Here is a 56,758-nt window from a genome sequence, read left to right as displayed (position 1 = left end):
GTGAGTCTCCCTTTATTGTGGGAGGGTTGAGAACTCTGGGCTCTGGGCAGGCTTAGAACTCTTTAAGTCAATGGCCCTCAGAGAACCGCCCAAGCCTGTAAGGTAGTAGCTTCAAGTTCTTGTCCACTATTAATATAGAACTGAAAGACACAGACACAAAGAAGGGTAAATCATGAAAGATTTCTTTTAAGAGGGCTGGAGAAATGGCTTAGCGGTTAAGGTGTTTGCCTGTGAAGCCTAAGAACCCTGGTTTGATTCCCCAAGACCCACAAAAGCCAGCTGCACAAGGGGGTGCATGCATCCAGAGTTCTTTTGCAGTGGCTGGAGGGCCCATTCGCTCTTTCTCTCTGACTCTTCCTCTGTCTTTCTCAAATAATAAATAAATAAATAAAATATGGAAAAAGAAAGATTTCTTTTAAGATAGAGTGGAAGGGCTGGAGAGATTGTTCAGTGGATAGGGTGCTTGTCTGCAAATGCTAACGACCCCAGTTCAGTTCCCCAGTACCCATGCAAAGCCATATGCACAAAGTGGCACATATAGCTGGAATTCGTTTGCATTGGCTACAGGCCCTGGTGTGCCATTCTCTCTCTCTTTCTCTCGCTCTCTGCCTTTTTCTCTCTCTCAACTAAATAAAACATTTAAAATAAAATTCAAAACAGAGAGAGAGTGTGAGAGAGTGGGAAAAAGAAGAGAAGAAAAAAACAGAAAAATTCCCAAGCTGAGGAGGGAACTGCCCCTTCCAGCTGGGAAGGGCCCTGAAGGGGAAAACTGGAAAATCCAGGTGGCAATCCTGAATCAAGTCCTTTGTGTGGCTCAGACATCCAATTAGGATGAACCTCATTGCCAAGTCAGCTGTGTATGAAGGACCTTGATTGGTTGGTGGGCTCAGGAGGAAAGTGCAGGTTCAGAAAGGGCCACCAAGAGTGGGATAAGCTGTGGGTGTGTGTGTAAGGGGGGGTAGTGAAGTTCAGGAAGGCGGTGACGTTCAGGAAGAAATTTTTAGGAAGAGCCTGAAGCTGACAACCACAGTTCTGTGAGTAGCTGTTGGGTCTGGGCTAGAACTCCCTATTCTTCCTGAAATCACTGCTTTTGATCTTCCCGGAGAAATACTGCTTCAGCCTTCAAAACCTAGCTCTCCATTTCTTAGAACTGATACTCTCCAGTGTTCTAGAAAGCCATATTTCCTAGTTCCAGGAAGGTCTAATGAATAGTTACCAAGAAATTTAACCACTGCGTATCTCTGTCTCATACGTTGGTGATTCAAATGTCAGTGAATCAGAAATTTATAAGGGATTATTTCCTCGAAAAATATTGAGAGCTCTTGGGCTATGAATCAGGGAGTTGGCAGGGGTGTCTGGGAAGATGCCTATGGAGAAAGAAGGAAGGCGCGTTGCAGGAGGAGGGGAGCCTGGCACGAGCCATTACTGATCTTCCGTGGTGTTCAATGGCAAGGGGAAGTAAAGTAGAGGTAAAGCAAGGAAAACCAGGAGTTTAGCTTTCCCAGAAACCATTATGAAGAAATGGCTGGTATCATTATGTGGGTGGCTGACTTCTGAGACGCTTAAAAGGGTTTCTGTTTCATTTTATGCCTCACCTATGTGCTGCTTGGGGAGAGCACGCGGAGCCCCCCACATCGAGGGTAGGGTTGGAGGTAGAGGTAGGGAGGAGAATGGAGAAAAGGCGTTTGGAAGGCACGTGTCACTTAACAACTGGGATACGTCTGAGAAATGTGTCCTTAGGCGTTTCATTGCTGTATAACGTGATTCGTGTGCAGAGGTCAATCACTTTATGTGGTCTTTCCATACAATCCAGAGATGTGGTGGAAAGAAGCCCGAGGCTCCAGCCCGTGGACCAGGCACTCTGTGTAAAACACACATTTTTTTTTAAATAAGCCCAAGGAGTGCACTCTAAAATGACAATGGAAAATCTAGTAGAGTCAATATGCCAACCAGTAAGAGCCGGTTTCCTATTACTCTGAAGCACTGTGGTCTTACATAATTGCATGTGCTGTTTTCACACAGCTGCCAGGCAGTGCGTGTTTACACAGCCTGTCACCTTAGGAACGCATTGTCCACGTGATGTCATGGTGACTATAAAGTGGATGGGAAATAAGAGTAAGGTAGTCTCCTACTTGTTAGGTGGTTAGGGTTACAGGCTCCGAAAGAGTAAGTCCAGAGAAGAGAGTCTGGGGACTGAATTCCAAAAAAAGCCCCTATTCACCAAGATGTCAGCTGAATACCAGCCTTTGTGCCTTGTTACTTTAAAAAATTTTTATTTTAAATCAAAATCCCTCGTAGTAGACTCGTCAAGCAACCAGTCCATTCCACTCCAACCTGATGGTTAATGTACATCCCTAAGGGCTGAAGAAGCCCAGATCCGAGGCACCAGGTGGTCGGTCAGCTGATGGACTCTCCTCCCAGTTTGGGAACTTTCTGCGTTACTGTCTTTTCTAACATGAAATCTTGCTTAACTTGCCCTTCTGCTCTTTCTGTATCTGCCAGTTCTTCACAGATTGAAAGATGGTGAACTCAAGAGTGAGTTGTAGTGACTCAGGCGTGTAGGCGCTTTAACCCTTGAACTAAGCCCATGCAGAGCCAAGAGAGGCTTCATCACTCTCAAACCTGGAACAACGTCACCGTATCGACTTCCTCAATGGCCTGAGAATCAATGATTATAGGTCTTTCATGTGGGGCCACACACTTATTCTGCTTTAAGGTCAGAAGGGCCTTTTGAAACATAGCATTGAGCCAAGGGTAGAGGCCAACAGGCACTCCATTGGCTCTGGGCTCAGGAAGATTGCAATCTAGCCCCAGTTCTGCCTCTTCCAGCTAAGTGCACTGGTGGGCAAACTTACCTAGGCTTGTGCCCTCATCTATGATGTGAGGGGGATATATACAGTTTATTCCTCCCCTACCACACTGAGGATGAGGTACATGTGGTTGGTTCCTCAGTTTGGCTATAGATTAAAGTCGCTGAGAAATACAGATAGCTGGCTTGCATCCACATGAACAGTGGTTTTGACTGTCAGCTGCACGTTGGAATCATCAAGGGCTCTTTTAAAAGGTACATGTTCAGCCAGGCTCCATCTCTGACCCATTAAGTTAAAAATCTCTGAGAGTGAAACCTAGGCGACCAGAGCTTATAAAGTCCTACAGATTATCCCAATGGATATCTGAAATGGATCATCACTGGCTCATGTAAGTGCCAGACCCACGTAAGAAGTCAGTATCGACTTGGAAACTAAATCTGATCATGGTGACATCGAGTAACCGGATGAGGCTTTCTGGGATGTTCTCGAGAGCATCACAAAATAATCATGAGTTTAATAAAGTAAATGTGACTGGCTTCCCGTGTTTTGAATACTGGGTGCTCAGCTAGTAGGAGTTTAGGAGGTACAGACTTGCTGGAGGAAGTGTGTCACTGAGGGTGAGCCACGAGAGAGTTACGTAGTTCCCCCTTGCCAGAGGGAGCTCATTCTTGGTGCTGCCTCCCAGCTGCTGGAGCAAGATGTGGTGCCCAGCCTCTGATCTTGAAATGATAAGCCCAAAATAAACACTTTCCTACCAGAAGCTGCTTCTGGTTGGTTGTTCTGCCCCAGCAATGAGATGTTAACTGCTACATCTGTATCAATCAACTCGTCCTTTTTTTTTTTTTTTTTGGTTTTTCAAGGTAGGGTCTCACTCTGGCCCAGGCTGACCTGGAATTCACTATGTAGTCTCACGGTGGCCTTGAACTCAAGGCGATCCTCCTACCTCTGCCTCCCGAGTGCTGGGATTAAAGGTGTGCACCACCACGCCTGGCTAACCAACTCATCTTTAAGACGGGGCAAATACAGGGATGCGAAACCATAAGGCTTTTAGGAACATTAAAGAAGGTGATTCAGGGGGTGGAGACATGGCTCAGCGGTTATGGCACTTGCCTGCAAAGCCTAGCAACCCAGGTTCTACTCCCAAATACCCACGTAAAGCCAGATGCACAAAGTGTACAAATGTGTCTGAAGCTTGTCTGCACTGGCTAGAGGCTCTGATATGCCTATTCTCTCTCTGTCTCTATCTCTCTTCTTGCAAATAAATAAATTAAAAAGTTACATTTTTTTAAGGAAGGGTCTTCCCTTAGCCCAGGCTGACCTGGAATTCACCATGTAGCTTCAATCTGGCCTAGAACTCACAGAAAACCTCTTACTTCTGTCTCCTGAGTGCTGGGATTAAAGGCGTGTGCCACCATACCCTGCTTATATAAAAATGGATTTTTTATAAAAAATACTTTTAAAAGAAAGTGGTTTGTGTAAGGTATTTAGCATAGATCTTGACTTTAAGGACATGTTCAGTTAGGAAGTTCCAGGGCCAGGCAGAGGGGTATATCTATTTTAGACACCCAAGATGGTTTATCATAAAATATATAGTAAATATATAATGTATAATAAATAAATATAATAAATAAAAATTTGATAAAAAAAATATCAAATTTAGACCAATCTGACTTAAAGGTCACCAGACTATATTCTCAGTTCAGTCCATGACTTCTCCATGTGTAGCAGGCACTCACTCGATAGCTACTCACTGGGGACAGTGGTTCAAATGTGTCACGTGTGTTAGAACCAGGTATGATGGCAAACAGCTTTAGCCCCAGCACTTGGAAGACAGAAGTGGGAGGATTGTCATGAGTTGGAGGCCAGCCTGCGCTAGAGTGAGATCTTACCTGGGGAACAAGAAAATAATCTAAAAAAAAAAAAAAGGGAGTTTTAGTGTTAGAACCTTAAATCCCAATGCGGCAGCAATTCTGGGAGATGGGGGCCGGTGGGGGAGTTTAGGGCATGTGGAATGAGGCACTTTTCTTGGGAATAGTTGAGTGCTCACGAGAGTGGCTTTCCTAGAAAAGTGCCCCTTGCTGGATGTTCTCATTCGTCCTTCATTTCCACTATGAGGTAATGCAGCGCCAAAGACAGCCTCTGCCGATGCTATTGCCATAACCTTGCACTTCCCAGCTCCGGAACCACAGGCCAAGTCAATGTCCCTTCCGTATGAGTTGCGATGTCGGGCGAGGGCATGGGGGCATCCCTGCCATCCAGGGTGACTTGGAAGCTGAGTTCTTCCTCGTCTGTTCTTGGAATTTACTTTGTCCAAGATATCTTTCAGAAACTGGGTGAGTCCGGGTATTGGATTCGTGTCTTTTGAATTCTTATAAATTCCCACATCCGACGTTGTGCAGACACCCCCAAATCCAAGGTTTCATACCTACTTCCCTGAATACTTACAACCATGTGACAGCTTCCAGGTGCTCAGATGGCAGAGCCTGGCATTGTTTGAAGTGGAGTTTGCTCACATTTCAACTCAAGACATAGTGTGCACACCACGCCCAGGGCCCGAAGGCTCTCACTCTGTCTTTCCCAGCCTGCCTGCGAGCTGATGAAACTAAAGACGCAACCGGCCGCAGAGGAGGTCGGCTGCTTCTGAGCTGCGCCAGGAATGCCTGTCGCAGTGCAGAAACCATAAAGGTGGAACCCCTGCCCCCCACCCTGAAAGAGAACATTCCATCATGATAGGAGAAACCTTACCTATTACTAGAGCTGTGGGCTCATGGTTGGAGCTGGAAATGATGATTTTCATAGAGTCATAGTAGTTCAGCTGGAAAGAAAAAAAAAAAGTGAGAAAATGCTAATTAACCCGAAAATGACCCACTGGTCAAATACAAGTTTGTAACAATGTTTACAGCATTCTTTCCAAAGATCTCAGGAGGGAGAAAAGAACTGCTTTCCCAAGAATAGGAGCAATTTTTTTAAAAAACACCCATTTGTGTGTGTGTGTGTGCATGTGCATATGTGTAGGTGGCTTTGGCAGAGTATATAGCTCATCTCTTCCCTTCACATGGTGAGATGGTGGGAGGCTGACGCCAGAACAAACACTCCCTGGGCATTCTGGCTGGCAGACCCTGTGGCAGCTTGTAGATCATTCTGAGAAAACCCGGATGCGGCCTGCATAGCTGCAGGAGGTTTACGGAGAAAATGTTTATCCTTCCCTGGAAGGCCTCTTGATACTGGAAGTGATGCTGGGAGATGGAAACTCTTTTCTGTTTATTTTTTTTTCCTGGCTTTAAACTCTGAGAGCTGGGCTGTGTGGGATTAAACCATCAGGGCTTCAAGCAGTATCCTGGTGGAGGGTGTGGTCAGTCTCCGACGCAGTGACGTGGACTTGGTGGGTCACCTCTTCCCCAGAGGGGAGCCTGTAGGAACATTGTAAGTTGTAAACTGGCTCAAGCCATAAATGCACTGGAAGAGCCAATGTGACCTGCAAGGTAGGTACACTCGCCTGTCATTTAATCATGGCAGGCAGGAAGCTAAGCTCGGAAGCGGATGAAAGGAAGGTTAACATTGGCTACTAACCCTCATGGAGCCCCTGAGATCAGACACCAAAAGAGACCACAAAGGACAGGTGAGTTTTCAGGAATGTTTGGACAACAAGATGGCATGGCCAAAGAGCCACCGTCAAAGCCCAGTGTGACAGGCCCCTGGCGCTGCCTGCCTTGTTCACCGTGACGGTCTTCTCAGAAAGTAAGGTCATGAGCATCTATCCCTGAAGCAGAGGCCAAACATCAGGGCCGCAGGGCCGGGAGAACTCCGTGGGGTGATTCCATCCATGGCGACAGCTGCCGTGGCATCGACTCCAGGGCCTGACCTGTCATCTTCCTCCGTCGTGAACTCTGCCTCCTCGGCCAGTCCTCCACAGGAAGTCACCCCTTGTGCCCTGTTGCTGCGTCTCGCAGTTGTTCTTTCTATTTTGAGACCCAGACTACGGATGAGAGAGCCGGTCAGAGGTGGGCTGTCCCCGAGTGGAATCTGGAGACAGGGCACTAAGATCTCCACACCCCACAAGAAAGTATGGCTCCCCTGTGTTAAGTGAAGCCGCCAGGCATGAAGGCCAGGCATGAAAGTGGGCTACTAGTGACCACTCACAGGACAGAAAGTGGACTGGTCAGGGCTTGGAGCTAAGGCTGGAGGGGTGCTGTGGGGTGGTAAATAGTTCCAAGAGCAGATCACAGTGATAACTGTACGAATCTCAAATTACGCTGGGATGTTTGCTGTCAATGAGCTGTGCGCGTGGAAGACGGATGAAGTGATGATGTGTCACTTGGGCTTTAATGAGGGGGAGGCGGAGCAGAAGAAAAACTTTGTTTCTAGCACCCTCTAGAAATGCATCGTGGTATTTCAACATTGTGTACTGTCATTCTGGTGACTTGACTTCTTTTGGCAGTCCGGGCATTGAACCCACAGCCTTGCCCATGCCAGGCAAGCACTTTGTCTCTGAGGTACATCCTTGGTCCTTGTTTTTTGTTTTTTTTTTAATGTGTGTGTGCATGTGTCTCAATATGAGTATTAGGCTGGCCTTGAATTTACTATGTAGTACAGGCTAGCCTTGAACACGTGATCCTCTTACCTCAGGATTCCGAGAGCTGGGATGATAGCCCTGGATAACAGCAGCATACCTAAGGGGTGGGCGCTTTCGTGTATTTTCATTCTGATGCAGTACTGGGATTGTGGTCCCTCTATTTGTGTTTTTTAAAAAAAATATTTATTTATTTGCAAGGGAGAGAGAGAGAGAGAGAGAGAGAGAGAGAGGGAGAATGGGCATGCCAGGGCCTCTAGCCACTGCATATGAACTCTAGATGCATGCACCACTTTGTGCATATAGCTTTACATGGGCACTGGAGAACCAAACCTGGGTTGTTAGGCTTTGCAGGCAAGCACCTTCACCACTGATCAATCTTTCCAGCCCTCAATTTGTGTTTAAAACTTTGCTGGTCTTTATGTTGTAAAAAAAAATATTGCTTTCTTGATCCAACCTTGAATTTTCCTTTTCGCTTATCAAGGAAGTTTGGTAGTTTCCCTAATGTTTTCCCTTTCACACAATAATACTTCCTACCTCTGTTCCTGTCTTACATAATCTTCTCAATTTAGAGTCTTCTTTGCCTGCTGTGCAGAGAAAAGAACCCACGGTACCTGTAGTTCACTTCGGGTTCATCCCCAGGATTCCTGCTCCTTCTGTCTGTCTGTCAAGCTTGTTTGCTGCTCTGTGTTTGGTTACGGGAAAAGGACAAAGGTTGCTTTCTTGGACACTTCCGAAGGACCATCTTAGCTCTTCAGAGCCGCTAGAGATCTCAGGGAACTCAATCCCTGTGAGTTATTTCATGCTCTTAAGTGAATCTTAATCCACTCTGGTGACTTTGTCACTTTACTCCAACAAGAGGAAGGAAAATACATTTACTATCTTTAGAACCCCCAAAAAACATCTGGGGCGGGGGATCCTAAGACCCAGTCCCACCAGGAGGCTCATATGGATTGGTTTCACTGGCTTCCAAGCCAGCTAATTATCATTCTTGTACCATTCTGTGAATTTCATGCAACATTTATTTATCTTGTCTGTTTTTAGCTCGGCTTGTAACATTATCTGAGGAAGTGGTTCTGGCTTATTGAACAAGTCAGACTTTTCTTATCTGAAGGCTCAGGTGGAATACCTTGGTGAGGGGCAGCCCACAGGATCTGATTGACTTTCTCTGTTTATTTTTACCTGAGTGACCCAGTCTCCGTGGACTTTCCAACGGATGTACTTTACGTTTGGAGAGGCCATGGCGTTGTGAATGGCGATGCTTGGCATGTTTTCAACTTTGGGCATTTTCTTCCAAGTTCTAAGGAGAAGAAAATAAAAATCTCAAAGAGATAAGGAACCAGCACCAGGCCCTCCCCTGCCCCCCCAATCCTGTGCTTTCCATCCAGGAATCTTGCCTCTGGGGTTCGGGAATTCCCCCTCCCTCTTCTCTTTGCTTGTATTCATCCTTCCCATTTTCCAAGGCCTTGCTAAGCTGTAAGGTGGGGACCTCTCTGAATGTGTGCACCACCTGAGCGCTTCCTTTTTCTGAATTTCAGAAACAAGCAAGAGATGTGTGCAGCCCGAAGGCCAAGGAACTTCTTTTAGAGCCCTAGGAGTGCCCATACGGAACAAGGACTTAGAAAATGCTCACGAGGGCAGGAGAGATGTTGTGGTTAAGGCTCTTGCCTGTGAAGGACCCAGGATCAATGCCCCAGTGCCCACATAAACCATATGCACAAGGTGGCACATACAATTGGAGTTTGTTTGCAATGGCTACAGGCTCTGGTGTGCCCCTTCTCTTTTCTCTCTTTCTTGCTCTAAAAAAATCTATCTATCTATCTATCTATCTATCTATCTATCTATCTATTTTTTTGCTGTTGTTGTTTGTTTGTTTTTTGAGGTAAGGTCTCACTCTGGCCCAGGCTGACCTGGAATTCACTATGTAGTCTCAGGGTGGCCTCGAACTCATGGTAATCCTCCTACCTCTGCCTACAGAGTTCTGGGATTAAAGGCTTGCGCCACCATGCCTGGCAATATTTTTTTTTAAAAAAGAGAAAAATGCTCGCAAGGTGAGGGCTCCCTAGCCTGCCCAGTGTGTTCCGGCTGGTTCTCCTGTCAGCCCCATAAGGTCAGACCTTCCTGTTAGTCATTCACGAAAGCAGACAGTGACATCAGCGACCTCACGTGCATGCCGCAAAGGTAATTCACAGAGTGGGGGGCTCTTAAGCAGGCTGTGCTTCCCACAGTAGTGCGGGAGTTGAACCCCTGCTGTCATGAGGGGTAAGTGCGGAAGACACGGTGCTTCGTTCTTCTATCGCTTCCCAGCCCACAAGCTGAGTGTCATAGTATGGGTGTATTTTGTCACCCAAGAGTTCATGTACTTGGTGTGGAAGTGTTTCCACTTCAGAGTTTTCCCATAACGCATAATGAGGTGTCATGGGCATGAGGTGTAAGTCTAAGAGTGAAGTTCACTTATGTTTCCGATCCACCTTAGCACACAGCTTGAAGGTAGTTTTATTCAGTGTTTCTTGTTAGTGCACCTTGTGGGGAAGCAACTACTGTTGTTTGGCTAAATGGATGTATTGTGCCCATCAAATTGCCTTCTAAATATTTGAAATTTATTTATTTAGTGTGTGTGTGTGTGTGTGTGTGTGTGTGTGTGTGTGTGTGTTTGATTGAGCCTGGGCTGGAAGGCTTTTTAAGCAAGTATTTTTTGTCGTTGTTGTTTGTTTTGAGGTAGGGTCTTGCTTTGGCCCAGGCTGACCTGGAATTCACTATGTAGTCTCAGGGTGGCCTCAAACTCACGGCGATCCTCCCACCTCTGCCTCCCGAGTGCTGGGATTAAAGGCGTGCGCCACCACGCCCGGCTTAAGCAAGTATCTTTAACTGTTAAGCCATCTTCCCAGCACCAAATTGCTCTCTAAATGCTTGTATTGTCACCCACAGATCTGTGCTGCTCTCGCCTTTGATCAGGGACACTTCTTCCTGCACATGGCAGCGACTACTGGGGAGAGCCAAGCGTCGTCGAAGAGCTATGAAGTGACCGAGGAGTGCTCGGCACTAAGTGAGACATCTCTGTCACACCTACCGATGCTCAGGGGACGTGGCAGGAGAGGGGACAGCAAGAACGTAAGAGCCAGAGGAGGAGGAGAGGAGTGCTTTGGACTGTTGTCTTCCCAACATGAGTGACTTTTATTTATTTATTTATTTTTTTTTGAGGTAGGTTCTCACTCTAGCCCAGGCTGACCTGGAGTTCACTATGTAGTCTCAGCTGGCCTCAAACTCACAGCGATCCTCTTACCTCTGCCTCCTGAGTACTGGGATGAGAGGTGTGCGCCACCACGCCTGGCTGAAATGACTGTTTCATTTTTAGTTGCACAGTGGTTGTGGCTACACGCGCAAGAGCTGCACGATATTCTCAGCATTCCATTATGTACAGTGAAGGGGGTAAGAGGGCTGGGGAGATGGCTTAGTGATTAAGGCACTAGTCTGCAAAGCCAAAGGACCCAGGTTCGATTCCCCAGGACCCACGTGAGCCAGATGCACAAGGTGGCGCACGCGTCTGGAGTTCATTTGCAGCAGCTGGAGGCCCTGGCACGCCCATTTTCTCTATATCTCCCCCACGCCCCCATGATTCTTTCTCTAAAAGTAAAAATTTAAAAAAAATTTTAAAAAGAAAGCAGAGTTTCAGAAGGGCTAGTTGGGAAGAATGGGTTCAGTGGAATGGAGATGAGAGAGGACAAAAGAAAGTACTGAGAAGGGGTTATGATGAGAATACATTTGTTGTACATATGGTGCTCTGTGGGCCTGGTGTGACATGTCTGGGGGCCTACTTCACACCCCACAAGGGCATGTGGTGTCTAGAAGCCTACTACATGGCTGAGAAAGCTTTCTGTCATATTAAATTCCTGTTCCCGGGGGATGCATAGAGCAATTGTTTCTCTCATTCTCTCTCACTATCCCTCTCTCTCTCTCTCTCTCTCTCTCTCTCTGTGTGTGTGTGTGTGTGTGTGTGTTGTGGGAAAAGCCACAACTCTAACAGATTCATTCATTTTCATGCAGACCCAGCTGGGAGAGCCTGTGACTTGCTCTGCTGTGACTCTTCAGGAGGACAGTAATCCCCAGCTCTGGTGGTGTCAGAATGTTTCTACCTCCTCGCCCCAAGATGTCGTGTTTCATCTTCCAAGCAAATGGAAGGACACTGCTGCATACTGCTCAGTGGATCCCCGGAGGCGGTGCTTAGAGACGTGCTGCGGGCAGGTTGGCCTTTTGGCTTAAGCGTGGACAGTGTGCAAACACTGATGATTTGTTGACGACACAGTGCTCAGATAGCTGAGCCTCTGGACATCGAAAGCAGCAATTTAGATTATTTTGCCCAAATAGAATGAGAATGAAGAAGAAGAAGAAGGAGGAGAAGGAGAAGAAGAAGGAGAAGAAGAAGAAAAAGGATAAAATTTAGCAAGAGTGAAGGCCTTGGATTTATGTTCTTAATGTCCACTTGTGAGTAGACAATGGGCAGAATGGCCAGTGGACAGGCCTTGAGGACCATGGAATGCTAGTGGCGCCCAGACCCTAGCCCCCAGGCACTCTTGAGAAGAGAACCAAGATGAAATCTTGAATTGAGGTCATGTGAACGACTGCGTAGAAAATCAAAACTGCTTATCTGGTAGAAGGGAAGATATAATAGTCAGGTTCTAACACTTGATACCAAAGGGTTTATTTTGGTGGGGGGCACTTTTAGTTGCTTCTTCTTTCCTTATATATTTACCAATTTGATTGTTATTGAAGTTAGATACATTTTTTAACAGCACCATTTTTGGTTTAAAAGCACCAAATAGTTCTACAAATCGGAGTTCGACTCAGCCAGACACGGTGGTGTACATCTGGAATCCCAGCCATTTAGGAGGCTGAGGCAGAAAGATCACAAGCTTAAGGCTTGCCTGGGCAATTTCGTGAGACCTTACCTTAGAAGAGAAAAGGTGAAAGGAAGACTGGAGGCGTAGCTCAGTGTGGGAGTGTTTGCCGAGCACGCACCGGACCCTAGCGCCGCACGATGCAAAAGCTTGGCTCACCCTCTCACACCCATCCCTGACTGAATGCCTTGATGTGCCTGTCTTTTTTTTTTTTTAATTATTTATTTATTTATTTGAGAGCGACAGACACAGAGAGAAAGACAGATAGAGGTAGAGGGAGAGAGAGAATGGGGGCGCCAGGGCCTCCAGCCTCTGCAAACGAACTCCAGACGCGTGCGCCCCCCTTGTGCATCTGGCTAACGTGGGACCTGGGGAACCGAACCTCGAACCGGGGTCCTTAGGCTTCACAGGCAAGCGCTTAACCACTAAGCCATCTCTCCAGCTCTGTGCCTGTCTTTTAATGATGACTTGGGTATCTATTCCATTTCTTTAGGTCACATACTTGCCCTGTTCCTTCCTGGTCTCTCAGAGGGGGAGTTAAGTGTAGACTTCCCACTTTCCTTTGTACTTGGCATTCTCCATCAGCCACTCAGCCAAATCAGAGATTCATTCCTTTGGCTCAGCCCGGGAAGGGCTTCCACTGCCCAAACCTGGCATGTGGTTGTCAGCTTCAGTCCTTCATGGCCACCCAGGGGGTTGTAGCTGCATCTCGTCCATGTTGCATTTCCTGTTCTGCTTCCTGTGTCCCAGTTCTTTCTCTGTTCTGATTCTTCCCTCGTTTTATTTTTCCCTCCCTCCTTCCCTCACTCCCTTGCTCCCTCTGTCCCTCCCTCCCTCCTCCCTTCCTTCCATTTTAGAGAGAGAAATTGAGAACTGGCCCACCAGGGCCTCAGCCACTGCAATCAAACTCCAGACCCTTGAGCTTGCCTCACCTTTGTGCATCTGGCTTATGTGGGACCTGGAGAGTTGGACATGTGTCCTCAGGCTTCCCTGGCAAGCACCTTAACCACTAAGCCATCTCAGAAGCCCATTGTCTCACTTTCTAGAGAAAAATCCCGCACTGGCTTTTGGGAGATAACGTTTGAAACTGTATAGCTAGGAAACTGCCTTTATTCTATCCCCACATTTCAAGAATAGTTTGTCTTGATATAAATTTGAGATAATCGTCTTCATATTCTTTTTTGGTGTTTGTTCATTTTTAAATATTTTATTTATTTTGAGGGAAAAAGAGAAAGAGAGGATGGGTGCTCCAAGGCCTTTAGCCACTGCAAACAAACTTCAGATGCTTGTGCTACCTGGTACATCTGGCTTTACATGGATACTGGGGAATCGAACTTGGGTCCTTTGTCTTTGCAGGCAAGTGACTTAACCAGTAAGCCATCTTTCCAGCCCTGTTTGTTTTTTTTGAGTCAGGGTCTTATTAAAGCCCAGGCTGACCTGGAACTCACTTTGTAGCCCCAGGCTGGCCTTAAACTCACGGATAGCCTCCTATCTCAACCTCCCAAATGCTGAGACTAAAGGTGTTTGCCACCATGCCTGGCTCCGCTAGATTCTTAAGGGGGTGGCTCCATTGCCAAAGCTTCCAGGATTGCTAAGGAGAAGGCCAAATTCACTAGGATTCCTAGTGTAATCTAGGTATACTGACCGCAGTTTGAAGGGGTCACCTTGTGCAAAAAGAGCTCTCTCCTCCTTGAAGGACCAAGTCAACACCCTTTTCTCAGGGATGAGACAGAGAGAGTTCTATTTCAACTGCGATCGTCCCTTTGACAGCTTTCATTTCTGTCATTCAACTTCTAGCTCTGTGATGTTTATTTCAAGCTGTAATGTTCAAATCTAGGCATCTCTAAAAAATGTGCGTTTGTGCTTTGCTACCCCCCCACACTGTCTACTTAGTATTTTTTAAAAAAAATGTTCAGTCTTTTCTTGCTCTATTGCTATGTGAGCATATATATATTTTATATATAGAGAGACACAGAGAGAGAATGGGCACCTGAGCCTCTAGCTACTGCAGATGAACTCTAGATGCATGTGCCACCCTGTGCATCTGGCTTACATGGGTCCTGGGGAATCGAACCTGGGTCCTCTGGCTTTGCAGGCAAGTGCCTTAACTGCTAAGCCATTTCTCTAGCCTCCTATTTAACATTTTTGTCGAGAAAAATCTGGGTGAAGAAATGCCACCTCGTAGAGTTTGCCCTTCCTGCTCTGGTCATCAAAAAGTTACAAGAGAAAAGAAGCCAGCTTCTAATTATTATCATGAACTGCCTCCTAGGAGCTTGCGTAAAATGACAGAAGGAGACTAAAAAAGTCTTTTCCCAGTACAATACATGCAGCCAGTATGTTCAAACATTTTTCAAGATAAGAAGCTCTTAGAGCTGGGCATGGTGGCGCACGTCTTTAATCCCAGCACTCAGGAGGCAGAGGTACGAGGATCACTGTGAGTTCGAGGCCAGCTTGAGACTACATAGTGAATTCTAGGTCAGTCTGGGCAAAAGCAAGACCCTACCTTGAATCTGCCCCCCAAAAAAAAAAAAAAAAAAAAAAAAAAAAAAAGATAAGAACCTGTTAAAGCCCAAAACTGGTCCCAGGCATTTTAAAAAAACAAAAAACAGTTAAGCTGAAATGCTCATGCAAGTCAAAAAATACTTTTCTTGAGGAAGGGTTTTCTTCCACACACTGCCAGTCATTAATCAATCACTTGCAGCTGAATAATGTATGTGGCGGAGGTTGGAAGGTGAGAGGCGTTCAAAGGAACGTAAGGCTATAGCGTGGACGATGCTGCTAACTGAAAAGCATGTCAAAAAATAAAGCATTTCTGAAATTATGTTTGGTCAACGGGCAAATAAGACACCATTTATCAAAATCTCCCTTCTTTCAACCTGACAGAGCAGCCATCATTACAACTGATCAGTACATGCGCTCACAATAGTTCCCTGCATAGACTTTTGTCAGCCAGCTCTTCAGTAGCGGAGAAGTTAATGGTATGTTGTTGTTGTTTTAACGTTTTGAAGTGCTTAAAAGTTGCCAACAAAATAAAATGCTTTGATTCAAGATCTGACAAAAGAGCTAGCTAGCATCCACTCGCTCACTACCGATACCCATGCTCCGTCTGTCCTTCCCGACTCCCTCCCTTCAGCCCTTACCCACCTCTATTCATCTATCACCCACCCATCGAAAGCCTACTAGGGATTTATAAATAGCCTCTAAATCCTCCACTGTAGGAGCTCCAGTCTCGTGACAAAGAGAGACGGGGGGGGGGGGGTGGTGGTGGAACATTTTGGCTCATGCTGTAGTCACTATCATTAAGGTATGTGCGTATGCATTGAGGAGGCATGATAGGACAGCACAGAACAACTTCTCTAAGTAAAGATGCTCAGTGGAGGCCCAGAAAGGAGCCATACCCAGGCAGGGGATGCCACCAATGCAGATACGTGGGACACAATAGACAGTGATGCTTGTTAAGCCCACCTTCTTCAGAACATGGCGGTTGTTGGGAGCATCATTAAGGAATGAATTGGGGCTGGAGAGATGGTTTAGTGGTTAAGGCACTTGCCTGCAAAGCCTAAGGACCCAAGTTCAATTCCCCAGGACCCATGTAAGCCAGATGCACAAGGTGGCGAATGCATATAGAGTTCATTTGCAGTGGCTAGAGGCTCTGGCATGCCTATTCTCTTTCTCTTTCTCTCATAATCTATGAGTCTCTCTCTCTCTCTTTCTTTCTCTCTCTCAAATAAATAGTTTTTTAATAAATGAATTGGGCCAGGCATGGTGGTGCACACCTTTAATCGCAGCTCTTGGGATGCAGAGGTAGGAGGATCGCTGTGAGTTCTAGGCTACCCTGAGACTACATAGTGAATTCCAGGTCAGCCTGAGGTACAGACCCTACCTCAAAAATACAAAAAAATATAAGAATAATAAATGAACTGGAAAACTAAGCAAGGCTTCCATTGTGGGATGTTTTGTGGGTCACAACAAAGACTTCAGATTTCATCTGCAAGCTAAGGGGAATTCCTGTGGATCTGAGGCAGGAGATAGACACCACTACCTCTCATAACCTCCTCTGGTATCCCTCGGCCTAAATCACCATCATCATTAGTGGGATCTGTCAATCCAAAATGAAAGTGTTAGAGCTCAGGACCTTGCCATGGCATGTGACTCATCTACCTATCCAGACTTCTTTGACCCTCCCCCCATTAGAGCTCTGGTTTCATGTCCTCCACCCTCTCTGCACACCTGTCCTGCAGCGGCCCCAGCCTGCCTGCTGCTGCTCAAGCCCTGCAGATAGACACCATGGAAGGACCCATCTCTGGCTCTGCTCTCCACTGGGATGCTCCACCCTCAGGCTCCTATAAGGCCCATTCCCTCTCCTTTGATCCTATAAACTTCTCAGTGTAAACATTCACTGAATACTGTTCCTGTGTGCATACTGGACCCTGGAAATCTCTTTCCTTATTTTTCCAAAGCATTTACTAACTTTAAAAATAGTTTTTAAAATATTTAAAGATTTAAAAATATAATTGTATAACTTGCTTTGTTTATTGTCATGTTCCCACTAGCCTGTAACTCCGTGAGGTAAAGACCTGTTTTGTTCACCAGTGTATCGTAAGTATTCAGGGCAAGGACCTGCTCAGTTAATGTTTGATGAATGAATGCAAGATTGGATTTGTAAAAATATTTTACAGAATCCACAAAAATAAAGATAAAAACAGCAATGTGTAGGGATGCTCAACTGAGGCCATGTAGGCTAGTTACAGACTGTGATGATAAGGATATATTTGTAGTCAGCTCCCCGTTGCTGGGATGAGCATCCACAACCAGGCACAGTTTATAGAAGGAAGAGTTTATTTCAGCATGTGGACCTAGGGGAAATTCCAAAGTGGTAGAAGAGGTTGGCCCCCCTTTTGCAGATCCAAGCAGAGAGAAACCACCACTAGCCAGCACCATGCGCAAGCACACAGGGGCAGCCAGCAGCAGGGACCTGGGCAGGACTCAGACTGCTCTGCATATCTTTGGGTTAGAAATCAGACCTGCCCCTAGTGATAACTTAGGGCTGGACTCCAGGATCTACTCTCAGTGTTACCTCCTCAGCCAGGTACCTGGAGACAAACTTTAATCAAACACCTGATTCTATGAGGGGGCATGCATTCAAATTACCACAGGACAGAATGAATGAGGGCAGTGGCCATGGGAGAGGAGAGGAGGCCACAGGTTAGAACTATTAAGGAGTTAAAATAGTCAGAACTTGGTGGCCAGTATGTGGATGTGGGAGCTAAGCCACTATTATGCAGACGTGATGGGTATTGAGGACAGCGGTGACATTCAGAGTCAAGATGGAAGGAGAAGAGATGCTAACGTTTGGCAGATGGTAAAAATGATGAGCTTAGCTTCAAACACACTGTCCCTCATTTTTCTGTGGGACAACTGAGTGAATGCAGAATGTCCTTAAATACTACACTGTGCTGATTTATTTTGGTATCTTTCTTTCCCCTCAGATAGGCATCACTAACAATGACAATTTTCTTTTGAGTATTTCCCAAGATAGAAATAATCTATCACAATAACTTGCTGTTTATCCTCTGGTCATTGATCTCCTAGAAAGCTTTTTAAAAGGCTGGAAGGATGGCTTAGCTGTTAAGGCATTTGCCTGCAAAACCTAAGGACCCACGTTCAATTCCCCAGGACCCACATTAGCCAGATGCATAAGGGGTCACATGCCTCTGGAGTTCATTTGCAGTGGCTGGAGGCCCTGGCACACCCATTCTCTCTCTCCCTTTTTCTCTGTGAAATAAATAAAGAAAAATAAGATATTTAAAGCTTTTAAAAACCTGTAATAGTCAGAATATGAAATGTCCCCCCATGTGCTCATGTTCTGAATGTTTAGTTCCTAGATGTTACTGTTGTGGAAAGATTGTGTAAACTTTAGGAAGTAGGACATAGCTGAAGGAAATAGGTCACTATTCCTGGGCCCCTTCCTGTCATTTTCCCTGATTGTTTTCCTCCAGGAAGTGAAGAAGTCCACCATATGCTCCTGTACCCATGATATTCAGCCATACCCAAGACCAAAGCCTCTGGCACTGGGAGCCCAAACAAATCCTTCCTTAAGCTGTTTGTGTTAAGTATATTGGTCGTGGTGGTTGAAAAGCTCATGAATATAAAATCTAATAATATAAAGCCAATACCAAGTACATTTGCCCATGGTCTGTTTTTGTACTGACACCCAGAGAGGACATCTCTGCTCCCTCCCCTCCTAATATTCTCTAAAACCAGAGTGTTCTTGGCCAGCCCACTGCCCACTGCAGACAGGGACAGATGTACTGCCAGCCAAATCTGAGGGAAACCACTAGAGTTTTAAATTTTTAAGGAGGTGACAAGAATCTGGCTTCTCTCCATTTGGGCGTAGCAGTAACCTCTTCTTAGGATAAGCTGGGCCCACTTGCTAGAAACCCAGACACTTTGTCCCCCTGCCCGCACCCCCTTGCCATTCTTCATGGCTCCCAGATGGCTACCAGCTGGGCACAGCTATTTCTTGCATTCTAATCCCTTTATCCACCCTCTTGGTTTTCTTTTTGATCTCCTACATCTGTCCCTTCCTCCTTTTACCACCCACCATCCTAAATTCTCTCTGAGAGAACCTATTTTCCAAGAAAAAAATTTGAGGAGTTTTTTTATGTACTACCTCTCTTTTTTTTTTTTTTTCACCATAAATTTTAGATTGTGAGGACTGCCAGCCACGAAGCTATGCAGAGGCCCCGGGGCTCTGCTCATCAGTGGCAGGACAGCTGTCTCCACAGGTAGGACAGGGACCCCCTACCTCATGAGGATCCGAACGGAAATATTTCCTCACAACCTTGGACCTAGCATTCTCAAAAGTATGCTTCAATCTGTGAGTTTTGCTCTTTCTTTGAGACCCTGACAAAGGAGACATCTTTCTGCCTGCTTCCACAAGGGCTGGCCAGAGCCAAAGGACAATGCATCTTTTCATTCTCATTTAAGTGTTTTTTTTTTTTTTCTTGTTCCATCTTCCTGTGACTAGAGTAGTGTGCCATAATTTTGGTGATTCACATTAAATGGCTTTTACTGATTTTCTAGATTCCAGTTAAAAGATTTATCTGAAATGGCAAACTGTAGGAGGAAGCGTGACATCTAAGTGCCCATATCTTCACTGGAGTGTGTCAGGCTGTGGAGCAACTGTGACCATCTGTGTTTGAGAGGAGTGGGCTCTGTACAGAGAGGACTTCTGCATGGGAGCCACATCTGCCTGACTGGTGGTGGGGGATCTGTCTCAGGAGGAGGGGCTTCCAGTACGTGTGCCTGCTTGTGCCCAAGGGACATGTGGAGGTGAGGTGTATGTGTGTATGGATCTGAAGGAGTGATTATGTGTGCCTGGTGGGGGGGGGGGAGAGAGAGAGAGAGAGAGAGAGAGAGGGAGACTGTGTGTGCATACATGGCTGAGTGTGTGCAGGGATGTGTGTAGGTGACTGTGCATGCACAGGAAGCTGTAGCTGTGTGTTCATGTCCACACAAGAAATTGGTATGGGCGGCTGTGTGTTGTAGGTATACGCGTGTGTACCGGGCTCTGTGCAGGATGCCTGCAGTGTGATTGTGGCGTGTGCCTGGTATGGGGCCAGGCGTCGTTTTCAAGGTGCTTTGGAGGGCATCTCCTCGGTGGCGCATGTTCAGGGAGTGAACCTAGGAGCTGGGCTCAAGGCTCTGTGGAAGATGTATATCAGAGATGCCCCAGGGACCTGAGGTTGTGTTCTGACATGTTTCCGGGAAGACTGGGGGCATCTGTAAAGGTCTCTCTGTGGTTGTCCATGGGTGTCTTGTGGGTTTCTGTGTGGGGTGTGTGTGTGGGGGGGATGCTCAGGAATAACTGTACAGCATCTATGGACATCTGCTTGGGGGAAGTGCTCAGCAGCTCTCTTGTGATTCTGCCTGGGTCAGCTATGTGCATGGAACTCCTAATAGTCTCCCATCAAACCCTGCCTTGCTACCTTACATGCGGTGAGATTGTGGGTCACCTGGGCTCCAGGCCTCAGCAATTCTCTTGTTAGAAGAAGTCTCTGCTGGAATGAGTGGTCCTCAGCTGACAGCCTGATATGGGTGGCATTTCCCCCTTAAGGGATATCAGAAGGAAGGTGCTGCTGCTGGTCCTGTGTGTGAACACGTGTGGCTTTATGCACTTGTGTCATTCAATGATCACACTTGCTCCCAGGACACCTACTAACACCACTCCAATACCTCCGTGCGGCCCATGAAAGCATGTGCTTCTCATGTCGGGAGCTAATCCGGTAGAGACCGAAGAGGGAGTGTGTCGAATGCCCTGCCTGCCCACGGTCTTCTGGAAACCAGGTAAGACAAGAGGCACTTGGACTTCCATGAGCTGTCTCCAGAGGGAGACTCCTTCCCCTTGAGTGGAAGTGACATGCTCCATAGAGCATCTCCACCAATGACACTTCTGGTCAGAGGAGTCCCAGCTCTTCCCATTGAGAGCTCATTGGGCCACTGGGATTTAAATGAACTTTCTAGTGTGCTTCTCAGAATTCTAGTGTGGTGGACCCTATCTGGGTGTCCAGGGTCAGCTTATTTTTGCTCCCAGTCTCATAGTGGAGGAGCTGACGTGGGAAGAAGGCATCCTCCTGCTCAGAGCTTTCCGTGAGTGTGGCGGCTTTCTGGGCGCCTCCACTCAAACGGTTTCCCAAGGCCTCTGAGCTTGCTCCCAGGTAGCTTGAGCAACATTCCAGAAAGAGGAAAAGCTTATAAATAGCAGGTGAATGAGTTTATTTAAGTCTGAGCGGAACAACAGCCCAGTTGGCCTCCTGAGCTGCAGGTTTTCCATATCCTTAGATTTGGCTAACCGTGCATCAAAAATGCTCTTGGGGGGAGGAAGCTATATTTGTGCCAAACATGTCCAGACATTTTCTTGTCACCATTCCCTAAACAGCATGGTCTAACAGCTGCTTGCTTAACATTGTATCAGGTACTATTTTGTCACCCAACGATGGTTATAGGAGTAGCTACGTAGGTCTCATGAAAACACCATGTCATTTTTATACGAGGGAGTTGTGCATCTGTAGAATGTGGAATAGATGGTTCTGGAATAAACTTCCCAATAATACTGAAGGGCAACTACTCTTATCTTAGGGCAGAGAAATACTTAGCCAATCTCTCCTTTTTGTTTGAAAAGGAAATTGAGCTAATATCAAAGTCAAGAGCCAGGGAAGTTCCCTCCTGACTTAGCCCTTCCTAGTCACTTCAGGAGACCATCTCACATCCAGTTTCCAAGAAGCAGTCCAGATGGTCACTCCCTCCCTGCACTGTCAGGCCAATGTGAAGTAGAGTTTGTTTCTCTCTCACTACCTGAACACCCTCAAAACACTCTGTCACCTCCTGATAGGTGAGCTCGGTGGCTAATCTAGCCTGGTCCTCCTTCTGGATATACCTCAGTCACCTCCTTCACCCCTCCTGGGTGGAAAGGTGGTGCAGTCATTACCTTTTTTCTTGTTAAAGAGTGAGGACTCGGAGGCAGGGGTAAATATCTAGCTGGTGACAAGCCACAGGGGATGCTTGGCCAGAGGTCATACATTTGGACTGATATGTCACATCTTCTCGGTTATAATTTTGATCTGGAGTGTTCCCAAAAGCTCACGTGTTGAAAACTTTGTCTCCAGTATATGGCGCTGTTGGGAAGGTGGAACCCTTTAAGAAGTGAGGCCTAGAGAGAGGAAGTTGGGTCACTGGGGAGCTTGTCTTTGAAGGGATATCAAGTCCCTACCTCCTCCTCTTCCTGTCTCCCTCTTTGCTCCCCGCTCACCACGCAGTGAATGGGTCATTATGTGCTCCTGCTAAGACGCACTGTGGGCTGAAAGCCACAGGACCAAGTGACATCGGGCTGAAATCTGTGCGGTGTAAAGATTGTAGGGGCTTGTGTCCAATCTATTTCTGGTCTCTGTAGGTGAACTATTAAGGTAAATATGGAAGAACTTCAATATTGTCTGCAGCTGTGAGTGAAAAGAAACGTCCGGTTTTCTGTTATTTACCTCAGGCATGTTTGGTCATCATGATAGAGACTTGACACACACACACTCTCCCTTCCCTTGCATTTGTGACTTGAGAACCCACTAGAAGACAGGTGCGCTCCAGATCAGTGCACATTCTGCTGGAAGGAGAATGTTGCTCAACCCTGATCATGAGGTGGGGACTAGGAGAGACCTTCTGAAAGAGACGGGATTGGCTCCTAGCATTGCACAAGAGAAGAATTCGAAACTCTGGAACGGAAGGAAGTTGGAGTCAACAGGCAGCAGAAGAGGCATATGGCATGTGTGGGCATATACAATAAAACTCTCTTTCGTGACCTCCTCCTTTAGCTGTCAGTCCTTTGTGGCTTGGGTCCCTTGAGGGGAGTGTAGGTTTCTGAAACGCCACACAGACACCACCAAGTGCATCCAAGGAACGGTTGCCTGAGTAACACATTCCTGTCACTGAAAGCCACTGAGCCGAGGGTTGTTCATTTTACAGCCTGTTCACCTTCCATTACACAGGCTGACTAGCTCTCCTCTGAACATTTGTTATTGTTTTTGGAGAGAGAGTCTCACTCTAGCCCAGGCTGACCTGGAATTCACTGGGTAGTCTCGGGTGGCCTTGAACTCTTGGCGATCCTCCTACCTCTGCGTCCCAAGTGCTGGGATTAAAGGCGTGCGCCACCACCACGCCTGGCTTGCTAAGAACATTTTATATTCAGATGAAATATCCATCGTGATCTTGTCAATGACTAATTTTGTTTTCATTTATTTATTCCCTGGACCAAGAAGATACATTGTTATACCAAAAACTTTTTTTGTTGTTGTGTTTTTCAAGGTAGGGTCTCGCTCGAGCTCAACCTGACCTGGAATTCACTGTCATCTCAGAGTGGCCTTTAATTCATGGCAATCCTCCTACCTCTGCCTCCTGAGTGCTGGGATTAAAGGCGTGTGCCACCACGCCCGGCTAAGAACTGTTTCTTGGATGAATGAATGAACGCAATATCGAGGTCCACGCTGGCATTATAGCCATAACAAGAGTATCTGAGCCAAGCCAAGAAATGAATACACAATGTGAAGTTACAGTTCATGGAAATTAGAAAGGAGAAGAGCAAATTCTAATTCCAAGATATTTTGAGAAACTTTGGTAGTTCCATTCCTTTTGTGCTATGTCAAAACCTATGTAAGAACATTATACTTTCTTTAAAAAAAAAATACTGGTTCATTTCTTTAGAAATTGTACTGAAACTTCAATATTTACCTTAGTAGTTCACCTACAGATGCCAAAGACAGAATGTTCACACACCCCTGAAATACAGTTTAAAAAGAAAAGAAAGATAAATTTCCCTCAGAGGTAAAAAAGGTAAATACACTTCATCTATTTCCCACATGCTAAAAGCTTGCATTCTCTCAGCACAGATGACAAAACAATATCTTTCCAAAAGTGGATGTATTTTAGTCTTCTCTTTTCCTCCCCAAACAGATGGGATTTCACACTCAGGAGATACCAGGAGCTGCCGTAACCTCAAGTGAGACACAAGCTTGGCCAGACTGCACTTGTCCAAGTGCCAGGCCTCCAGAGTCACAGGAGGATCACCCTGTTAGCACGTGGCCATGCACTTGGTAGACTCTGATGGTGCCAAGCCATTTCTGACAGCGATCTGTGCTTAGAACAGTGTTTGATCTGGCAGGAAACACTGACATACAAACAGTGCGTACTAACACAACATGCTGCTAGGGTTGCTAAAGAATTCTGCTCATTGTTAGGAGCTGCTACCCAGAGTTTTCCAGTACCAATGTGACTGGGAATATATCTAGCATTGGCATTGCGCTAACTGAATTTGTGTACATCTATAATCTCAGCAGTCAGGACTCTGAGGCAGAAGGGTGGTGAGCTCATGTGCAGATTGAGACACAAGGAGATCCTGTCTCAGAAAACCAATACAGCTGGGTAGATAGCTCAATCATTAAAGTGCTTGCCTTGAAAACATGGGGCCCTGAACTTGATCCCCAGAGCCCATGAGTTTGGTTTTTTTTTTTTTTAAGTGAGAGTGAAAACAAAAAATAAGAAGGCATGAAAGTCAGCTGAAGACTCACGGGGAAGAAGAAGGATGCTAGTGAGAGCGGGTAGAGGATGAAAGAGTAATTGAGGGAGGATGAAAAAGAAAAGAAGATATAAGGAAAAGAAAAGAAGGAAGCCGGGCGTGGTGGCTCACGCCTTTAATCCCAGCATTTGGGAGGCAGAGGTAGGAGCATCGCCGTGAGTTCGAGGCCTTCCTGAGACTCCATAGTGAATTCCAGGTCAGCCTGAGCTAGAGTGAGACCCTACCTCGAACAAACAAAAACAAAAACAAAAAAGAGAAAAGAAGGAAGAGGAGAAGAAGAAGGAAAGGAGGAAGGAAGAGGAAGAAGAGGAGGGAGAAAAGAAATGAAGGAGGAGGAGGGAAAGGAGAAAGGGCTGACCACTGTGCTGTACACTCGAAAACCCAGCATAGAGATAAGTAGATCCCCAAGGCCCACTGGTCAGTTAGTGTTGCCTGAGTCAGAGAACTTCCAGGTCAGTGAGAGAACCTGTCTGAAAAAGGGTGGATAACACTTGGGACATGAGCCACAAGGTTGTCCTCTAGCCTTTGTGGACATGTGCACATGTGCACGTTGCACACACAAACAAAACCAATAATAATCAATAGTAGTAATGATGATGATGATATCATAGGGCCAACAATTATATTTTTTAAATTATATTTTATTTATTTATTTATTTGAGAGACAGAAAAAGAGAGAGAGGGGGAGAGAGAGAGAGAGAATGGGCACGCCAGGGCTTTTAGCCACTGTAAACGAACTCCAGATGGGTGCGCCCCCTTGTGCATCTGGCTAACTTGGGTCCTGGGGAATCAAACCAGGATTCTTTGGCTTTGCAGGCAAATGCCTTAACTGCTCAGCCATCTCTCTAGCCTGGGGCCAACAAGTTTATTATTTCATTTTGTGGAGGAGGAGGAGGCTGAGAATGAATGACACAGCCCAGCAAGAGAAATTGTGAATAACAAAGCTAGACTTGCTAAAACGTCCTGTGGTTCGAGCTGAGCTGAGGCCCACCAGCCCTGGCATAAGCGAGGGTCTCTGGCTGAGTTCACGGCAGATAGCGTCATCTTCTTGCTAAACCACTTTAGTCTGGGTAAAAATAAAGTCGCTGTCTGCTGGCTTTTCTAACTTTACTATGATAGCCACCAAAAATTCTGTGTCAAGTATGTTTTGTGTAGGATTTTCACAGTGTTAAAGGGAATCACATCTACCTCATTGGGCCTGTCATTATTTCATGCCTTTACAGTTCTATCTGGAAATAAAGTGTTTGTTTTTTTTTTTTTTTTTTTTACTACGGTAAGGCTCTCACTCTAGCCCAGGCTGATCTGGAATTCATTATGTAGTCTCAGGCTGGCTTCGAATTCACAGTGATCCCTCCTACTTCCATCTCCCAAATGCCAGGATTAAAGGTGTGCAACCACCACACCTGGCTGGAAATTAATGTTTTTTTTTTTTTTTTTTTTTTTTTTTTTGTTGTTGTTTGTTTGTTTTGGTTTTTTTTGAGGTAGTGTTTTACTCTAGTCCAGACTGACCTGGGATTCACTATGTAGTCTCAGGGTGCCCTCGAACTCATTGTGATCCTAATACCTCTGCCTCCTTCCACAGTGCTGGGATTAAAGGTGTGCGCAGGAAATCACCATGCCCCTTCTCCCCCCCCCCCCATGTCTCTCCTCCTAGTCAATGCATCCTTTTCTCACTTTCCACTCCGTCATGGGGGCCCTGCCTTCTGGCCCTGTCCCTCCACTGCCGATTCCCCCCACAGCTCCACCCCTCACAAAATAAATGGAATTTTCTGTCCTTCCTCTTCCTCCGCTGATGATCCTCTCTGCCTGCCGTGGCATCTCTGGTCCCCGAGCTTCTGCGGCGGCTCAGCCTCTCCTTTAGCTGCCTCCTTGTATCCTTAAAGTTGGGCTCTCTGCTCTCTACTCTTTTCTCCCAGAGCTCCAATCCTCAGGGGATTCCCTGATTATTCTGGCTGCGCCTTCTCCCCTAAACCCATGATCTTCACATCTGTATTGCTCCCATGACCCCCAAGTTGGGACTTGCATCTTCCGACAGGACCTTTGTACTTCTTCGTCTTTTATTCTATAGTCCTCTCACGTTCAGCACTTGTCACAGTGAAGTCTATGGCCTTCAGTCGGTCAGCCATAAAACGTCACGGTCCCATTTGCTTCCAGGGCATTCGGCCCTAGAGTTCTATGCTTGGATCCAGCCACACAAGAATGGTGGGGAAACATCCTGCCTGGTGTGAGGCATGGAAATGGTGCTCTGTAAGGCCAACTTCTCTCTCCTTTTCCTTATCCTTCCTTCTGGTGTCCTTATGGGTGTCAGGTCTGTCACCAGTGGGAGAGAATACCAGTCGCATACTCTCCTATCTGCCCCCTGGCCCCTTCCACGGAACCTCATATCCATTTGATCTGGGATGGTGCCAGGCTTTGGAGCCCATCTCCCAGCTTTGCCCTTCTTCAGCGAACCACTCTGGTCACTGGCACCAACTACATCTTTCCCGCCCTTAGCTCTCACATTGCTGCTTTCCTGCTAAAGAAATCAAGTTGGTAGTCTTCTGTCAATCAGCTTAGGTTGAGATCCTTCATCTTGACTTTCGGGACCCCTCATCCAGTCACATCTATGCCACAAATTACAGCTCATTTCCCCTGCCTGCATCATTTGTCACCCACTATCTGGTGTGCCCATTCTGTCTCTCTCTCTCTCTCTCTCTGCCTCTTTCTCTCTCTCAAATAAAGAAAATACATTAAAAATAACACTAAGAGGTAAATGTCCACTTGATTTTGAGACAAGAAAACTGAGGCTCAGAAGGCTGCCTTATACAAAACTGCAGTGGAATTTGGCACTAAAGTCCACACATCTTACTCTTTGCTAAGCACTCCTGCTTGTTGGCATTCCAAAGGCTTTGACTGTGAAGCTTCTCATTTATTGTGCTATTCTCCAATGGGCCTTGCTAAGAGCTGACCATACAGTACATATTTGATGAACTCATTGATTTTGCCTTCTGGCTTCCAGACTTAATAATACCATGAACCCAGATGAATTAAGCAATTTTTGAAAGCAGTGGTCACCCCAATTATTTGTCCTGGTAAACAACAGATTATGATCAGCATCAGGACAAAGTGACCAGTCAACATCCTGCTAGGAAACCATTCAGTTTCCCTGGGCTCCTCCATTTCCTTCTTTGGAAAAAAAAGAGGAACCGTATTAGACACCTGAGAGCTCATTGCTATTCTGAAGTCATTTGCTTCCAACTCTTATTCAAACCATCTCAGGGGCTTTGTTGACATTATCTGCTAACGATTATAATCCATCTATCCCAACACAGAGAGGCACCAGCTTGTCAAACAACACTCCCTTTCCTCTGCAGAAATGTGAGGCCTAAGGTCACTTCCCTATTGGCAGCGTGGGTAAGCACTCCCTGAGGGGCCAGCCTGCCCTCAAGGATATATTTCTACAGGGCAATATTTACAGTGTTGTCTGGCTGGGCTCTGTGGAACTTAATGGGATTCTTAATAAAAGCAGGCTTCATTAAGACAGGGAGCACAGGCCACGTGCCCTTGCTTTGGAGGAAAGGACAACCCGGCACAAGACGGATGCACCCCCTTAGCTTGGAAATCATGCGGGTCAAGTGCCTTGTCATGCATTAACAGCCTTTTTAAGTTGCTAGGCAGACTTGAGAGGAGCAGCATAGATAAATGAAGGCAGAGGAAGCATGTGATCTGTCTTGGTAGCATAAACGCTGAGACACAGCAGCTGCATTTAAACAGAGCAATTTGCTAAATGAGTGGCTAGCATCTTTCCAGGTGGTCAATGTGACACAGGGCTTGGAGGAAACCTTCCTTGAATCATGTGTCTGTTTAGATGGAGACATGAAAGGCCAGGTTATAGACACTGCAGCAGCAATGGCCGCGTTGAAACCCTCACATGAAACACTCCAGTGTGGCCAACGAGGCCCCATGACCACGGCTCAGCTGGAGCTGGTGCTGTGGCTGGTGCTAGGGTTGCCACCAGCAAGGCTGCCTCTTAGCGGAATGACATCCAGCCGGGAACAGGGAGGCTCTCCGTGCCTGCCCACTGAACCACGTCACACACTTACCTCGTGAACTGGGCAGCAGGGATCTCAGAGTATGAAAATGAAGCAGAAATGCTGGTATGTCCTATGCTGTCATTTTTGAAAATTTTTTTTGTATACTTTTATTTATTTATTTGAGAGCGATAGGCAGAGAGAGAAAGAGGGAGGGAGGGAGGGAGAGAGAGAGAATGGACGCACCAGGGCCTCCAGCCACTGCAAACGAACTCCAGATGTGTGCGCCCCTTTGTGCATCTGGCTAACGTGGGTCCTGGAGAATTGAGCCTTGAACCGGGCTCCTTAGGCTTCACAGGCAAGCGCTTAACTGCTAAGCCATCTCTCCACCCCCTATGCTGTCAGTTTTTAAAAATATATTCTTATTTATCTATTAGCAAGGAGAGAGAGAGAGAGAGAGCACGCGAGAGAGAGCATACACCAGGGTCTCTTGACACATATGTCACTTTGTACATCTGGCTTACATGGATACTGGAGAATTGAACCCAGGCCGTCAGGCCTCACAAGCAAGTGCCTTAACAGCTGAGCCATCTCTCCAACCCCTAAGCTATCACTTTTAATGTGCACTTTTTACATCATTTTTCATATTTTTTTCTTTCTTTCTGTTTTTTTTTTTTTTTTTGGATGCTCAGGACCTTGTGCATGTTAAGCAAGTGTTCTACTCCTAAGCTATGTCTGAGCCTCTCTAGGTCAGTTTTGAAAGTCCTAAGATCAATGGGGAAAAAAAAGTCTTCTTAGCTTTTAGCCATAGTGCCTCACTGCTTTTCCTTCATGCCAACTCCTAGCACTTAATTCCATTAAAATTTATTTTATTTTATTTATCTGAGAGAGAGAAAGAGGAAGAGAGAGAGAGAGAATGGGCATACCAGGGCCTCCAGCCACTGCAAATGAACTCCAGATGCGTGCGCTACCTTGTGCATCTGGCTTACGTGGGTCCTGGGAATCAGACCTGAGTCCTTTAGCTTTGCAGGCAAGTGTCTTAACCACTAAGCTATCTTTCTAGCCCCTTAATACCATTTTTGGCTTGAGGACTTTGCTAGAGAAGACATCATGAAAATATATTGGCTGTAGACGTGGAGGTAGACCAGATGACCACTTAGTTTTAGGGCCTCAGGGTCTATGAAACATATTGATGGTCTGAAACCAGGTCAGGTCGCTTGAAGCCTCTGGAGGGGCATCGGCTCTACTCTAGTAAAATGCACAGCCAGAGGAATTCATAGCTATAATGGGGGCAGGCAGGAAAGGCAGCCCCATTGATTGGCTTCCCCCTAATAAAGGTTTTTTTCATGGTAACCATGGGAAAGGATCACCACGTTCTTCAGCAGCCCTTGGAATTTCTGCTGCTATCAAGCAGCCCAGCTGGCCCACTGCTGAAGCCCACTAAGCAGGTAGTGGCCTGTCCCCGCTCCACACACAGCCCCAGCTCCTGTTTGTTTCTGACTGAGGAGGAAAAGTTTAACTCAATGAATCACCAGTAGAACTTCCTGTGACATTCTGGGGAAAACTACAGTTTTCTTAGGAAGAGCTCCGAAGCGCTCTACTTACTTCAGTTTGTGAGCTACACAGGGTGGAAAATTTTTGGTTATCTGAGTTACACTCTGCGTTCATCAACAAAGGCTTTTCCTCTCTTGGAAGTTTCCTATCACCAGGGCTAAGTGACCCACAGACTGATGTAAACAAATGAACTGAGCTGGGCGTGGTAGTGCATGCCTTTAACCCCAGCACTCTGGAGGCAGAGGTAGGAGGATTGCCATGAGTACAAGGCCACCCTGAGACTACAGAGTTAATTCCAGGTCAGCTTGGACCAGAGTGAGACCCTACCTTGAAAAACAAAAAACAAAAACAACAAATGAACTGAACAAGCTGTCTTGTATGTGTGTGTGGTAGTGGGGAGCATATTATGCTTTTTAACTATTCTGAGCTGGTTTCCTTACTTGGGTCACAAAGCACAGACTAGAGGGATGGTTTTATTGATTCTCCCAATGGTGGGATCTGACTAGCCCCATTCTACACATTTGGGGGAAAAGCTGATGCATATGCATATGTCCAAGGATTGCCTTAGGGTATGGATGCTGCTTTATAGATGGTGGTCTTAAGGAAAGAGTCCAAGGCTGGAGAGATGGCTTTACAGTTAAGGCACTTGCCTGTGAAGCCTAAGGACCATGTTCGTCTTTCCAGATCCCCCATGAGCCAGACACACAAAGGTGAGGCAAGTGCAAGGCAGCCCCTGCCCACTAGGTGGCGCAAGTGTCTGGTGTTGGATTGCAATGGCTGAGGCCCTGACATGCCAATTCTTGCTCTCTGAAATAAAATTAAAAAGAAAAAGAAAAAGAAAAAGAAAAAGAAAAAGAAAAGAGTCCAGGCTATGGGGAGAGTCCACAGATGTTCAGTAAGGAGAGAACAGTAAAGTCAATGAATTCTGTGAGAATTCCAAATCTGCTCAAGCCTTGGCAATGAGGAAGTGGCTCGAAAGGGATATAAAAAGTTAAAGTATTAACCTGCCTAAGAAACAGGCTTCTGAGTTTACCATAGAATGTAACACTGGTGCTATTGAAAGAGAACTTGAAATGCATGCTATCAGGCTGGGATTCCACAGTGTGAAGGAGCCACAAGCCTGTCCACTCATCAGAAGCTTTCATAACGAGTGGCAACGATCAAGGTCCCCTGGCCTTTGTCAACAGACCACACAAATGTGGTTTCCATTGATATGATTGGGTCCCTGGTGTCAGGGATGTCTGACAACCAAGAAGTATGCAGATTGCGAAGCCCTTGGAAGAGACAGATAGATGACAAGGCAGGTGGCCTCAGGGCTCCTGCCTTATAAATTTGTTTCTCTCTTGCCCACAACCTGAAGCTCAGCCACTTGGCAACCTGAGCTATTTACTACTACGCTCGTTTGAGCCTTTCTTTCTTTTTCTTTCAGTCTAAGGAAAAGCTGATTTCTAAAGCAAGCGTCAAGTGAGGTTTTAAAATGCGCTTTGCAAATGACACGACTTTTTAATATTCAAATGCAGCTCCACGAAGTCACCCTTGATTGGCATTTTATTCCATTTCAGAGCTGTTAATTAAGAAGCACGCGACACTGGCAGCGGAAAAAGATGAAAGCCGCAGAAGTGCAAGCGAGTCCTAAACTAAAAAATAATAAAAAAAAAAAACCAAACACCCAGGACGCCTGTCATCCTCCTTCCCACGAGATCCACTAGGGGGCAGCGGAGGACCGGCAGCGAGGCGGCCGGGGATGCTGCGAACACCTGACGCGGGCGGCGCTGAGCTGGTGACAGGTGAGCCTGTCGGAAGGATAAAGTCAGATTGGACCATCTGCCTTCCGCGCCCCCACCTCAATGAGCCCGCATTCTAATGAACAGGCAGCGTCACCTGGACCTGTCCTTCCAGAGGTCAGTCATCAGGCTTGACCGCACCCAGCAAAAGAGGCAGGGTGACGGAGTTCCCCCACTTACTGGCCACCACAAGGCACACCACAGACCAACAGAGACTTCCCTCTGCCATCCCTCCCCTGCCAGCTTCCATCTGGGGAAATTCCAGCCCAGAGGCTGGGCGGCACTGGTCCAGGGCCACCATTCACGCCCTAGTGCGTATGAACGGTGCCCCCTAGAGGTCGATGGTGCGTAGCTCATCCCTTCTCCCCCAGCAGAAGGGCCTTTAGGAACAAGCAACCCCCACCTGTCTCCTCTCTCTTCTCTCTCTCTCTCTCTCTTTCTCTCTCTCCTGGTCTCCTCCCAGGTAAACACATGTGCATTTAAAGGCTTTAAGGAGAGTAGAGCATCAGCCCTTGAGCGTAGCCAGGTGGGGTTAAGCAACAGGGTGCTCTATTCTCACCCCTCTCTTCTTTCTGTACAGTCCACCACGCCCCCCCCCCAATGCTAGAATATCTGATCATCAGCCCTCCACTGTGTTGACATTAATGTCTCCTCTCCTGGGGGGCGGGGGCGTGGATCTGCATTGAAGCCTTACATTTATAATTGTGAAGCAAAATACCTCTTGGTCTAGTGAAAAAGTGCAAGAGGGCCTTGTAGGAGGCAAGCCGAGGCTTCCCCAGTGTGACGACATGGGCTTTCGAGACCACTTCTCCACACGTTTCTTCACCAGAGTGCTGCTTTGGTTTACTTGGTAATCAGCGAAGCTCAGGTCTAAAGGGCGTAGACCAGCCATCCTGTTCTGTTGAGATCCCAGCCCTGTCTCTTGGGAGACAGCACCTCCAGAAGAAAATTGCATAGCTTCTCTGTGCCTCAGTTTCCCCCTTCTCACGTGGTCAGGTCACGATGTCTGCCTTGTGGGGTGTGGTGATGGGAATGGATCACAGAATGTAGGGGAGCGCCACATGCACGTTCTTGAACGTGTCATTCTCTGCCGCGTTTCCCTTGGGATGTTTCCTTTTTCCTTTGGCCTCAGCTTTGGGACACAGCTGCTCCCACTGGAGCCCATACCTGGCTCCTCCCCGGAAGCACGGCGCCCCCAAACCTACCTGGTCATCTCCATAGAGAATCAGGCACTGGTCAGGCTCCACGGAACTGAAGCAAAAAAAAATACAAACACAAAACACCATCTTCAGAAAGGACCTCAAGAACACATGCTGGGGTCAGGCCTGACAAAAGGCCCTGTTTGTAACAGTCTTGGAAACACTTGTTTTTAAAATTTATTTATTATTTGCAATCAGGGAGAGAGAGAGAGAGAATGGACATGAATGGGGCGCTCCAGGGCCTCCTGCCTCTGCAAACGAACTCCAGTTGCATGTGCCACTTTGTGCACCTGGATTTATGTGGGTGTTGGGGATTCGAACCTGGGCTGTCAGCCTTAACCAGTCAGTCATCTCTCCAGCCCTTTGGCAACACTTGTTTAATTCACCTAGATCAGAAGGGAAGCCCAACTTTCTTTAATTGTCTACTTCCGCTGTGTCAATTTGTGATTAAAATAAGAGACTTAAATATCAGGACAGCAGAGAGGAGCCGAAAGAACTGTTCGGAGTTGCGGCCACTGAGCAGTAGATGATGGGCCGCCTTATTGACTTGGAAGGAGGGTCAGGGACCCCCCTGTCATGGCCACCCATGCTTTTGTCCCATCAGAAGGGGAATGGGAAGAGAAGAGGGAGGGCTCTGGGGGGCTGTCTGGCTCCAAGGGTTTTGGTGGTACCGGGACCAGAGTTGCGGGGAGCAACTTGCCTGATAGAGAAAGACTTGGGCATGGGGTGGGAGGCTGGCGGGAGTGTAGGTGGACGGGGGGATGGGCTGGGTGCCTAGAAAATAGGGAACGGGCGCCGGGAAACAGAGAGTGGGGAATGGAGGGGCACGACGCCAAGCGGTGTGACCAACCTTCAAGACAGTCTGCAGAAATCACATGGTGCTTGGAATGGTTGGAGGCGAGACTGGAGGTGCCCCCCGCCTCTGAGAGTCACCCACTGTGCAACCTTTGGAAGGCCTGTTGGGCACTGGGTGCTACACTTAGTTGGATGCATCATGTGCCTGTTTGTATTAGACTTACTTGCTGCTTTTCTTTCTAAAAACAGGAAGATCTACTACAAACATTTCTTTTTGGGGGGGGTCAGTGTCAGAAGTCTGTATGCCTTTTAAACACCTGAATTGTAATTATCACATAGACACCACAGAGCCTACTGCTGTTCTCTCTCTTGTCTTTGTTTCTCTCTTTCTTTATCTCTCCGTTGAAACGTAGGCATTTCAAAAATAAAGATTGTGTATGCTTCTTAAAATTGTCGAGGACATATTGTTCATTGATCTCTGTCTCTCTCTCTTTATCTATATATATGTATCTCTATATATGTATATATATGAAAGAGTATAGTCTTATTTTGTATATTCACTGCTGTAAATATCTCCTGTTACAGACAACTTCACGTTGCTGGGATGAACATCCAAACCAGGCACAGCTTAGGGGAGGAAGGGCAAATTTCAAGCTTACAGATGAAGGGAAGTTCTCTCCATGGCGGAAGAAGCAGCTTCCATACATTTGAGCACAGAGGAACCTTCACCAGCCAGCAAATACCAAAAGCAACAAGCAAAATCCCAGCATTGAATGGCAGGGACCTGGCCAGAGCTCAGACTGCTCTGCGTAGCTTTTGGCTCTCAATCAGACCTGCCCCCGAACACACCTTAGGGCTGGACCCTAGGATTCACCTCCAGTTGACACCTCTTCCAACTAGGTGGCTAGAGACCCAAGTGACAAACTTAATAAAACACCTGAGTCTATGGGGGACATACAGCCAAACTACCACATCCCCCAATCCTCTTTTGGACAATGGTATGATTAATAAACAAAAACATAAATAAATATATTGCCTATTCTCCAAAGCCCTTACACCTTAATCTTTTTTTGTTGTTTGTTTTTGTTGTTTTGAGGTATGGTCTCACTGTAGCCCAGGCTGACCTGGAACAGAATTCACTATGTAGTCTCAGGGCAGCCTTGAACTCATGGTAATCCTCCTACCTCTGCCTCCCAAGTGCTGAGATTAAAGGCTTGGACCACCAGTCCTGGCCACCTTAAATCTTTAAGGGGGGGGGGAGGGAGAGAGGGAGAGGGAGAATGGACATGATAGGGCCTCTTCCTAGTACAAATGAACTCTAGACACACAAGCCATGTGCATTGGGCTTTACAGGGGTACTGGGGAGTTGAACCCAGACAGGCAGGCTTTGCAACAAGCACCTTTAACCACTGAACCATCTCCCAAACCCCACCTTAGTCTCTTACTGCATAGAAATATGTCTCAAGTTTGTTGCAGTGAAATCTGTTTCTTACTTCTGCCTGGAGGATCTTGCTTCTGGAAATGAGTTTGTCACCCACATTAATATTAAGGTATTCTCCTATATTCTGCTCACGTATGCAGCTTAAAACCAGTGAGGTCTTTGATATATGTGACTTCATTTTTTAAACACTTTTTTTTTTTTACAAATAGTTTATTTTTTTGCAAGGAGAGAGAAAGAGAAGGAGAGAGAGAGAGAGAGAGAGAGAGAGAGAGAGATAAAGGAGAGAGACAAAGAGAAGGGGCATGCCAAGGTCTCCAACCACTGCAGACAAACTCCAGATGCACGTACCACCTTGTGCATCTGGCTTTTACGTAGGTACTGGGGAATTGAACCCAGGTTGTTAGACTTTGCAGGCAAGCACCTTAACCTCTGAGCCATCTCTCCAGCCCAATAGTACTTTTAGTCCTTCATTATTTTTTTTTTCAATATCTCCTTGGCCAGTATCACAGATTTACTCCTGCTAGTGAACTAAGACTCGACTTGTTGAGCTCACTGAGGTTCTGACTGGACGTGGCATGTCACTTTGGAGCACCTTAACAGTATTGAATGTTCTGTCTAGGAGTATGGGTGCTCCTCACAGACTCGAGCTTTCTTTTATGTCCTTGGAAAGGTCACTGCTAAGGTTATTTCTGGGAATATTTAATACTATGCCAATCCATGTCTTTAGATAGAGAGAGTAAGAAAAACAGTAAAGGGTTGCACTGCTGGTGACCAAGAATTCCCATCTAGTTCACCTTTAAAATTCTGACAGATCTTTCTCTAGCAAAGACATATTCAGCCCAGGTAGGATGTTGAACATATTCGTTAGGAATGTTTGGCCAATTGAATAAGGAACAAGAACAAATGATCATACATATCCCATAGGAGAGCTCTCTGTGAAGCTGTCAAAGGGCTGTTTGGACCACAGACCATATTTTCTTTTATATATATATTTTTTTCTTTATTTTTATTTATTTGAAAGTGACAGACAGAGAAAGAGGCGGATAGATAGATAGAGAGAATGGGCGTACCAGGGCCTCCAGCCACTGCAAACAAACTCCAGACGCATGCGCCCCCTTGTGCATCTGGCTAACATGGCTCCTGGGGCATTGAGCCTTGAACCGTGGTCCTTAGGCTTCACAGGCAAGCGCTTAACCACTAAGCCATCTCTCCAGCCCCTGTTTTATATTTTTACAGAAGATGCTAAGTAGAGAATTTACCTTCTTGTACTTATCACTCTCTTCAATGTTATTCTGCCCATATTTCATGGTGATTTTAACATCTTTTTTTGTTGTTTTTTGAGATAGGGTTTTTGCTCTAGCTCAGGCTGACCTGGAATTAGTCTTAGGGTGGCCTCGAACTCATGGCAATCCTCCTATCTCTGCCTCCTGAGTGCTGGGATTAAAGGCATGCACCATCACCCCTGGCAATGTCAATTTTTTTGTTTTGTTTTTGTTTTCGAGGTAGGGTCTCACTGTATCCCAGGCTGACCTGGAATTCACTATGTAGTTTCAGGATGACCTTGAACTCACAGCTATCCTCCTACCTTTGCCTTTGAATAATCTCTCTAGTTTACTGGTGTCTCATCCCTTGATGGTCTTGTGTCTGTCACAGTTCAGCCTGACACTGTCACTGTCATTACCTGGGCTCTGTCGATAGTAAGAACTGGGACATTTTCCATAGCATACCAGATCTCCTTTTCGTACGTTCTACTTCCATCACCAGGCTCTGCCCCTGAGGCAACCAACACCAACCCGCACACGTCCTCCTCACCTGACCTCTGCTGCTGCTTCTTCCTGTCTGCCTGTGGCTCCCCGTTTGCTCTTGGGTGCCAAGGCAGCACCCAGGCTAAACCTGCCTGGTGTGCCCATATCCATGGGCAGATGTGCTGGAGAATCACGGAACCAGCTGAGTGGTCTGCTTTCAAATTCCGACCACGAACCACGCAGAAGCCCTTGTGTTTCTAAGCTGTTGATCCTCTCTAGGATCCTTTCATTTCCAACACCCCATCCCAATCCCAAATCCTCATTCTCTGATAATCACTTGCCAGGTCATAAAGGAAACAACCCCCAGAGGGATCCTCCACCAGATACTAACCACATAAGCACTGGACCCACCGCCTCAGCCTGCCCTGGGCTCCCTCCGGATGAACCAGCCGCGCGCTCCTCCCTGAGGCCAGTCCCTTGCTTCCCTAAGGATGTCATTGAACATCGCTTTCTCCTCAGTTTCCCAATGCTTCTGGACCCTCCCCCATAGCTCATAAACATGTTCTGTTTCTCCCTTTAGGGAAAAGAAATGAGAATTTATCTTTTGTCTTTGATTCTTTCCCAGCTATCACCCCGTGATAGCTCTTTCTTTGTTCGTTTGTTTTGGTTTTTCGAGGTAAGGTTTCACTCTAGCTCAGGCTGACCTGAACTTACTATGTAATCTCAGGGTGGCCTCGAACTCACAGCGATCCTCCTACCTCTGCCTCCCGAGGAGTGCTGGGATTAAAGGCGTGCGCCACCACGCCCGCCTCTAATTCCTTCTTTTTTACAGCAAGGCGACTCCAAAGAGGGGTTCTCAGTGCCGGCTCCGTTTCTCCCCGCCCGTTGTTAACGTGACACTGCTTCCCAGAAACTTTTGCCCCTGGTTCCTACAGGCGCTGTCTCTCTAGCCAATGATGACCTCCATGCTGATGCAAACCAGGCAACAGCTCAGCTTTGTCTCCCTGGCAGCTGCCCTTGCCCATCTTCTCCCCAGGCTCAGGGACATGCCAGTCCTCACGGCTGGCATCATATGCTATGGCAGCATCGCCCTCCGTAATGGCGTTTACTCCCCGCTCCAAGTGCTCATACACTGCCCGTCCCAAATATCTGACGTCCCAACCCTTCTTTCTCTCTACCGCCGGTCCCTTCCGGACCCCGTGCCAGATCACGTGTCGTGTGGCTGGTGGCTGCGTGGCAGCCAGGTTTCACAGGCAAGGGCTCTTCGTGGGTTTCTTCATTAATGGATTGCAACGGCCCAGAATGGTGTCAGTCCCATAATAGAGGGACGCATCAGCCCGTAGGAAGGACGCTTTCCATCTCCAGACCACCACTCACGCTCCAGGCGTGCTCCGCCACACAGCCTCTGGCCTCCGCCCTCCCCTTCCAGGTCCCCCAGCGGGGCTTCTCTGCCTGTCCTGGGTGTAAAGGCAGGGATGGCTGGAGCAGCAGACCTGACATCAACGTGAGTCAGGGGCTGGAGAGATGGCTTAGTGGTTAAGCGCTTGCCTGTGAAGCCTAAGGACCCCGGTTCGAGGCTCGGTTCCCCAGGTCCCACGTTAGCCAGATGCACAAGGGGGCGCACGCGTCTGGAGTTCGTTTGCAGAGGCTGGAAGCCCTGGCGCGCCCATTCTCTCTCTCTCCCTCTACCTGTCTTTCTCTCTGTGTCTGTCGCTCTCAAATAAATAAATAAATAAAAGAAAAAGAAAAAAAAGAACAGTCTGCTTGTTTAAAAAAAAAAACAAAAACGTGAGTCAGGTCTTCCCTGACTTTGCCCACAGCTTCCAAGAGTTCAGTTCCCCATGGTGGGTGAGGGGTGATTAGCCTTCTCTGAAAACTAGAGGGAACTAAAGAGTTAACTCTCCCTAAGACCAGCAAGCCATTAAAAAAACTTCAGAAGCATGTCTTGACAGGCCTGTCCACTCCTGAATCATAAACTAAACTTCCCTTAGCTCAGGAAACCTTGAGGGAACAGAAACCGTCTGGTGGGATATCCTCCCTAGACAATTTTTTTGTTACAAATGCTTATTCTGAATAAAGACACAAATAACTATAGTTCCTTATCTACTTTCCTTGGACCTTCAGCTGGTCCAGTCTGTTTTTCTTAGGACCCCCCTTATAAGCTTGCACCCCAGCCTGGCCCAGGGCTTCACCCTTCATCCCGTGGGAAGGCTGCTGCCCCTCGCTGTTTCTCTCAATAAACAGTCTGTCTGTAGAGATCAAGTCCTGTGTTTTCTTCCGCTTTTCTTGTACGCTTTCCTTACAGTGGGGCTGAACTATTTGCCTCCTGGTGGCGAGGAGGCAGACAGAGCAAGGCACCTCCAGTCCTGGCAGACACGAAGCAGGACACAGTAGCGCCCATCATGGCAGAGAGGAAGTGGAGAGGGTAGTGTCCTGGCAGGCAGGAAGTCGAAGTGAAGGACTGCAAGCCAGAGTGACGCCATCTTGGATGCCGTGCCTCCTCTCACAGACCAGTGGATGTCCAGACCAGACAGTTTGACCTGGTAAGACTTGAACTGATAACCACCAACGGGCCAAATGTTCCATGCAAAAATTAGATGCGTTACTATGCCAACCACGCGTGGTTTTTGCCTTCAAATTGCTGTGCAACTTAACAGTTGGGGGGCTGCTCTCTTGAAGCCATTCTGTGCTCTGCCAGCTAATAAGACTCCTGAATTTGGACACTACCTGTTATGGGGGGGGGTTTCTCTGTGTCTGTGTGTGTGTAATGGAAAATAGCAGCTCCCATCATGGCAGACAGCTGAGTAGGAACGGGCCAGGTTAGGATAACAGCCCCCAAGCACATCTCCCCAGTGACAAACCTCCTCTGACTAAGCCCCTCCCCCTCCCCTTTACCACGGGACCTGTCAAGGAATCAAACCATTATTTAGGCCAGAACCCTCGTGACCTAATGGTTTCTGTAAACTCTTACAGATCTACCCAGGAGTGTGCTTAATTAGTCAACCAGATGTCCCTTCACCATCAAGGTGACAATCAAAATTAGCCATCGCATCTTTCGCTATTTAACTGAGCATAGCATCTAGCACACAGCCTGACACAGTCTGAGAGCTCCTCTGAATCCCTCCACCCTTCCTTCTAGGCTCTTGGGTATAATGGATTAAGTCCGTCCCGCCATGGAAGGACTTTAAGTGTGGGAGGCAGAATATATATGGCGTAACACATATATGGCAAGTCAGATGACAGAAAATGGCATTGAAGTAAATGACTTAGGTTAGAGTCACAAGGAATTCCAGGCCTTGGGGGTGGGTAGATGTCAAAAAGATCTCCAAGGACCACTGTAGGAAAAGGCTTCTCTGTAGGAAAAGGCTTCTCTGGGCAGGTGACATTCAGGACGTCACATGGATTTCACAGCTGAAGGGGTTTCCCCAGAGGAAGTGATAAGGAATTCAAGGCTCTGAGGTGCCAGGTAGCACAGGGTGTTTGAAGAACATCGAGGAGGGCTGGAGGGATGGCTTAGTGGTTAAGGCATTTGCCTCCAAAGCCAAAGGACCCAGGTTTGATTCCCCAGGACCCACATTAGCAAGGTGCACAAGGGGGCGCACGCATCTGGAGTACATTTGCAGTGGCTGGAGGCCTTGGTGTGCTTATTCTCTCTCTCTCTCCCTCTTTCTCTGTCGAATAAATGAATAGTTGAAGAACAGGCAAGGAGTCAGCGTCCCGCAGTGGAGTGAGTAGTGAGTGAGCCAGGGAGGAGCAAGGACACAGCCATGTAGAGAAAATGTCAGAGGGAAATTTTCCCTAGAATAAAAGTCACTGGGCTGGAGAGCTGGCTTAGTGGTTAAGGCACCAGCCTGCAAAGCCAAAGGATCCAGGTTCAGTTCCCCAGAACCCACTTAAGTCAGATGCACAAGGTAGCGCATGCATCTGGATTTTGTTTGCAGTGGCTGGAGGCCCTGATGTACCTATTCTTTCTCTCTCTCTCTCTCTCTGTCTCTCTCTCTCTCTATCTTTCAAGAAAATAAATAAATGAAAATATATTTTTAAAACTCATCCCTCTGGGCTGCGGAACACTTAGGCAAAAAATAAAAATAAAATAAAAAATAAGAGGATGGGAGGCCGAGAAGGCAGAAGGCAGGCATACTACAGGTATAGGAAGGCAGGGAGTCTGTGAAGAGGACTGCTGTAGGAACTCAAGTTCTGTGCTTTGAAGATGAAATGTGCCTCGCAGGTTTAATATGTTGGACACTGTGCTTTCAGGGTAGGTGAGAGAAACCTTTCAGAGGTGGGCCTAGCTGGAGGAAGTAGGTCACTTGGGATTTAAAGGTTATACTTGGAGGAGGAAGAAATTGCTCAGTAGTTGAAGGTGCTTGCTGGCAAAGCCAAAGGACCCAGGTTCGATTCCCTAGTACCCACATAAAGCCAGATGCACAAGGTGGCACATGTGTCTGGAGTTTATTTGCAATAGTTAGAGGTCCCAGTGCACCCATTCTCTATCTCTCACCCTAATAAATAAATAAATAAGCAAAATTTTTAAAAAATAAATGTTTACATCGACTTGGACCCGTGCTTCCTGTCTGCCATGAGTGATCAACCTCCTCCACCCACGTGCTTGAACCGCCATGATATTTAGCTCTCGCCTTAGACCCAAAGCAATGGAGCCAGTTGACCATGGACTGACACCTCTGCAGCCATGACCCGAGCCAGATCCTTCCCACCTTGAGTAGTTCTCTCATGTGTTTGGGTCCCAGCGAGAAAAGGTGAACTATTCCCTTCATGCAGAAGGTGGCATGGACAACTTATGCCCAGCACCTGGTGTGGAGATGGTGCAGGGATAGGAGCCCCTGAGCTAGTGTTTACATTTTAAGTATCTCCCAATACCCATATGTGGAGGGCATGCGCCCCACCTGGGCAGCAATGTGGGGAGCTGGTAGAGCCTTCAGGAAGTGGGGCTTAGTGGGAGGGCCTTAGGTGGTCAGGCATATGACCCTGGAGGGACTTGGGGTCTTCTCCTCTCTCTCTGCTCCCTGGTCATGATAGAAGTGGTCTGACTCCAGCACGTACTATATGATATGCTGCCTCAGCCCAGGCCCAAGACAACAAGGCCAGTGCCTCGTGGACTGACATCTCTGAAACGGTGAGCCCAAACAACTCCTTTCTCTTCATAAGCTGATTATCCAAAGTATTTTGCCATAGCGACAGAAGCTGGATAACACGCTCTGTGTGGCGCACTGCTCAGGATCAAGGGACGTCTCACCAAAGGGTCTCAGAGGCAGGACACAGCCCTGCTGAGGGACTCTGAAGTGTTTGGTCTCATACTGAGTTGTGGGAGCTCTAGAGGGGGTGAACTTGAGTTTTAGGAAATAAAATGAGCTCTATTTGTTGCATGTCCCGTATTGTGGACTGCAATTTATACTCCCACCGTTGTTTTAAGCACATGAAAATAAAGCATGACACAAGGTGGTTGAATCCCTGCCTTGTCTTTTAGGAATCTTGTGTTTCTCACAAGACTTGTGAAAAAGCTAGAAAGAATGGCCTGCAGCAGAGATTTCTGCTCTGTGGATGTTCACCCTGAAAAGAGCCCCCAGTTCTGCTTCAAAGTGTGAAATGACTGAGTTCTTCAAGAGAGACAGACTCATGGGGCTGGAGAGATGGCTTAGTGGTTAAGCCACTTTACCTGTACGGCCTAAGGACCCAGGATCGATTCCCCAGAACCCACGAAAGCTGGATGCACACGTTGGCACATGTGTCTAGAGTTTGTTTGCAGTGCCTAGAATCCCTGGTATGCCCCCCAACTCTCTCTCTATCTAATAAATAGGTAAAAATAAATTATTAAAAAATGAAAAAAAGAAGCCGGGCGTGGTGGCGCACGCCTTTAATCCCAGCACTGGGGAGGCAGAGGTAGGTGGATTGCTGTGAGTTCGAGGCCACCCTGAGATTACATAGTGAATTCCAGGTCAGCCTGGGCTACAGTGAGACCCTACCTTGAAAAACCAAAAAGAAAAAAAAAAAAAGAAAAAAGCAAAGAGAGTCAGACTCCAATCCAATGGTAGTTCAGCCAAAAAAACAAACAAAGAAAGAAAGAAAGAAAGAAAGAAAGAAAGAAAGAAAGAAAGAAAGAAAGAAAGAAAGAAAGAAAGAAAGGAAGGAAGAAAATTCCAGAACTGCATCTTGGGTAAGAGAAATTATTCACGCTGCTGCATAGCTCTGGCAAGAAACCAAGTTCTAGGAATTCAGGCGGCAGATCCATCTCACAGGGTCTCAGCCGCCGCAGCCCTCATTCGCAGTAGGCGAGGGCTGGACTTGATTTCTTTTTAAGATTTGAGAAGGCCAAATGTAAGGCTGCCAGGTCGTTTTCTGTGCAGAAATGTGTGTGTTTCAATACTGAGAAAAGAAGGGAAGGAAGCCATCTCTTTTGGGAATTGGGGATAACACGCAGGGAGTTTTTCTGAAAATGGGGAGAGCACTTCAAGCAGCCTGAAGTTTGCACACTGCGCGCTTAGGATGGGGCAAACCTGACGTGTGGCCCCTGGCAAGAACAAGGGGGGTTGGGGGGCTGGGACCCCAGCCACGCTTGGAATGGCTCCAGCTTCATTCCCTTTGAACTTTTCTGAATTGCAGAGCCTTAAGGCAAGCGAGTCGGTTTCTGACAAATCTTGGTATTCTAAATCTAATGACCTCACCACCTCCACGTTGGAACTGCTTTTGATTTTTCAAAGAACCTTTCTTCCTTTTCTTTTTCCCCTTTATGGAATTCAGTAAGAAAAAGCACAGAAATAAAAAAAAAAAAACCCTCCCAGTTTTCCTCTTCAAAACAGAGAGAATTGTCAATTCTGGTTGTGAAGGGTGACGGGGAGATTGAGGTGGATGTTTGGACAAAGGGCACTGGCCTTTTCATGAGCTATGAAAGCCATGAAGACAGTTTTGATTATAGCTCTTGCTCAAGGGTCTCTAGCTACTGCTGTTTGATCTTCTCTAGACTTCAGCCTTCTAGAAATAAAATGGATCCGCGATACCCTCACCTTATAACCCAGCTAAGGAAGAAACACAGGCCACTTTGCTTAACGAGTGTTTGGATTAATGGCGTCGTAGCAGTGAAGACTTGCTGGGATTTGGCCACTTTTGTGTCCAGGCTCACTTTTGAGTATCTTGAAAGAAACAGGCAAAGCCTTAGTGGTCAACATGGAAGAAAATAAGAAAATGGCCGAGACGCTGCTTTTTCACCTCAGGGAAGTGGAGGGCGAGGATGGAAAAGAGGGGCAACTCCAGAGACCTCCCACAACCTGAGGTCAGTGATCAAGGGGAGGTGGAGCCAACGTATGACAGGAGAGAGCGCCAGAAAAGCTGTGGGAACCAGAGGTAGTGGGGTTGTGCATGTTCTGAGTTTGAAAGGTCTCTTAAGCCTCCAGAGGGATAAGTATCTGATGTTCAAAGTGCAGGCCTCAAGGAGACACACTTAGCCTGGTGTGGTAGCTCATGCCTTTAATCCAAGCACCAAGGAGGCAGAGGTAAGAGGATGGCTGTGAGTTCGAGGCCGGCCTGGGACTATATAGTGAATTCCAGGTCAGTCTGGGCTAGAGTGAGACCCTACCTAGAAAAACCAAACAAGAAGAAGAAGGAAGAGGAAGAGGAGGAGGAGAAGAAGAAGAAGAAGAAGGTGGCCATTTTAGGACTGGAGGGATAACTCAGTTTTCCTGAAAAGGCACTTGCCTACAGAGCCTAAGGACCCGGGTTCAATTCCCCAGTACCCAAGTAAAGCCAGATGTACAAAGTGGTGCGTGTGTCTAGAGTTCGTTTGCATTAGCTAGAGGGCCCTGGCACACCTATTCTCTATCTGCCTCTTTCTCAAAAATAAATTAATAAATAAATAAATAAATATTAACAAAAAGAAGACAATTTTACATTGTGGCCAAAGGTATGAAAACGAGAGGTGATACTTAGGGAAGGTGGCCCAAGGAGGAGGGTGAGGAAGAATAGAGAACCAGCAATCGGTAGACAGTTAAATCAGAAAGACTGAAGATTGGAAAAGCCAAGAAAGAGCAATGGCATCTAATGAAGATCTGAGAAGGCTTTTCTTCTCAGAAGCCATTGCAACAGGTCCAGTGCACAACAGTGGGTTTTGGGGTCCCGAGGCAGGGAAGTGGCGCTGTCTTGGGTGCTGCAGAACCAGGATGGGATGCTTTCCTCTTTGAGGACGAGGGTCAGGTCCTGTGGGATTTTGACCCACTGTCCCTTTGCCCGGGGTTGGTCTCAGGCATACCTCCTTGGTCCCCTCACTAGCCCCCTTGCCTCCTTCAGGTCTTTTACATATGCTCTTCTCACTGAAGCCTCTCTTACTCCCCTTACTGATTATACAGCAAACAGTCCCGACCCTCTTCCAACAAACGCCAACCTGAAGCACATCCCGAGCCTCCCAATTACCCTTGTTCTTGCCCAGAGCTCTCTTCACTCTCACCACGCTACGTACTACAAATCTTCGTGCTATTTATTCTTTTCTGTTTCTAGGCAGGGTCTCACTCTAGCCCAGGCTGACCTGGAATTCACTATAGAGTCTCAGGGTGGCCTCAAACTCACGGTGATCCTCCTACCTCTGCCTCCCGCGTTCTGGGATTAAAGGTGTGCACCACTATGCCTAGAAATTTATTATTTTTGTTTGTTTGAGGTAGGGTCTTGCTCTAGCCCAGGCTAACCTGGAATTTACTATGCATTATCAGGGTGGCCTTGGAACTCATGGTGATCCTCCTTCTCCTGCCTCCTAAGTGCTGGGATTAAAGGCGTGTGCCACCATGTCCAGTTTTTAGTATTCAGTCTTTGTCACCAATCTCCCTCTACTCAAATAAGCACCCCTTAAAGATTATTTTTTACAGTGAAAGGTCTCCCGTGTCCAGAATAATTGGTGCACAGTGGTCCTGCTACATTCTTTGTTGAGTAAATGTTCATCGCTTGCTGATGCAAGACAGAGACGCTAATGCCAGCAACAGATAAAAATAAAATACTCTGGGGTCCCAGCAAAGAATAAATTAATTCCAGATTAGAGGATTAGCAAAGGCTTTGAGAACAAATGAAATCCGAGTCAGATTTGAGAGCCTAGAAGGATTTTAGCTGTCAGAAGTGGACAGCCAGTGGGAGGGCAGGGGGAGAGGACAGGGGAGACTCCTGAGTGGGCACCACTCACATGTACAGGGAGAGGCCAGTGAGCCAGTGGGCTGGAGCATGAGCCCTAGCAAAAGAGCCATGGGGAGGAGGCAGAATGCACACGACGAGAGGTGACCATTTCATGGCCACCGTGTTTGGCTGGCCTGCCAGATTTCAGAGTGGAGAGCATGAGAAATATGGGAGAATGCTCTGTGCTAGAGAGATGGCCCAGGGAGCCGTCAGTACTGCAGTGGTATGTAAAGCCAAGAGACTAGAGGAGATGGCCAAGAAGGGTGAGTGTAGAGAGAGGCCAAGGGATGGGAGCTGGGCATGGCCCAAGGCTGTGAGGTTATGGAGAAGAAAGGAGCCAGCAAAACAGTTTGAGAAGGGATGATAGGAAAATCAAAACCAGGATGGGGGAGTCCTATAATGCAAGAAAAGATTTATCAAGAATCAAATTGATCCAGGACCCCACAGGGAATTCTGATGACCCCACGGAGAAGGGCCCTCAGTGGAATAGCGGCAGAGGAAAGGGAACGTAAGAGTGTAAGCCGACGGGAATATGACCGATATGCAGTATGTTCATGTAAAAAAGTTCTCAACTAAAAAAACAATAAAAGGAATGAAACAGATCAAAAACGGATGATGTGTCCAGTCATGTGATCTCAAGAACTGAGTGAAAGAGTGAAAGATTCTAGGTTCAGGCCTTGCTGGTAAGTTGGGGGTACAATGTGGTGGAAGGCAGGGGACGAGAGACCCTGGTTGCAGTAAATTAAAGGGAAAATAAAAACGTAGATGAGCGCTGAATTATTTATTTACTTACTTTCAACCTTCCTCCCTCTTCTTTCCCACAGGAAAATTTATGGGGACAGACCGCCATGCCTGGCTGGATTTTGATTTTCTTGAGGAGTTTTACTGTAAACAAATTAGACTCAAATATGCATCCCTTAGCTTGAATTCATGAGTCAGAAATTAACCCTGGAACTCATATGTGAGTGGTGTTTGGAGGTGGGGCCTTTGGGAGACAATTAGGATCGGTCCTGTAATGCCATGAATGGCTTTGCAAGAAGAGGAAGGGACCTCGAGCTGGCACACTTGCTCCGCCTATGTGTGCTATTGCATCTGCCATGTTACGATGCAGCAAGGTGACATCCCTAGACGCCCACCTAGTGTCAGCACCATGCTTTCCTTCTCAGCCTCCAGAACTGTGAGCCAAATAAACTTCCGTTCTTTAGAGATTACCCAGCCTCGGGTATTTTGTTATAACAAAGGAAAATCAACCAAGCTGGGATAGGTCAGCTGACAGAATTAGCGGAATATAGAGTGAAGGATTTTGTTTGATCAATATGGACAAGCAACAAGACCTTTACTGACTGATGGGCAAGATCTAGTGGAAAATGAAGAGTCCACGGACATGAGGGAGGTTTTTTAGGAGGAATGTCTCTGAGCAGGGGAGCCTACATTGGAGACATTTGCAGAGGGGTTATGGAAAGACCATTTGCTGAATGAAGAAGGCAAAGTGCTGGTCTTGGGCTTGGCAGACAAAAGGGTGAGCAAGTGGGTGGGACTCCATAGGGAACCATGGCTTCTTGTACACAGTGAGGTTAGAAACACCATCACTGCCTAAGATGAAGATGGGCATAGGTTACCGGGCACTAGAGGAGAAAAAATAGAAATTGCAGACCTAGCTGTAGGGCAAGTGGGCACATGTGTGGTTTCTGGATGACTGTCTGAGGGACTCCAGGGTCTGCTGAATTTAAAATGAGCTCTTTGGGGATGGCTGTGTGCTATCCTTCTGCCGGGCTCAGCCTCATGCCTTCGTTTTTGTTGCAGTAGCTTTCTAGCGGGTAGGACAAACACCCAACCAGAAGCAGCTTATGGGAGGAAAGGGTTTTATTCCAGGCTTTTGAAACCCAGGGGAAACATGACCAATGGTAGAGAGATACCACCAGACAGCCAACAGACATGAACAGTCAGAGCTCAAACTTCTCTGAACATACCCGAGGGCTGGGCTACAGGATCCCCAGGGACAGGCCTCTTCCCCAGGAAGGCTCCGTGCCCTGGAGACTCATGTTGCAATCTTAGTCTTGATCAAGACTGCCTGAGTCTATGGGGGATGTGCCTCCAAACACCACAGCTTCCTTTAGTGTCACACCTCGCTCAGTCTCGCATCACTGGGGGATCTGGTGGTCCCAGGGGAGGGAAAGACCCAGACAGTGTGTGTAAGGGGGTGAGGAGCTCCTCAATCCTTCCTATTAATGTGGGGGGGCATGGTGTTGGAGAGAGGATGAGGGACCACCAGCACACAGAAGGGGCCTTAGCCACCATCTCACATAAAACAAGCAAAATTGAATGAATGCTTTGGAGTCTGAGTAGGGAATAGTCGGCCCCTCAGTCTCTCGGCCTCAAGCGGCCTTCGCTCCCTTGCTCTCAATCCTGCTCCTCCATCCAGGAACAAGTCCAGCCAGCTGGCCTCTCACACAGCTTGGGAATCACTTCCTTCAACGTCTCCCATGTTACCTTGATTGAGCATTTCCCATTATCATGACCATGGTGGCTGGCTACTGAGTATGTGTTTAATGTCAGTCATTGATGAGTCTATGTCTTATTCATTAGAAGAAACCCTTCATTGTGCAGATGAGGAACAGACAGCTGAATGGTTGTGATATTTTTCTCGACCCCAAGTTATCCAATCCTATTCTCCACTAGAGTGAATCTCCTTAAACATCTATTTTAAATGTGCATGTTGTTCAAGACCCAGGGCAAAGTTTCTGGCAGGGCAAAGATGCCCTTTCATTACCAAATCTAATTTTCCTGCTTGATATTCACTTCGTTTCTCTCCTTCAGAGGAGCCCTTCAGTCTAGAATGTGATGTCTTCTCCAAGGAATTTGGCGAGTCCTTCTTCCTGTTCCCCCCTCTTTATCCATTCTCCTATCCCTCCATGGACTGAAATGTCCCTCACGTGCCTGGATGTGCCCTTCCTTGTCCTCCATCTCAAAGGTGGCTTCCATGGGAGGGCTTTGATGAGCCCATATCCCTTCCCTGTCTGGAGAGGGAGGCTCTCTCTGGGTGCATTGGATCTCAACTTGTAAGGTGGGATGTCTTATATGCCTATCCTAAAGGGTGAAAACAGCATGTGAAGCTGTGATTTTATTTTATTCATTTAAGAGAGTGAGGGAGAGGAGAGAGAGAAACCGGCCATGGTGGCACATGCCTTTAATCCCAGCACTTGGAGGCAGAGGTAGGAGGATCACCATGATTTTGAGGTCACCCTGAGACTACATAGTGAGTTCCAGGTCAGCCTGGGCTAGAGTGAGACCCTACCTTGAAAAACTAAAATAAATAAATGAATAAATAAAAATAATAACCATGTTTGAAAAGATTAAAGAAAATATTCTAAGCTGAAGATATAGCTCAGTGGTTGAGCCCTTGCCTAGCATACTTTCTGGGTTCAATCCCAACACCATAGAAAAATTCTCTTGCCTTCTTTCAGTTTTATTTTTGTGTCTAGAAGTTTTTCAGACTGGGGCATACCTCAGAGTGTGTCTACAATAGTGTGAAAGCTACAGAACAGAAGTTGTGTTATATTTGCAATCATATATTAGAGGTAATGATAGAGTGGTTCACATACGTAGTAATTAGTTTACAATGTGCTCCCGCAAATGCTCTCAGACATCGTGATTAGTGTTCCTGAAACACACAGTTCTTGTAACCAGCTACCACTGCGCCTACCAGAGCTCCAGTCTCCCAGGATAGTATGATAAATATCATGTTGGTCCTACAATTGCTCTGTGTGATTAGGTCTGAGTGTGAAAGGGTGGTAAGATGAAATGAAGCTAAAGTACAAAGTACACATGCTCACACTTAGCTAGAAATCATTGATGAGCAAGCCGGCCAGCCTTATGAGTGGTTTTGATGGACATAGGACATAATTCCCAGCCCCCCCATATGCCCATGCTTAGGGACAGGGTTATAAAGCTGCTTTAGACCAGTTTTCTACTGGGCATGGCTGGAAGCCAGACATTGGAAATAAAGAGAAAAGCACGGTGTTGGGGAGATGGTTCAGCTGTTAAAGTCACTTGTTTGCAAAAGCCTGATGGCCCAGGTTCAGTTCCCCAGTTCTCACGTAAAGCCAGATGCACAAAGTGGCACATGCATCTGGTGTTCATTTGCAGTGGCAGGAGGGTTTTCAGTGGCAGAAGCTCCTGGCATACCCATACTCATTCTCACTCTGTCTCTCAAATAAAATCAACCAATGTGACCCTTGCATAGCCCGAGGCCATAAGTTTCACAGATGGGATACTTATGCACCCTACGAAGTCCTGACCCCCAGTGTAATCGTAACTGGAAACACTACTCTGGACTAGCTGGAGCCATAGGGTGATCCCTCGTGATAGAATCAGTGTTCTCACAAGAGACTCCAGAGAGCTCTCTCACTCTCTCCACACTCGCTCACCAAGGAGAACAAACAAGAAGAAGAAAGTGACTATTTATGGACCAGGAAGAGAGAAAACGCATGAGAAGCAAGCAGGATTAGTGGCCATTTTGACTTGAGGCTTCCAAACTCCAGGTGTGTGAGGAACTAAACTTCTATAGTTCAAGCAACTCAGTCTGTGGTACTTTTTTTTTTTTTTAAATTATTTATTAGAGAGAAAGAGGGGGAGAAAGAGAGAGAGTCTGTGGTATCTTGTTATGGCAGCCTGGATGGACTAAGATATTCACCAAATTGTTTCTCCTGGAAGTGCCCTGTGGGCTGAATCCGTATTAGCAGTAATTGGGGCAGAGTAGGTGCATGAGATACTCCTCTTGTTACTATGACTGAATACCTGACAAGAAGTAACTTAAGGGCTGGAGAGGTGGCTTAGTGGTTAAGGAACTTGCTGGCAAAGATAAAGGACCCAGGTTCGATTCCCCAGGACCCACGTAAAGCCAGATGCACGAGGTGGCACACAGGTCTGGAGTTCGTTTGCAGTGGCTGGAGGCCCTGGTGTGCCCATTCTCTCTCTCTACTTGCCTCCCCACTCTCTCAAATAAATAAATAAGTAAACTATTTTTAAAAAGAAGTAACTTCAGGGAGAAAGAGTTTACTTTGTTTCGGGATCCTGGCTGGGAAGGCATGACAGCAGCAGCAGCAGCTGTCAGCTATGACTGTGACTCCTTGCCTCCTCACGTCTTGACAGAACAGTCAAGTGACGCAGTGCCCAGCCGGCTGACTCTTGTCTCCATTTTCATTTAGTCAGAGACCCCACAGCACACCCAGAGATGTGTCTCCTGGGTGATTCAAGTTGACAAGGAGCGCTCGCTCTCACACCATGATTTCCTAGACATCTTGAGTGTGAAGGGATTTCCCGTCAGCCCTGTCTAGTCAGGAGGTCACGCAAACATGACCAGTGTGGAAGCCAGACTTTGAGAGTCCTTTCTACCAACGAACTCTAGACACCTGCGCATCTGGCTCTATGTGGGTACTGGGGAATCGAACTGAGGACGGTAGGCTTTGTGAGCAAGTGCCTTCAACAGCTGACCTGTCTCTCCAGGCCAGAAAGCCCTCTCCGTGTGCTCAACAGCTACTGGACAAGTATCGCTCCAGGGAACCCTCAGGACGATGTGGCAAGCACAGGGGACAACTTCTCAGGATTACAAGTGAGATCTGACTTCAGAGTCTCAGGGCACACGGCCTTTCCTGAATGGGGTGATAGCGGCCTGGGTTGGTTCAGGAAACCCCAATTAAGCTTAGATAAGCAGCAGTAGGTAGTCACCAGTCAACGCCACTTGACTCCTGCAGTCTGGATTCCAAGTTCTGGGGGCACCAAAAGAAGCCCCCCACGGCCCTGTCATTCACTGCAGGTGGGGAGGAATGGGTGGACTGGATCGGTGGAGGAGGACAGGGCCCTCTAGGCACAAGGTGTGTTTGCAAGACTCCTTCTACCTTGCAAGTGGCACCCAGGGGACTGGCAGGACAGGAAGACAGCGGTGAACCAATGGTCTCTCCTGTACTTTTGTTCTATGACAATCTGCCAAATTTGCTCTTTCTCAACATGAAGAATGATTGGTAGACGAGAGAGATGAATGAGAGAGCCAGCTTACTGATGTTGTTTTGTAGCTAAAGAGACTTTTTTCTTTTTTTGGTTTTTCGAGGTAGGTTTTCACTCTAGCCCATTCTGACCTGGAATTCACTATCTAGTCTCAGGGTGGCCTTGAACTCATGGAGATCATCCTACCTCTGCCTTCCAAGTGCTGGGATTAAAGGTGTGTACCCCTACGCCCAGCTCTTTTTTTTTTAAAGATTTATTTTTATTTATTTACTTGAGACAGAAAGAGGGGTGGGGAAAAGAGAAAGAGAGAGACAGAAAGAGAGAGAGAGAGGGAGAGAATGGGCATGCCAGGGCCTCCTGCCTCTGCAAATGAACTTCAGACGCATGTGCCACCACGTGCATCTGGTTAACGTGGGACCTGGAGACTCGAACCTGGATCCTTCGGCTTTGCAGGCATGCGCCTTAACTGCTAAGCCATCTCTCCAGCCCAAGACTTCTGTCTTTTAATAAGAAAGATAAAAAATAAAAAAGGATGGGAGATTGAAAAGGCCAAATAAAACTGCCCCTTACTTGAATAGGAGATGTCCAACCTGGTCATTCCATAGGTGTTCCTTGAGCACCCATGACATACCAATTGCTGTGCAGGAACCAGAGAGTAGACAGCAAAGCCTAAGAGGCTGGCACTACCCACGACTTTCTCAGGGCCTGTACGTCAGTGCCTGGGAGGAGAATTAACACAGCCAGAGGCTGAGGAAGTTCCCAGGAGGACGCTCTGGGAACCGCCGCTGGAGCACCGCTGGAACCGGGGAGAATGGCGGCAGTTCCGCAGGGGTTCCTCGCTCCGTGACGCTACACAACCTCTTGGAAACCAGGTCTTGTCCCACAGGCTGATATACCCAACAATGTGAACCCACGGTGGGTGCTCAACAGACAGAACAGGAAGGGCGGATGAGGGAAGGAGCAGTGATGGAATGGAGCCTGGCATGGGCTGAGGGTGTCTGACTGGACGACGGAAAGCCATGTGTCATGACTTGAATGGAAGCTTCCCACGCAGCCTCGCGTGAAGCTGTCCTCGGCAGCGTTGGGAGGTAGGGACCAGTGGGAAGTGTTTGGGTCATGGGAGCCAAACCCTTGAAAATGGATTAGCGTTTTCCTCTCAAGAGACTGATTTAGTTACCCTCAGAGCCAGTTGCTAGAAAAGAAGCCCATTCCTTGAGTTTTCTTTTTCTCTTCTGCCCCAATCCCTCTTCTTCCTGCCAAGAATCAGAGCAGCAGGAAGCCCTCTCCAAAAGCCCAGAGGATGCCAACACCAATCTGTTAGACGTCCCATCCCCCAAACTTCCAGTGAAATAAAACCTCTTGACTTTATAAACTGTGCATCCTCGGGTATTCTGTTATGGCAACAGGGGACTGACTTGGTCACCATGCAAGCTGGGTAGAGCGTTGGCAGACATTATGAGGTGGAATAATGGGATTAGAGGTCAGCTTCGAGATTCATCCAGCTACCACTAAAATATCATTGACAACAGCATGACTGCAAAACCAATTTCGCCTCTCTGAATGCGCTTTCCTTGCTCGACACAGGAAGGTCCCACTTTGCTTGGGCACAACAGGGCTATAGGACATGGTGACAATAGGCTGCCTATAGCCCCCAGGGAGTGTAGATTGAGCCAAGGTGGTGGGGGGTGAGTGGGACCCAGTGCCTGGAAAGCTACCCACAGCTATCCTTCCTGGGAAGAGCTTCCTTACCAGTAGTCCATTTTCAGAGGGATGGCTTCCAGGCCACTAATTTGACAGTAAGGCTCCAGGTTGGAGAGCTCGTAGAACTGCAGTTCCCGGCTTCTGTTCACAAGTCAAGCACAGTTGAAGGCAGCTGTAAATTCCCTACTTCATTTCTGTGGAAGTGTTCTATGTCCCATAGATCCCAGAAACAGGAGGCACCTGACTAGCGAAAAGCCTGCCCTGGGGGGTGGGGTGTGGATACACTGTGTCTGAGCCCCAGGCTGCCTTTGAGCACCCTCACATTGGGACTATCTCTTCAGCCAGGGGCTAAACCTGGTCACAAAGCCAGTCCCTCTCCATCAGGGGCAGGTACAATTCTGAACCACCTGGGCTCTAAAGCCCCAGTAATAGGGAACTGGGATCCCAGCAGGCCACTCTGTTCTCTCCCATATAAGATGGGACTATAACAGTTTTGTGTGGGAGATCGATTGTGAAGATGCAATGAGATGATGTACGAGTAAATGATTGGACCAATAATGCCTGGGATTTGCTGAGTGCTCGAAAGGCGAGTCAGTGATGCTGAGAATGCAAAGATGGTTTGACTGGAAAGGCAGCGGCGAAGGCCTCTCTTTCTCCATGGAAAGGTTAGCTTTGTGCTCCCTTCGCTCTCTGTCTTCCTAACCTGACCCTTGACACCTTCCCAGGTGGCCTCCCTTGGAGCTGACTGACAGGGGGAACATTTTGTGAGGATGACCGGACCAATTTGGAATTGGAACTTCAAACATCCTGGGCCCGTCTCTACTGCATGCTCTTGGCCTGTGTCTCCTCAGTGTTAAATGTCTTTCCACTACTTCCTTCATCCTGCAGTTCAGTTTTTTGGTTTTTTTTTTTTTTTTTGTATATTTTATTTTTTAGAGAGAATGAAAAAGAGAGAGAGAGAGAGAGAGAGAGAGAGAGAGACAGAAAGAAAAAAATTGGCACTCAGCCACTATAATCAAATGCCAGACGTTTGTGCCACCTAGTGGGCAAGTGTGACCTTGCACTTGCCTCACCTTTGTGTCTGGCTTACATGGGATCTGGAGATGTGCATATGGGTCCTTAGTCCTGTCCTGCAGTTCCTATGTGGCTACCTGAGTCTGCAGAAGACTCAATCTGGTTTCTTATAGCACAGTTGTCAACTATTATTTAAAACAATCTAGGAATCAATTTCAGTGCCTAGAAATTCCCTATACATAAAAATGATTAACATTTGATGATTAATCAAGATATATAAGATAATGCTGATTTGGTCATTACACATAATGTACATGTAGCAAATCAGTACAATGTACCCCATAAAGGCATGAAAATGCTATGTCTCGGGCTGGAGAGATGGCTTAGCGGTTAAGCGCTTGCCTGTGAAGCCTAAGGACCCCAGTTCGAGGCTCAGTTCCCAAGGTCCCATGTTAGCCAGATGCACAAGGGAATGCACACATCTGGAGTTCGTTTGCAGTGGCTGGAAGCCCTGGCGCGCCCATTCTCTCTCTCTCTCTCCCTCTATCTGTCTTTCTCCCTGTGTCTGTCACTCTCAAATAAATAAATAAAAAAAGAACAAAAAAATTTTTAAAAAATGCTATGTCTCAAAGAAGGTAAAATTGATAAAAAAAATTTTAAGTGGGTTGAGGTTTATTAATTTATATTTGTTGCTTTTGAGTAGTTAGTAGTAATTAATTTATATTAACTATATTTATATGTGAATGGACACATTATGATGCTTAATGAATAAATCATTAAACTTAACATGAAAATATATCTAACATACTTAAATAATAACATATATAAATATATGCAAAAATATTTACATATCTAAATAGGGGCTGGAGAGATGGCTCAGCAAGTAAGACATTTGTCTGAAAAGCCTAATGCCCCAGATTTGATTCCCCAGTACCCACATAAAGCTAGATGCACCAAGTGATGCATGCATCTGGAGTTTGTTTGCAGCAGCTAGAGCCTCTGGAGTACTCATTCTCTCTATCTCCCTCTCTCTGTCTCCTTCTCTTTCTGCTTGCAAATAAATAAGCAAATACATGTATCTAAACAATATATCTATAAGATAGCTGATAAAATAACCAGGGCAGGCTGAGATTGGATTAACCATTAGGTCATTAAAATGGTCAAGGCCGGGCTGGAGAGATGGCTTAGTGCTTAAGCGCTTGCCTGTGAAGCCTAAGGACCCCGGTTCGAGGCTCGGTTCCCCAGATCCCGCGTTAGCCAGATGCACAAGGGGGCGCACTCGTCTGGAGTTCGTTTGCAGAGGCTGGAAGCCCTGGCGCGCCCATTCTCTCTCTCTCCCTCTATCTGTCTTTCTCTCTGTGTCTGTCGCTCTCAAATAAATAAATAAATAAAAATTAAAAAAAAATGGTCAAGGCCTAGGGAACCAGTGGCTTCTGGAAGGGACAAGATGGAGAGAGATTCTGAAGAGTGTGTCTGGTGGTCAGGACAGTTAGAACCCTTCCAAACCCAGCCCCTTCCTCTAGCTAACTCCCCCACCCACCAAAGCCCACAGCTTAATTTGCCTAATTCCCCACCCCCTCCCCTCTGGGATCTTAGTTCTTGCCCCTCTAATGCTGGACTCCCCAGGATCAGGGCAGTCAACAGTGAGTACATTCATGACTTCGCTGTGGGTTTTCTGTTAGTCCAGTGCACTCAAGACTGCATTTAGATGGATAATAAAACATGAGTACTATTTAATCTAAAATAACTTTTACTCATCAAGTGCTTAGACTAGTATTTTTCTCAGGTGGCCCAAGAGGGCAGCTCTCTGCATTCAAAGCAAAGACGCTGCTGCAATAAGTCCGCCAAAGCCATACATTTGTGTCATGCCTTTGACTGACATATGAATTCTAATAGTTTTCAAAAGTGTTTCTGACTTTATCATTATACCGAAAAGTGTGTGTTTGTATGATCT

At 46.9% G+C, this 56,758-nt stretch overlaps 1 long non-coding RNA gene across 2 annotated transcripts; it reads left to right on the top strand.

The window, feature by feature from the left end:
- The first annotated feature begins 19,314 nt into the window (after positions 1-19,314).
- Positions 19,315-31,652, top strand: LOC123462062. 2 transcript variants are annotated; one of them, XR_006638073.1, is made up of 3 exons: positions 19,315-19,610; positions 20,488-20,624; positions 31,523-31,652. It is a non-coding gene; the product is annotated as an uncharacterized LOC123462062 (long non-coding RNA). The 2 variants fall into 2 exon arrangements; XR_006638072.1 differs by lacking the exon at positions 31,523-31,652 and adding an exon at positions 22,228-22,377.
- The last annotated feature ends 25,106 nt before the right edge of the window (positions 31,653-56,758 follow it).

Source organism: Jaculus jaculus, chromosome 7, assembly GCF_020740685.1.
Source record: "Jaculus jaculus isolate mJacJac1 chromosome 7, mJacJac1.mat.Y.cur, whole genome shotgun sequence".
Taxonomy (NCBI): Eukaryota; Metazoa; Chordata; class Mammalia; order Rodentia; family Dipodidae; genus Jaculus; species Jaculus jaculus.
The sequence above is the reverse complement of the archived record's forward strand: the minus strand, read 5'-3'. Positions and strand labels throughout refer to the sequence as shown.